General features: G+C 42.8%; 2 pseudogenes; one reads left to right on the forward strand and one right to left on the reverse strand.

Moving 5' to 3' along the window:
• Positions 1–10,053, forward strand: part of LOC123731783 (E3 ubiquitin-protein ligase TRIM47-like) — a 10,134-nt pseudogene extending 81 nt beyond the window's left edge.
• Positions 10,054–38,094: 28,041 nt separating this feature from the next.
• On the reverse strand, positions 38,095–46,980 carry LOC123731778 (tripartite motif-containing protein 16-like; annotated as a pseudogene).
• Between the last annotated feature and the right edge of the window lie 5,520 nt (positions 46,981–52,500).

A 52,500-nucleotide genomic window follows, 5' to 3' on the forward strand; every position in this document is an offset into this window, starting at 1 on the left:
TTGTTCTGTCTGTCTGGATCTACTGAAGGAACCAGTCACCATCCCCTGTGGACACAGTTACTGTAGAAGCTGTATTGAGGACTGCTGGGAGCAGGATGTTCTGAAAGGGGTCTATAGCTGTCCTCAGTGCAGAGAGACCTTCACTCCAAGGCCTAATCTGAGGAAAAATAACATGTTGGCTGAGCTGGTGGAGAAACTGAGGAAGACAGGACTCCAGGCTGCTGCCTGTCCTGCTCTGTGCTATGCTGGACCTGGAGATGTGGTGTGTGATGTCTGCCCTGGGACCAGAAAGCAGAAAGCCCTCATGTCCTGTCTGGCATGTCTGGCCTCTTACTGTGAGACTCACCTCCAATCTCACTATGAATCTTCTGCTTTGAAGAAGCACAAGCTGGTCAAAGCCACCGCACAACTACAGGAGAAGATCTGCTCTCATCATGACAAACTGCTGGAGGTTTACTGTCGTACCGATCAGCAGTGTATCTGTTATCTGTGTACAATGGATGAACATAAAGGCCATGATACAGTGTCAGCTGCAGCAGAGAGGACTGAGAAACAGGTAAGACCAGAACAACTTGTTGGTGACTGTCTGATAAACAAAGAATTAAAGATACAGTAGGAACTAAGCCTGTATGAATATGAGATCATTCAAATGAAATTGATCCACAACAGAACAAATATGAACACAAACCTTGAGTATATAGAGATGTTAACCCAGATTCTCCAAATGTATCACCATTTTCTAAAGTCAAACACCATTATCATTCAATATCAATCACCGTTATCGTTTGTTATCAAACACCGTGATCATTTGTTATCGAACACCCAATAAGCTCCCTGATTTGTGTTCTGTTAAAACTATAATCATTCACACAACAATAATAATATATTTTCACACAGACACTTTCACAATATTTTAATTCCTATTTTTAGCAACTGAGGTTATTCTTCAACAACACAGACCCCAAAGCAAGTCAAGAAGAGGAAATAGATTTATTTGAGCAGGACAAATCCTAGCTGCTATGCTGAAAATTAGACTTTCAGTCTTCCCTGTCCTACAGATTTTCACAACAGAACAAAGGACAGGATGCCACTTATAACCCCCCACCCTAGCCTGGGGTTGGCCAATCAGAAGTCCTTGCTGCAGGACAAGTATCCCACTCCAGACTCAATGTACAGACCAATGAAAACGTGACACACGTAGCTCTGAGTTCATGGCTGACATTCCACAGATCCTAACAGATGTTGAACTGAAACCCAACTCCTATTTACAATTCCCTATTGACTATTAGTACTCTAGTTTTTAGTCCTCTCATCCTCTGCGTTGTGTATTTATCTTCAAAATATTCTTATACTATCTTCTATGGGCCCTATGTCACATTACTATACTATTGATCTACTGGACTAATAAAGTTTGATAGCTCATTGAAGAGTGATTCTCCACAGAGGCAGCTGGGGATGAATCAGCAGAAGGTCCAGCAGAGATTCCAGGAGAGAGAGAAGGAGCTGAAGGAACTCCAATAGGCTGTGGAGTCTTTCAAGGTGAGTATTGTTGACCAGAGGAGACACACCATTTCACTTCTCTCCTCCAGTCAGAGAGAGGGAGAGGGGCCCCTATCCAATCCCACTGACCCCACTGTTGGGAACAGGCTGTCTGGACCCCTTTCAGAGAATTGACTGCTTAATGTTACTGACGGGATATGAACCCAGGTCTACCGCGGGATAAACCAACATCTTGACCATTCCACCAAGAGAACATTCCCTATTGGGCCGACACTGATTTTGAAGTCACAGGCAGGGGTACCTCATCACATAACCATGACCGACTCATGTCCCCTATACATCTAGACGTTCCGCTAGCGGAACACCTGCTCCAATATCCAATGATAGGCGTGGCGCGAATTACAAATTCCTCAAAAATACAAAAACTTCAATTTTTCAAACATATGACTATTTCACAGCATTTTAAAGACAAGACTCTCCTTTATCTAACCACACTGTCCGATTTCAAAAAGGCTTTACAGCGAAAGCAAGACATTAGATTATGTCAGCAGAGTACCAAGCCAGAAATAATCAGACACCCATTTTTCAAGCTAGCATATAATGTCACAAAAACCCAGAAGACAGCTAAATGCAGCACTAACCTTTGATGATCTTCATCAGATGACACACCTAGGACATTATGTTATACAATACATGCATGTTTTGTTCAATCAAGTTCATATTTATATCAAAAAACAGCTTTTTACATTAGCATGTGACGTTCAGAACTAGCATACCCCCCGCAAACTTCCGGGGAATTTGCTAACAATTTACTAAATTACTCACGATAAACGTTCACAAAAAGAATAACAATTATTTTAAGAATTATAGATACAGACCTCCTCTATGCACTCGATATGTCCGATTTTAAAATAGCTTTTTGGTGAAAGCACATTTTGCAATATTCTAAGTACATAGCCCAGGCATCACGGGCTAGCTATTTAGACACCCGGCAAGTTTAGCACTCACCAATATCAGATTTACTATTATAAAAGTTTGATTACCTTTTGTTGTCTTCGTCAGAATGCACTCCCAGGACTGCTACTTCAATAACAAATGTTGGTTTGGTCCAAAATAATCCATCGTTATATCCGAATAGCGCCGTTTTGTTCGTGCGTCCCAGACACTATCCGAATGGTAAAGAAGGGTCGTGCGCATGGCGCCATTCGTGACAAAAAAAATCTAAATATTCCATTACCGTACTTCGAAGCATGTCAACCGCTGTTTAAAATAAATTTTTATGCCATTTTTCTCGTAAAAAAGCGATAATATTCTGACCGGGAATGTCCATTTAGCTAAACAGAGGAAAGAAACAAAGCTTTCGGTCGACGCGGGCACGAGCCTGAGTCTCACAGTACTGTAACCAGCCACTACCCAAACGCGCTACTTTTTTTCAGCCAGAGCCTGCAAAGCCACGATTCAGCTTTTTGCCGCCTTCTGAGAACCTATGGCAGCCGTAGGAAGTGTCACGGGACAGCTAAGATCCTCACTCTTCAATAAACAGAGACAAGAAGAACGACACCTTGTCAGACAGGCCACTTCCTGCATGAAATCTTTTCAGGTTTTTGCCTGCCATATGAGTTCTGTTATACTCACAGACACCATTCAAACAGTTTTAGAAACTTTAGGGTGTTTTCTATCCAAAGCCAATAATTAAATGCATATTCTAGTTACTGGGCAGGAGTAGTAACCAGATTAAATCGGTTACGTTTTTTATCCAGCCGTGAAAATACTGCCCCTAGCCATAACAGGTTAACATGGAGCTCTCTCTCTCTCAATTCAATTCAAAGATCTTTATTGGCGTGGGAAACATATGTTTACAATGCCAAAGCAGGTGGAATAAATACTAAACAAAAGTGAAATAAAGTCTCAGAAATTAACAGTAAACTTTTTACTCACAAAATGTTCAAAGGAATAGACATTTCAAATGTTATAATTCAAGTGCATACAGAGAGAGCCGTGCGCCAGACTGAGTTCTGGAGGTGAAATGGAAATGAATGAGGGAGAGTTAAGTGAGGTAGAAGGTGCGGAGAAGAGCTCAGAACCGGAGCCTGGCATCAATGGACATGATCAAGAAGAACCTGGTGCAGTAGGAGTTACATGTTAGTAGAAATTGGATCCATACCTTTTGGCAGATCCATTTGTGGTTTCAGGGTGGGAGGGAAAGGAGTTGGGTGCAGTTGAATCAGTGAGTCACTGTCTGTCCTTTTGAGTCTTTACCCAACAAAGTCATGTTAGGATATATCAGTTATCCTGTTAGTCTTTGTGCTGAATCCACTGAGCTGTTTCAGGTGCAATGTTTATGGTCACGTTGCAGCTGTTTGCAGGAGGGTGATTCCAAGATGTGGGAAGTGTGCAGGAGGTCATGGGATAGAGGACTGTGTAGTTTCAGTGGATAAGGTTGTGTGTGTCAACTGTAGGGGTGGCCATGTTGCTGGGGATCAGAAGTGTCCTGTGAGAGAGAGGCAGGTTGAGGTGGCTAGAGTCAGAGTAGTGCAGAAGGTGGCGTATGCTGAGGCATTGTAGAAAGTAGAGGAGGATGGGTCAAGGGTGAGGAATCCTGAGAGGATCCCTGTGAGTAGTAGATCTGTGCCAGCACAGAGGGATATGCCAACGAGGGATGTTCAGTTGAATTCAGAAGTGTACATACACTTAGGTTGGAGTCATTAAAGTCATTAAAACTCATTTTCAACCACTTCTCAAATTTCTTGTTAACAAACTATAGTTTTGGCAAGTCGGTTAGGGCATCTACTTCGTGCATGACACAAGTAATTTTTCCAACAATTGTTTACAGACAGATTATTTCACTTATAATTCCAGTGGATCAAAAGTTTGGGTCTTCCAAATGGACAATGACCCCAAGCATACTTCCAAAGTTGTGGCAAAATGGCTTAAGGAAAACAAAGTCAAGGTATTGGATTGGCCATCACAAAGCCCTGACCTCCATCCTATAGAAATGTGTGGGCAGAACTGAAAAAGCATATTTTCTAACAGGTCTACTTTCTTCACTGCCTCAGCATACGCCACCTTCTGCACTACTCTGACTCTAGCCACCTCAACCTGCCTCTCTCTCACCGGACACTTCTGATCCCCAGCAACATGGCCACCCCTACAGTTGGCACACACAACCTTATCCACTGAAACTACACAGTCCTCTATCCCATGACCTCCTGCACACTTCCCACATCTTGGAATCACCCTCCTGCAACTATTGGAGGTATTCATGTTATTCTGGAGAAATGAGAGAATGGGTGTAGTAGTGAGATTCTGCTGGGTCCCAGCACATTCAGGTGTGGAAGGGAATGAAATTGTAGACCAGTTAGCTAAAAGAGCTTTGAAACAAGATATAATATATATTAATGTTCCACTGGGTAGAGGTGAGGACAAATGTAAAATCCGAGACATTTTGATAGATGTGTTGCAGAAGAGATGGGACTGTGAGCACAAGGGACGGCATTTATATGTCCTCTAAAGGTCGGTGGTCCAAGGTTCAAAGGTCAGATTAGGAAGGAAGAGGTGGTGTTTACTCGATTGTGCTTAGGACATTGTACATTAACTGGTCCTTACATCTGGTTGGCAGCATGTGAATGGTTTGTGTCTGGAGGGTATTGTCAATGAAACGGTGGAGCATGTGTTGTTATATTGTTGTAAGGATGTTGAAGAGAGGGAAAGATTGAAGTGTAGGGTCATTGAGGTTGGATGGGGTTGGGGGGTTTGGAAGGGATTTGGGGGATGGGGGAGGGTCTATTAGAAGTTAGTAGGACTCTTTTTTATTTTCTCAGAAGTACTGAGTTAGGTAGGAGGATTTAGAAATGGTGTAAACCGTGATTGAACACACTCCAGCACAGTAGGTGGCGCCGTGCACCTTTAACGTTGGTTTGCGGACCACCATTATATCATAGAAGAAGAAGGTGTTGTGTGAGGGTGTTGTGGTTCCTGAGGAGGGCTACTATTCTTTTTGCGTATTTTCCAAATGTATTTTGTAGTTGTTAACCTGTTAGGGCTAGGGGGCAGTATTGACACGGCTGGATAAAAAACATACCCGATTTAATCTGGTTACCACTCCTACCCAGTAACTAGAATATGCATATACTTATTACATATGGATAGAAAACACCCTACATTTTCTAAAACTGTTTGAATGGTGTCTGTGAGTATAACAGAACTCAAATGGCAGGTCAAAACCTGAGAGATTCCTTTACAGGAAGTGGCCTGTCTGACCATTTCTTGAACTTCTTTTCCATCTCTATCATTTACTAAGGATCTCTGCTCTAACGTGACACTTCCCACGTCGTCCATAGGCGCTCAGAGCCCGGGAAAAAACAGAATGTCGTCATTCCAGCCCCAAGCTGAAACACATTATCGCCTTTCTCAAGTGGCCGATCAAGGGACACTGGGCTTATGCGCGTGACCCGACCGCCCCCGCCTTTGGGATTTTTTCCTCTGTTTGCCGAAAAGGAGATTCCCTGTCGAAATATTATCGCTTTTCTACGAGAAAAATGTCGTAAAAATTGATTTTAAACAGCGGTTGACATGCTTCGAAGTACGGTAATGGAATATTTAGAATTTTATTGTCACGAATTGCGCCATGCGCGACACTTCTTTACTATTTCGGATAGTGTCTGGAACGCATACGAACAAAACGCCGCTATTCGGATATAACGATGGATTATTTTGGACCAAACCAACATTTGTTATTGAAGTAGCAGTCCTGGGTGTGCATTCTGACGAAGACAACAAAAGGTAATCAAACTTTTATAATAGTAAATATGATTATGATGAGTGCTAAACCTGATGGGTGTCTAAATAGCTAGCCCTGTGATGCCGGGCTATCTACTGAGAATATTGCAAAATGTGCTTTAACCGAAAAGCTATTTTAAAATCGGACACATCGAGTGCATAGAGGAGTTCTGTATCTATAATTCTTAAAATAATTGTTATGCTTTTTGTGAACGTTTATCGTGAGTAATTTAGTAAATTCACCGGCAGTGTTCGGTGGGAATGCTAGTCACATGCTAGTCATATGCTAATGTGAAAAGCTGTTTTTTTTATATAAATATGAACTTGATTGAACAAAACATGCATGTATTGTATAACATAATGTCCTAGGGTTGTCATCTGATGAAGATCATCAAAGGTTAGTGCTAAATTTAGCTGTGGTTTGGGTTTATGTGACATTATATGCTAGCTTGAAAAATGGGTGTCTGATTATTTCTGGCTGGGTACTCTGCTGACATAATCTAATGTTTTGCTTTCGTTGTAAAGCCTTTTTGAAATCGGACAGTGTGGTTAGATAAAGGAGAGTCGTGTCTTTAAAATGCTGTGAAATAGTCATATGTTTGAAAAATTGAATTTTTTGTATTTTTGAGGAATTTGTAATTCGCGCCACGCCTATCATTGGATATTGGAGCAGGTGTTCCGCTAGCGGAACGTCTAGATGTACAGGAAGCCAGTGTAGAGGCGCTAGCACTGGAGTAAAATGATCACATTTTTTGGTTCTAGTCAAGAGTCTAGCAGCCGTGTTTAGCACTAACTGGATTTTATTTAGTGCTTTATCCAGGTAGCCGGAAAGTAGAGCATTGCAATAGTCTAACCTAGAAATGACAATAGCATGGATAATTCTTTCTGCAAACATTTTTGGACAGAAAGTTTCAGATTTTTGCAATGTTACGTAGATGCAAAAAAGCTGTCCTTGAAACAGTCTTGATATGTTCGTCAACAGAGATCAAGTCCAGAGTAACGCCGAGTAACGCCGAGGTCCTTCACAGTTTTTTATTTGAGACGACTGTACAACCATCAAGAATAATTGTCAGATTCAACAGAAGATATCTTTGTTTCTTGGGACCTAGAACAAGCATCTGTTTGTCCAAGTTTAAAAGTAGAACATTTGCCGCCATCCACTTCCTTATGTCGGAAACACAGGCTTCGAGGGAGGGCAATTTTGGGGCTTCACCATGTTTCATCGAAATGTTCAGCTGAGTGCCTCCCGGGTAGTGCAGTGGTCTAAGGCGCTAGCTGTGCCACCAGAGACTCTGGGTTCGAGCTGGCTGTGACCGGGATGCCCATGTAGCGGCTCACAATTGGCCCAGCGTTGTCCGGGTTAGGGAGGGTTTGGCCGGCAGGGATATCCTTGTCTCATCGCGCACTAGCGACTCCTGTGGCGGGCTGGGCGCAGTGCACGCTGAGCAGGTCGCTTGGTGTACGGTGTTTCCTCTGACACATTGGTGTGGCTGGCTTCTGAGTTGGATGTGCGTTGTGTCAAGAAGCAGTGCGGCTTGTTTGGGTTGTGTTTCGGAGGACGCATGGCTCTTGACCTTCGCCTCTCCCGAGTCCGTACGGGAGTTGCAGCGATGAGACAAGACAGTAACTACTAACAATTGTATACCAAGAAAAAGGGGGTAAAATTATTATTATTTTTGAAATAAAGAAATGTACAGATGGGTGTCATCGCATAGCAGTGAAAGTTAACATTATGTTTCTGAATGACATCACCAAGAGGTAAAATATATAGTGCAAACAATAGTGGTCCTAAAACGGAGCCTTGAGGAACACCGAAATTTACAGTTGATTTGTCAGAGAACAAAACATCCACAGAGACAAACTGATATCTTTCGGACAGATAAGATCGAATCCAGGCCAGAACTTGTCCGTGTAGACCAACTTGGGTTTCCAATCTCTCCAAAAGAATGTGGTGATTGATGGTGTCAAAAGCAGCACTAAGGTCTCGGCGCACGAGGACAGATGCAGAGCCTCGGTCTGACGCCATTAAAAGGTAATTTACCACCTTCACAGGTGCAGTCTCAGTGCTATGATGGGGTCTAAACCAGACTGAAGCGTTTCGTATACATTTCTTGTCTTCAGTACATCTAGTCTATGAGACCAGGCTGTCTATACACAAGGACACAGTGCAGAAGAGATACATATTTTTTGGCGCCAACCTGTCACTCAAACATTGAAACTTTTGGCAGCACTAAAGGCAGCACTAACCTTTGATGATCTTCATCAGATGAAACTCCTAAGACATTATGTTATACATTACATGCATGTTTTGATCAATCAAGTTCATATTTACATTATCTTGTGATGTTCAGAACTAGCATACCCACCGAAAAGTTCCGGTGAATTTACTAAATTATTCATGATAAACGTTGACAAAATACATAACAATTATTTTAAGAATTATAGATTCAGAACTCCTTTATGCAATCACTATGTCCGATTTTAAAAAAGCTTTTCGGCGAAAGCACATTTTGCAATATTCTGAGTATATAGCTCGGCCATCACGGCTAGCTATTTTGACATATGCCAACTTCGGGGTCACCTAAACTCATAATTACTATTAGAAAAATTGGATTACCTTTGCTGTTCTTCGTCAGAATGCACTCCCAGGACGTCTACTTCAACTACAAATGTTGTTTTGGTTCCAAATAATCCATAGTTATATCCAAATACCTCCGTTTTGTTCATGCGTTCAGGTCACTATCCGAAGGGTAACGCGCGAGCGCATTTCGTGACAAAAAATTAGTAAATATTCCATTACCGTACTTAGAAGCATGTCAAACGCTGTTTAAAATACATTTTTATGCGATTTTTCTCTTAAAAAAAGCGATAATATTCCGGCCGGGAGTCGTTGTTTTCGTTCAAAGACTGAAAATGTAAACATGGAGTCGTCTCGTGCACGCGTGCCCCAGTCTCATTGTGCTCAGATAGACCACTTACAAAATGCGCTACTGTTTTTCAGCCATGTCATCATTCCACGTTCTGGCGCCTTCTGAGAGCCTATGGGAGCCTGAGAAAATGTCACGTTACCGCAGAGATCCCCTGTTTTGGATAGAGATGATCAAGAAGGCCAAGAAATGGTCAGAGAGGGCGCTTCCTGTTTGGAATCTTCACAGGTTTTGGCCTGCCAAATGAGTTCTGTTATACTCACAGACACCATTCAAACAGTTTTAGAAACTTTAGGGTGTTTTCTATCCAAATCAAACAATTGTATGCATATTCTAGTTTCTGGGCAGGAGTAATAAACAGATTAAATCGGGTACGTTTTTTATCCAGCCGTGAATATACTGCCCCCTATCCATAAAAGGTTCAAATGGGCACGTATTTTTTTCAAAAATCGCTGTAGCGCCCCCTATCCTAGGCGACCGTCAAGAGGTCAAGAGGTCCTCTACTCATAACTCTGTCTGAAAACACCCTAAGAGATCCAGATCAGTGATTCTGCACCTTGCATTGCTCAATCTGACCCCTTAAACAAACTGATGTCTGTTTCTCACTATAGAGCAGAGTCAAGCCAAGCAGGGCCAAACTGGCCTGGTTACACATCCACCAGAGTTGCTGGAACTGAAATATAAAATATCAGAGCCAGTACAGTTGAGGCCCTATTGTGTGAATCAGGCTTGATTGTTGTTGTCCCCTGCAGGTGATGAGAACAGCAGTACCCTGAGGTCTCTGTATTACCCCCCGGTGAGGAGTGACAGGGTGAAGGAGGGCCAGCTGTGCTGTGGAGAACACTGACTACGGCAGCATCACCCTGGTCTTCTAGAACCAAGAGGGTGGCCTGCAGGTTAACAAGACACCACTGAATCCTCTGGTCTTCTAGAACCAAGAGGGTGGCCTGCAGGTAAACAAGACACCACTGAATCCTCTGGTCTTCTAGAACCAAGAGGGTGTCCTGCAGGTAAACAAGACACCACTGAATCCTCTGGTCTTCTAGAACCAAGAGGGTGACCTGCAGGAAAACAAGACACCACTGAATCCTCTGGTCTTCTAGAACCAAGAGGGTGACCTGCAGGTAAACAAGACACCACTGAATCCTCTGGTCTTCTAGAACCAAGAGGGTGGACTGCAGGTAAACAAGACACCACTGGATCCTCTGGTCTTCTAGAACCAAGAGGGTGTCCTGCAGGTAATCAAGACACCACTGAATCCTCTGCAGCTTCTATTAGGGGACAGGAGTTTTCCTGGCTACGTCTCCTGGCAGGAAAAACTTTGTCTCTAGTTATATTATTATTATAATTGAATTTACCAAAGGTGGACTCGATTCAAGTTGTAGAAACATCTCAAGGATGATCAATGGAAACAGGATGCATCTAAGCTATATTTTGAGTCTCATAGCAAAGGGTCTGAAAAAATATATATATATTATTTTTTCTTTCATACATTTGCAAAATTTTCTATAAATCTGTTTTCGCTTTGTCATTATGGGGTAGTGTGATATCATTATGGGGTAGTGTGATGTATTTTTGGGGTAGTGTGACATCAATATGAGGTAGTGTGATGTCATTATGGGGTAATGTGGTGTCATTATGGGGTATTGTGTGTAGATTGATGAGGAAAATGATTTATTTAATCCATTTTAGAATAAGGCTGTAACGTAACAAAATGTGGAAAAAGGGAAGGGGTCTGAATACTTTCTGAATGCACTGCATGTATGTTAATATAATTTGTTCACCCCAATAGTAAAGTTTGTCCAACTAGTTTTTCTCCATACCTCTAAATACCATTTTATTAGATGGAGCCATTTCCCCCCATTAGTTTGGGATTGAGACCTGCAGTCATCTTGATTTCAGACCACTTTGGAGATATTAACAAACTTACCAAGTGACCTGTGATGAAATCTATTGTAGAATAAATGGAACCTGGATCCATTTCATTCTATTAACATGGTTGATGTGTGTTATAGCAGTAATGGGGTTAAACTGATATTAAAATGACAACTCCATAGGTGGTACAAGGTCAGGGGAGTTAATCTCTGCCCCCAGCATCCCTGGGACAGTACTGATCAACATAGCTGACCTGATGCAGAGGTGGACCAGTGATGTTTTCTTCTTAGCGGTGAGACTTGCCCTTCCATTTGAAACACCTTTACCTGAGATCGTACAAGACGTTACAGGCTTATTGCATGTGGAAACAGACCTGCGTTCAGTTACTATTTAAAATATTTTGTATTTATTTTAATAATTTCTATTTCTATTTGTAATAATTTATAAGTATAAGCAGTGGTTGATTGAGATTGTTGAAATGGAATCAATGGAAATGTACTAAAAGTACAAACATCGAAAACATTTCTTGCTCAGTTAGACCCTCCCTGTTTCAGTTGATTTTCTTCAGTTTGGTGCCTGGTGAATATGACTCAGGTCTCCGTGGAAACAACAATGTAAATTCACATTTGATTTTTACTCCTCACTTTCCCTTTCAGGTCCATAGGGTTTTACTGCCCCCTGTTGGAGACTGGAGCACACTGCAGTCCCTGGCTTTCTTTGTGCAGCTGAAGGATGAGGTCCTCATCACCTGTTGTGATGGGTCCAACAAATATCCCCAGGTGAAGGCAGGGTCCTATCTCATCCAACACGCCAATGACTTTTGTAGAGAGGGAGCATTTCCAATGTTAAGCTATGGAATGAACTGTGCATTTTATGGTGAATTTCAATACAGATGTACTTTAATACAATAATTCCTTGAATGTAATTAGTTTGTATATTGTAATTATGTTATTTAAACAGGATAAGTCAGTAATGAGAGAATAAATAAGTCCAGTCCAACCATTACCTCTCTCCTCTTTCACATCCCTCTATCATCTCTCCATGGGGGAGTACAACCATTACCTCTCTCCTCTTTCACATCCCTCTATCATCACTCCATGGGGGAGTACAACCATTACCTCTCTCCTCTTTCACATCCCTCTATCATCTCTCCATGGGGGCGTCCCAATAATCTCTCCTTCCTCCTGAAGTGTAGCTTTCCTTCTCTACTCCTCACAAATGTAAAAGCATTGGATTGGTGTTGACATGGGGTAGAGGGAGTTTACATATACCAGTCATTTCCTTTTAAATCCATGAAGGGAAGTGGGAGAGAGAGAGAATCAGATAAAGTTGTTGGAGATAAAGGAATATGTGAGCAGAAACCCTCCAGGTACAGATACTGTATGTAGAACCATAGTAAAGCCCAGTATGGACTATCAATACAGATACTGTATGTAGAACCATAGTAAAGACCAGTATGGACTATCAATACAGATACTGTATGTAGAACCATAGTAAAGCCCAGTATGGACTATCAATACAGATACTGTATGTAGAACCATAGTAAAGTCCAGTATGGACTATCAATACAGATACTGTATGTAGAACCATAGTAAAGCCCAGTATGGACTATCAATACAGGTACTGTATGTAGAACCATAGTAAAGCCCAGTATGGACTATCAATACAGATACTGTATGTAGAACCATAGTAAAGCCCAGTATGGACTATCAATACAGATACTGTATGTAGAACCATAGTAAAGCCCAGTATGGACTATCAATACAGGTACTGTATGTAGAACCATAGTAAAGCCCAGTATGGACTATCAATACAAAGTGACCATTTAGAACGAGGCCCAGTTCAATGAGAGGAAGTCTTAACAGAACTGGGGGATGACAGACATGAAGTGTGAGGGTGGAGATCTAATATTTTTTTTGTGCCAAACACTAAAGCATGATATTGTAATAAATCTACACCCTATTCCCTATGTAGAACACTACTTTAGACCTGGTCGGAAGCACCGTAGTGCACTGTGTAGGGAATAGGGAACCATTTGGAACAGACAGTAATTCCCCTGAACATCTTTCTCTTCCTCATCTGGTTTTTTGAACAGCCCTTCACTCCTCCCCTCTTCCTCCCCTCCTCCCTTTTCATTCTATTCTATCAGCCACACCACTAGCTCACCTCCACACAATCCATTTACAAGTTAAAGACACACCTTGGAATAAATAACAAAGGAAAACTATTACTAGAAGAAGTTTAGTGTTGTATTTTTTTATTTCCCATCACCATAAATCATATTTAATCACTGAACAGTAGCAGACCTAACTTCATCTGTTCCTGACTCTGGATAGTGGATTAAAAAGACCATCAATCTCCAATGATATTAAAGTACTATTCTGACAATTACAGATATACTGAGTGGCAAGTCAAGATATCTGCTGGTTTTATTGTTTGGTCAATAGCACCACCTGCTGGACAGGTTTAATGTTGCTGGACTGAGCAGTATGGGAGGATGAAAGATGACACATTTAGGGCCGGTTTCCTGGACATCTACATTGAACATGCTTTTTAGTCCAGGACTAGGATTAATCTGTGTCTGGGAAACCAGACCATATACTTTAGTAGAAAGTAAGAGATTCCAGCTTGTAATGGGCTGACTAGTCCTGAATTCTCAATTGAGAAAACATATCAATGGTTCTGAATGACAACCAATATACATCAACACCATACATCATGATTCATGGAAATGTACAATATTAAAACATTGCACTTAAATACATATGAATACATTGAATGTTTATTTTAATTCAGAACATCTGAAGATGAAATCAGTTAAATCATTGTAGATAAAACAGAGTAGAATGAATCATCACATCTGGGGACCATCACCACCAGCATGACTAGTATCTATGTGGACCCTACTACAGTTTAACCAGCTCAGCTATAGACTACACCAGCATGACTAGTATCTATGTGGACCCTACTACAGTTTAACCAGCTCAGCTATAGACTACACCAGCATGACTAGTATCTATGTGGACCCTACTACAGTTTAACCAGCTCAGCTATAGACTACACCAGCATGACTAGTATCTATGTGGACCCTACTACAGTTTAACCAGCTCAGCTATAGACTACACCAGCATGACTAGTATCTATGTGGACCCTACTACAGTTTAACCAGCTCAGCTATAGACTACACCAGCATGACTAGTATCTATGTGGACCCTACTACAGTTTAACCAGCTCAGCTATAGACTACACCAGCATGACTAGTATCTATGTGGACCCTACTACAGTTTAACCAGCTCAGCTATAGACTACACCAGCATGACTAGTATCTATGTGGACCCTACTACAGTTTAACCAGCTCAGCTATAGACTACACCAGCATGACTAGTATCTATGTGGACCCTACTACAGTTTAACCAGCTCAGCTATAGACTACACCAGCATGACTAGTATCTATGTGGACCCTACTACAGTTTAACCAGCTCAGCTATAGACTACACCAGCATGACTAGTATCTATGTGGACCCTACTAGAGTTTAACCAGCTCAGCTATAGACTACACCAGCATGACTAGTATCTATGTGGACCCTACTACAGTTAAACCAGCTCAGCTATAGACTACACCAGTATGACTAGTATCTATGTGGACCCTACTACAGTTTAACCAGCTCAGCTATAGACTACACCAGCATGACTAGTATCTATGTGGACCCTACTACAGTTAAACCAGCTCAGCTATAGACTACACCAGCATGACTAGTATCTATGTGGACCCAACTACAGTTTAACCAGCTTAGCAGTACTATAAAAGAGACTAAACCCAGGATAGAGGGGCTGAGTGAATGTGGTCTGGACTCTGTGGAGGAGGGTCATTGTGTCAGAGACACTGTAGAAGGACAGAGTACCTGCCTTGTGATCCAGGTACACTCCTACTCTGGAGGACTGAGGGCCTGATACTTTAGTCACAACATTATTGTGTATGAAACAATAACCATCACTACAGCACTGTAAACTCCAAGACTTGTTATTGTGTCCAAATATATTACCTCTCTCTGTTCTGCTGATGTCTTTATATGAGACTGCTGTATAAACATCACCACTCCACTCCACCTCCCAGTAACAGCGTCCAGACAGACCCTTTCTACACAGAACCTGGTACCAGTTGGTGAACCTGTCTGGATGGTCAGGATATGGTTGGACTTGGTCTGTATAGGTCACCTTTCTGTTCCCTTTAGACAGAGAGAGGTGTGTGCGTGCTGTGTTTGGGTCCAGTGTGAGCTGACAGGAATCTGGGAGAAGAGCAGAGCAGAGACCAATGAGGGGAGTCAGAACAATAAGTTAAGTCAGATACTGTATCTACCCTGTCTTTGATTAGAGCACAGCAGAGATCAAATCAGAGAAATATGAGGAGTCAGATAGATACCCAGTCTTTGATTAGATCTACTATTGCTATATATTTCTAGAGGGATTGTTAGGAGTGTCAGTAAAAAGAGACTGTTAGTTACTTCATAATAAAGAGACTCACATTGTAACAACTGTTCTCTGGTCTTGGGCTCTGGAGGCAGTACAACATCCACTATATTCACTACAGACACACAAACACATTGACAGAGAGAGGGAATGTTATCATCATACCATATTTCACATGTATATGACTAGTAGGGAACTTTCAATGGTCTAAAGTTGATGTTCTTATTGTTTTCAACACACCTGTAGTGGAGATCTTGGTCCATTCTCCTTTAAGGAAGTCTTCTAGTTTCACTCTCAGTTCAGACACAGTCTTACTCACATCTCCAAAGTACTGAAGAGGACGGACAACAATTCTGGGTAAGTCTGAAGGTACACTGATACTGGAGAGAGACTGATAACTCTGGAGAGAGACAGAGAGAGAGAGAAAGAGAGAGAGAGAGACAGGGGGAAAGAGAGAGCGAGAGGGGCAGAGAGAGAGAGAGAGAGGGACAGAGAGAGAAACAGAGAGGGAGAGGGACAGAGAGAGAGCGAGAGAGAGAGAGGGACAGAGAGAGAGAGGGGCAGAGAGAGAGAAACAGAGAGGGAGAGTGATAGAGAGAGAGAGACACAGAGAGAGAGAAAGGGGCAGAGAGAGAGAGAGGGACAGAGAGAGAGAGAGAGAGAGAGAGAGAGAGAGGGAGGGAGAAGGACAGAGAGAGATTAAGAGGGAGAGAGGAGAGAGAGACAGAGAGAGAGGGACAGAGCGAGAGAGAGGGACAGAGAGAGATAGAGAGAGAGAGGGACAGAGAGAGAGAGAGAGAGGGACAGAGAGAGAGGGAGAGAGAGAGAGACAGAGAGAGAGAGGGACAGAGAGAGAGAGAGATAGAGGGACAGAGAGAGAGAGAGACACAGAGAGCGAGAGACAGAGAGGGACAAAGAGAGAGAGAGACAGAGAGAGAGAGACAGAGAGAGAGAGATACAGAGAGAGAGAGACAGAGAGAGAGAGACACAGAGAGAGAGAGTCAGATAGAGAGACAGAGAGAGAGACAGAGAGAGAGGGACGGACAGAGAGAGAGAGGGACAGACAGGGAGAGAGAGAGAGAGAGAGAGAGAGGACAACATAATGATTGAGATGAATAGTTTCACGTTAAGTTAATTTCATATCACATGTAACAAGGCAGTTTAGTTACCTGGAGGAAATGGATGTGATCCTCTGTGTGTGAGAGCTGCTCCAGCTCAGTGCTTTTCTTCCTCAGCTCAGCTATCTCCTGCTTCAGTTGCTTCAGGAGTCCTTTAGCTTGACTCACTTGAGCCTTCTCTTGGGCTCTGATCAGCTCCTTCACCTCAGAGCTCCTTCTCTCAATGGAGCAGATCAGCTCAGTAAATATCTGATCACTGTCCTCCACTGCTGCCTGTGCAGAGCGCTGTTAAGAGAGAGAGAGAGACAGAGAGACAGAGAGAGAGACAGAGAGAGAGAGAGAGCGAGAGAGAGACAGAGAGAGAGACAGTAGGTACAGTAGCCTCTGCACCTCATTGAGTCAGAATGCTGCCACCCTGCTCTCCATGTCCACCAGGCCTTGTCCCCCCTCCTGGACAGGCAGGTACAGAACACCGCTTGGCCCTGCTCTACTCTCCTCCCTCCTGGTACCCCCTCCAGTAGCCTGCCCCGTAGCAGAGCTAGACCCAGCCTCTGCCCCCTGAGTCCTAGTAGGCTGGACAATAGAACGAGTCAAAACGGCCAAAGAACGTTGTCTGAGCTGGAACACTAGCGAGGCCATAGCAAATGAATTGAAACGAACCTTCACAGAGCCTCTTCTGACTGGAATGATCCTTAGAATTCCATTTCCCCTAAATGGCACCAAAAAATGTCTACCTTCTTATTTGACCACTAAAACCTGTTCTTAGGACCAAACTGAAAAATAACAACTGGTGTAGAAAGTAAACATCCGCACCTCGATGGTGCCAAGTGTGTTTATGTCTGCATTACCAGGAAGTAGGAAAAAACGGGCGACTTCTGACTATTTCTGGTCTAGTGATCGATGACAGCAGAGGACGCTGCCCAACCTTATGTCATTAGAAAGAGGAGATTCTCCTGATTAAAATGGTGTCCGACATGAAAACATCTAAATTTACACATTGTGAGATATTTAGTGAAATAAACAGACATACCATAACTAAGCTGCTCAAACTTACATCATTAGAAATAATAGGTTATCCTGATTAAAATGGTGTAGAACTTCAAACCTTTAAAATAAATACATCTATTACAGATAATTGGAGAAATAGACATGTCCCTATTTCCCCAAAACAATGGCAGTCTGAAAGTTATAACAGCAGTCTTTTAATTAACCAGCTTACCATTTATCTACGACCATTTGACTTTGTGTTTAACATTTAGTGGTTTGTAATCTAGTGGTTAAGAACGTTGGGCAGTAACTGAAAGGTGGCTGGTTCCAATCCCCGAGCAGACTAGGTGAAAAATCTGTAAATTGCTTTTTTTTAGGCAGATTTGGGCTCTTAACCCTAGTGGCTCTGGATAAGAGTGTCTGCTAAATGACTCACATGTAAACGTGAACTAGACCTCTGTGAAAGGGCAACAGGTAGCCTAGTGGTTAGAGTGTTTGGCCAGGCAGCAGGAAGCCTAGTGGTTAGAGCATTGGGCCGGGCAGCAGGTAGTCTAGTGGTTAGAGTGTTTGGCCAGTTACCGAAAGGTTGCTGGATTGAATCCCCGAGCTGACAAGGTAAAAATATGTCGTTCTGCCCCTGAACAAGGCAGTTAACCTACTGTTCCCTGGTAGGCCATCATTGTAAATAAGAATTTGTTCTTAACTGACTTGCCTAGTTAAATAAAGGTTACATTTAAAATATAAAAAGCGTGGCATTAACTTTTCATTATTCACAGACAGACTCTCCTGAAAACTGCTCAGCAAAGCAAAGGCTCTTTTGAGATCTACCAGATTTATATTAAAAAAGCTCATTTTCAGTGTCTGTGTCCAGTGTCTGTGTTTATATGTTAAGGGGTTTTTTCTTTGGCAGATAATGTCACCCATTTAAATATATATATATATATATATATAATTAACTAAATGTATGATGTTTTTGGTTTATGTCAGTTTTATTATGCTATAGATGGATATTTTATGGTTGTTAGTGATAAAATGAACTATAACACTTTATATTTTGCAATTCTGAGTAATTACTACTTTAGTAAGAATATCCACTGTATTCAGTACTGCTGATAATGCTAAATAATTCCAATAGATGGCAGCATAAGACAGTACAGATTAGTTCAGGTCAAGTACAAGTATCCAACTCAACAAGCCCCTCCAAAAGCTTGTTCCGTCTGCGAGCAGCGAGCACTCTGCCTTCTCCCACAAGAGAGGGGCATGTTGAGGTACATTTACTAACCGTGAGGGCTGCATGATGTAATTTATTGTCGGGCTGGAAGATGCATCGTCTTTTCTATTCCGAGGCTGTTTACTCCCAACATGACATATTAACATGATGTTATAATGCATGTTTACTAGGGTTGAGGTCAGCACATCTGACTAGTGGTTATTTGACCAGGGTTCAATACCTGCTATAGTTAATATTGTTTTGATCTCCCAAAAGCAACACAGGACTAACAAGAGATACTGTATATAGCTAACTAAAGTAATGATTGACCATTTTAGAAAATCATGGGACATATACAGTGAGGGAAAAAAGTATTTGATCGCCTGCTGATTTTGTACGTTTGCCCACTGACAAAGAAATGATCAGTCTATAATTGTAATGGTAGGTTTATTTGAACAGTGAGAGACAGAATAACAACAAAAAAATCCAGAAAAACACATGTCAAAAATGTTATAAAATGATTTGCATTTTAATGAGGGAAATAAGTATTTGACCCCTCTGCAAAACATGACTTAGTACTTGTTGGCAAAACCCTTGTTGGCAATCACAGAGGTCAGATGTTTCTTGTAGTTGGCCACCAGGTTTGCACACATCTCAGGAGGGATTTTGTCCCACTCCTCTTTGCAGATCTTCTCCAAGTCATTAAGGTTTCGAGGCTGACGTTTGGCAACTCGAACCTTCAGCTCCCTCCATTGATTTTCTATGGGATTAAGGTCTGGAGACTGGCTAGGTCACTCCAGGACCTTAATGTGCTTCTTCTTGAGCCACTCCTTTGTTGCCTTGGCCATATGTTTTTGGTCATTGTCATGCAGGAATACCCATCCACGACCCATTTTCATTGCCCTGGCTGAGGGAAGGAGGTTCTCACCCAAGATTTGACGGTACATGGCACCGTCCATCGTCCCTTTGATGCAGTGAAGTTGTCCTGTCCCCTTAGCAGAAAAACACCCCCAAAGCATAATGTTTCCACCTCCATGTTTGATGGTGGGGATGGTGTTCTTGGGGTCATAGGCAGCATTCCTCCTCCTCCAAACACGGCGAGTTGAGTTGATGCCAAAGAGCTCAATTTTGGTCTCATCTGACCACAACACTTTCACCCAGTTGTCCTCTGAATCATTCAGATGTTCATTGGCAAACTTCAGACCGGCATGTATATGTGCTAAATTGAGCAGGGGGACCTTGCGGGCGCTGCAGGATTTCAGTCCTTCACGGCGTAGTGTGTTACCAATTGTTTTCTTGGTGACTATGGTCCCAGCTGCCTTGAGATCATTGACAAGATCCTCCCGTGTAGTTCTGGGCTGATTCCTCACCATTCTCATGATCATTGCAACTCCACGAGGTGTGATCTTGCATGGAGCCCCAGGCCGAGGGAGATTGACAGTTCTTTTGTGTTTCTTCCATTTGCGAATAATCGCACCAACTGTTGTCACCTTCTCAGCAAGCTGCTTGGCGATGGTCTTGTAGCCCATTCCAGCCTTGTGTAGGTCTACAATCTTGTCCCTGACATCCTTGGAGAGCTCTTTGGTCTTGGCCATGGTGGAGAGTTTGGAATGTGATTGATTGATTGCTTCTGTGGACAGGTGTCATTTTTACAGGTAACAAGCTGCGGTTAGGAGCACTCCCTTTAAGAGTGTGCTCCTAATCTCAGCTCTTTACCTGTATAAAAGACACCTGGGAGCCAGAAATCTTTCTGATTGAGAGGGGGTCAAATACTTATTCACTCATTAAAATTCTAATTAATTTATAACATTTTTGACATGAGTTTTTCTGGATTGTTTTGTTGTTATTCTGTCTCTCACTATTCAAATAAACCTACCATTAAAATTATAGATGGATCATTTCTTTGTCAGTGGGCAAACGTACAAAATCAGCAGGGGATCAAATTCTTTTTCCCTCACTGTAGTCTTTGGTTGCATGCTATTTTATGTCAATCTTATTGCTGCTTGTAGCCTATAGCTGATGCTTCGTGGTCTTATGCTGCCATCTATTGGAAATATTTACCAATTAAAAGTTATTAATTCACGTAAAGACATTGGTGAGGCAGCTGAGAAATAAAGTGTATTTAATTCGAGAGATCAGTCTCAAACCTGCCCCACCTGTCCCACGCCAATTGCTGGACTTTCACATAGAGGTTACTATGTCACCCAGTTCAAACCACATTTAACATATAAAACAAATGAGTCTTGTTTATCAAGTGTTCTGCCTTGCAATAATAAATATAATAAAATAACTAATAAAAGGCAAATGCTTACATAGGTTTTATTTAAAAAATAATAAATGCTATTTAGTACTAAAATGGTATTTACTAAAATAATATTATTACTAAAATAGTTGTAGGCCACCCTACCCTAGAATTAGGGTTCAGGCTAAAATAGGTTATACGTACAGTTAGAGTTTCTGTACAGTACTTGTGACAGTGTTCAATACAACTAATAGGAACTGGAAGGGTGAAACATGACCTATAATAAGACCTGTTTTTTCAATACAACTAATAGGAGCTGGAGGGTGAAACATGAACTAAAATACGCCCCGCTTTTTCGCGTTTACTTCAAAACTACGCCAAACAGCTGGGACATATGGTAATATTATATAACTGGGCTCCTTGGCGGATGCAATGAACGAGTTTTATCAGTAAATGTGGTTAAAAATGTAGTGTCCAGCCTAGTCCTAGCCCCCGCTGCTGGCTGGTCACGCTTGTCTGCCTTAAACAAACCCTGTGTACCACCCCTCCCCTGTTTAACCTTGAATTTAGTTGAGAAACAAACACTCGTCTACGAAAAGAGACACCCAGCCGAGAGCCACGAAACGAAAACAACTTGTACATTGACCAAAACGAACCAACTCTTTACGGATCTGTTCGGTCGTAATAAATGGAGGCAGATTAGACACCACTAATATTATCGAAATCAGCACCAACACCCCTCACATAAATCATACTGGTAACTAGCCGGGTAACAAGACTCACCTTTTACATTACCACAACCACCGCCTTGTTCATTCTGGATACAGAGTGTATATGTTCCTCTCCCACCTGTTCACCGACCATGATCAATAATTCCTCCACACCATTCTCCAGAATGCACCTGAAGAGACAGTGTTTCTTCTCCACTCGGTTGAGGACATCACACCTCCCAAACAAACTACCCTACTCCCCCTCAACTCTAACCGATAAACAGTGGAAACTAATATATAAACCCTTAACAACTACAAAATACATTTGGAAAATACGCAAAAAGAATAGTAGCCCTCCTCAGGAACCACAAAACCCTCACACAACACCTTCTTCTTCTATGATATAATGGCGGTCCTCAAACCAACGTTAAGGTGCATGGCACCACCTACTGTGCTGGAGTGTGTTCAATCACGGTTTAAACCATTTCTAAATCCTCCTATCTAAACAGAGGATATTTGAACATAACTATGGATTATTTTGAACCAAAACAACATTTGTGGTTGAAATAGAAGTCCTGGGAGTGCATTCTGACAAAGCACAGCAAAGGTAATCCAATTTTTCTTATAGTAATTCTAAGTTTAGTGAACGCCAAACTTGGTGGGTGTCAAATTAGCTAGCCCGTGATAGCGAGCTATCTACTCAGAATATTGCAAAATGTGCTTTTGCCGAAAAGCTATTTTAAAATCTGACACCGCGATTGCATAAAGGAGTTCTGTATCTATAATTCTTAAAATAATTGTTATATTTTTTTGTGAACGTTTATCGTGAGTAATTTAGTAAATTCACCGGAAGCCTTGGATAAACCCAACCCCGGGTGTTTACCCAACCAACTATCACAGGAAAGCAGTTAAATAGCAAGGTCTGTTCCTAGGATATGAACACACTTAGCCTGTCTCAGCACGGGGAAGAACAGCAAATGTCTATTGGAAATGGCTGGAATGGAAGTGACATATGGAAACTGGCCTCTATTGGATAGATCATGGCTTTCATTTGTAGAGTCACTGGGTGACAACTGGTGGGGTTCTGTGTCTGAGCAACAAATGACATCTTTCCTGAATAGACCCGATGTGAATGCTGGAGCTTTTGCCATATCGGAAAACTGTGGAGCGGTGCCCGGAGGAGTGTGTTCATGTATGATGTATCATGTATGATGAAGACAGATGATTATGTTATTATCTCATTCGCCATATATGTCATAGGAGGTCGTTACAAATGTACCGACTTCCTAAAATGGGAATACAGTCAACCTGCAAACATTATAGAGGACATGATTGCAAAATACCCAGGAGGGTACCTGATGGCTAGACCGAGATCCATACCTGGTGGTAAAAGTGAGTTCCCTTGCATACGTGTAGTGGAAGAGATGCATACCATGATACAGTCACTAAGGAGTGCATGGTGGGGACTGTCTTTTGGGCAGTCACCAAATGGAATGTCCTCAGGGTCATGTGAGCACACTGCCTTGTTAAACAACCTAAAAAGTATGCAAATGGGAAAAAGCAATCCTGCTGCAGCAATATGTTACATGGATGAACACTGCTCTGGATACCTCTTTGACATTGGGAAAGGAAAGGGATACAAAGTGATGTTCGACAGGTCTGGGTTTCGATGTGGGGCCAATCTACACTTCTCAAATATACGAGAGTTGATGGACCACATGACAAGTGCTAAGAATGTACTTTTTGTGCCACGACCTTCCCCTTAAAGTGAGTGGAGACAATGACAAGGATAGACTATGATCGAAGGACACAAGAGGGTCCGATGTGCTCAGCACAAGGCTATAGATATGAATAGTGAACTCTTTTCATAACATACTCTGTGTAAGCTATTGTATAATTATTGTATAATGCCATTCCAGCTAGCATTGAGTTTGTCTTCACATGAATAAACCAAATGAATGATCAGTCAGGGAGATGTGTCTTGTGCCTTTATTCAATATATTTGTGAAACATTACTGTATAACATAGTCCACCTGTACATATCACAAAATTGCTGTTAACCTATACACATGTCGAACCATAGTAAACGTTATACCAATCCTTTAAAGACATATGGTTAATCAACATAAACTTCAACTGGGTTCTCCTGATCAACACCTCGGTGCTTAACTGTGTGACAGTAGCAATACTGTCAATGTCTTCTTCCTCACACCCCTCCGAAAGCCTCAGCCCATGGATGAGTTTTGTGTATATGTCCCAGAGTGTTGTTCCATAGAGTATGGTGATTGAGAGATGTCCAGTGATTTCACCTATGTTATCAGAGGGGCTCTGGATCAAGACTTTGACGTGAGGCCTATTTTCGTCTATAATGGCAATGTTGTCGGCGTACTCACTCATGGTCTGGTACAGTGCAGTGACGTATTTCACCACCATACATGTGTCTAGGAGGGAAAGATGTACAGTCGAGGTCTTGGAAGGCTCGCGGGCTTGCCATTGCCATCTCCTGAGTGACTCTGTGGAGAATCCCAAGGTCGTCAAGGCAGGCAGATCACAAAAGAGCTAGGACATTTCTGAGAGCATCATAGTCCTTGTCAGTGCTGAGGTGATGAGAAGGTATGCAGACGTAACTGTCTGCACACTGGGGAAAAGAAAAGGATGATATTCCACTGGGTCCCATGATAACCCTGGCAAGACCTATTGTTGAACACAGGCCGCATGTGAATTGAAACTCCCCTCGGGCAGAAGCAACTAGAATGTCTAAAGCTCCTTTTGCGCTGTCCGATGCCCAGAGACTGTTTGACATCATGAAGGCTAAGACATTTATGAGAGCCTGCCTGTTGTCGTCATCATACACAGATAGGGTTCGATTGAAAGGAACTGTGTCTGTGCCAGCTATCTTGATACAGGAGCCACCGTTAATGTCAACGTTCCACTGGGATGAAAGTTTAGATGGATCGTTAGTCAGGACCCTTGTCTTGTTGTCATTGAGGACAGTGAACTTGGCTGGTATTTTGTCGAAGGTGCCTTGCTTGTATGCGGTAACTGTCATGTTGTCAATGATGAACAGAGTGCTGCAGTCTCCAAAGGGTATGAGCCCTTGCAAGTCAATCTTGAACATTTTAGGCTGATGTGCTTCACTGACCTTGTTCATTGTGTGGGTGAACACATACTCCTTCTGACTGAAAGACATCTTTATCCGTGCTTGGGATGCTAAAGGTAAACTATCACCAGTCTGTACTCGATGCATGTATACGAAATGGTATATACGGTAATTTTTGTCTCAGTCTACGTTCAGGCAAATGTTGAATAGTGTCACCGTTGAGGAGAGCGATGAGCAATGCCAGGCCGGGTAAGGATCACGAGAGCCACCGTCTTTCATTGACAAACCGTCTTATCCGTCTCTTCTTGTCTTCACGTAGACACGCTGGATAAGCCTGTGAACGGGGATATTGTTGGTGAACAGGTCCTTGTAGAAGTTTTTACAACCCGTGCAATGATATGTAACCACCCTGCTGCAGTCAGAGAGAGGACGGCTCCTCTTTCCGAGCTTAGCCCGGACAGGGGCGATCCACTTTTTCTCCCTAAATGTCTCTATCCAGGTTCTCATGACTTTTGTGTAGGCGCAACAGTACGGCATGATGCAACATGAGTACAGTCTGATACAGAAGGCCTGCCAGGTCAACTAGAGTCCTCTCGCACAGCTCGCTTCTCACTATGGAAATCCTACCGGTAGTAGAGTATGTGATCCCAGCGTCTCGCAACATGACAATCGGCAATGAAAGCAAGATGGAGGCGGCAGAGCAAGAGTCGTTGTCGACAAGGGACAGTATGCCTTCCGGTATGGCTTCCGTGAGCCTTTTCCCAAGTGAGGCACTTAGGTTCCTGTAGACATCGCTGGGCTGTAGGGATATGACCTTGGTGATTAAATTGCTGCATACCTCGAGTTTCTCACCGGGCAGATGCGCCACCGTTTCCCTGTTTATCCTTAGGTGCTCCAACTCACTAGTACCGCAGACGGGTATCATGTGTTCGGGACAGTTGTTCATTACCGAGTTGAAAGCCATGGTTGCCCTCTTCAACCTCTGTCTGACTGAGGTGATTGAGGTGAGCAAGTGCTCTTTGCAATCACCCAGGCTGTGGGAGCCAAGGGCAGAACTGTACATGTAGCGGGGTAAGCAGTAGTCTATAATGCAGTGAGCTAAAAGCTTTCCAGATCGGTTCACCAAGGTACAGTCTGCATAGTGAGCTATCAGCACCCTGGAGTTGGCCAAACATTTGTTGAAAGGCTGGTAGGGGTGTGAAATGATCTCTGTGTAAGACGAGGAATCGATTTGGGTTAGGGGGACCTGGTTGTGATGATCCTCCATGTTGCCATCTCTAACGTGAGTGGACCCATGTTCATTATCACCATCAGACACCTTGCTTGTGTCAGAACGCTTGGCCTCGCATATGAGCGATCCACCGAGCATGGCCGTGATACACCCTGTGTTAGCCTGGAGGTTCAAGGGGTATCTGTAGAAGGCTGCTTCGCAAGGGTTACACTTGTGATACTCGGGGCATTCGACTGGCTTGACAGAGAGTCCTGTAATGTGCTGTAGCCACGTCTTCACCGTTTCTAGGTAGGTCGTTTTAACACTGCAGTTGGCTACCTTCAAGCGATCCAGTGTTTGTTGACTAAAGTGCTTGTTCTCGGTTCCACAAACGAGAGCTGATTGGCTAGGACTTCATGGGTACGCTTGGTTAAGGTTATCATTACAGCCTTCATGTCTGCACCTGAGCCAAGGTCCATTTTATGATCATGCCCTAAAGGTTTGAAGCGAACATCGGCATCGTGATAGACCAAGTGTTCAGCCTGATCGGGCGTATGCAGTGAAAGCAACAAAACGCAGGACATCGGAAGCAGAGGCGTAGAACTTGTTACCTCTCAACTCTTGGTAAGCTTCATGTAGATTGTCGGATATCTCTACAATTGAATTGGTCTTGTCAGGCTCACTAATCATTGTCATCAGTTCTTTTGCTTTAGTGAACACATCCTTATCCAGTTCCATGACAACTCTACTCTCTTCCATAACACCGGCCTTTTTCAGGTGATCCATTGTCCCAGCGTCCAAAACCAGTCTGTTCTTATGGAAGAAGTTTGCCTGTTCCGTGATAGCAGTCACGTGGGGCAGATCGGAAAGTCCTTACAGTAAATCCGACGAGGAACGCTGTATCCAGTCTAAGGAAAGCCATAGGACTGGGGATGGGACGTCCAAACTAGGACTGGGATCGGAAAGTCCCCAATTTCAGTAAATCCGACGAGGAGCGCCGTATCCAGTCTAAGGAAAGCCATAGGACTGGGGATGGGACGTCCAAACTGGGAGTCAATATCACATTCAGGGTGGGAATCTCAATGAGCTATTTTATTCGAGCACACATAGGCAATGTATAAGTTGACAATGGTAACCCGGTCTGAGGGATGTCAGGGTGCAACATTCCTCTCTGTAGTTGTTGACACTATCTATATACATGTGATGTGACTGTATTGTACTTTGGGAATAATAAAACATTTTATTTGAAACATTGTTTAAGGATCTGTTATGACTTTATTTAATAGGCATATAGACATTGACATATATCATCATTAGATACATAGGTTACATAGCCACACTATAGACCAAGTGTTATTAAACTAAACAGAGTACCGTGCCACTTTACTATTAGATACCCCCTTTCCCTTTGTTTGCCTAGTCCAATGGTCATCATAATTTCCTCTTACGAGAGTGGTCTTCCTACACTTGGCGCAAGACGCAGATGATATCTTATGTAGAGTCTTGCACACATCAGGGTTGACAAAGGAACTGCTGCATACCACACAGCCCTGAGTCAACATCTCACTAAGGTCACACAGATCCTTTTGTGTGAACTCGCCAGGCTTAAGCTTTTCCAACAGCGACATCAAACTGCTTTCCAGCCGGAGTACCTCCTTGGGATCCATAATGCACACCGTGATCATTCCGAGCAGGCAGCATACAGCGATGCACTTCCAACTCTTGAAGCGTAACAACCTAATGTCCAATGCACATTTAGAGAACAGCTTGGCAGCTACCAGTTTGACACTTTCATTCAGCACATGGATAGGTGACAGGGTACGGGACGTGTGTTCTCGAACATGTTCCAGGATGAGATACTTGCACAGTATACTGATCATGTTTTTACTGTGTGCGGGGAAAACGGATCCTTTCAATTTGGTAATTATCCGCTTCTCGGCCTCTTCTATCCCTTGTACATCTGACAAGATGTACACGTTGAATGGGTTTCTGGAAGATACTGTAACACATGCCTTGTTTACCCAGTCCCTGTGCTTGACAATTCCCTTTAGATTACATATTGTGTTCACACTATGCATCTTAATCGAGAGCGATAGGCATGCAGCTCGGATGTTAGAGATGTTTGTCAGCAGCTGATACAGGTCCTCTCCGAGGTCTACACAGGTGGTTATGTATCGGTCCATGACATTCACAGCCGGCATAAAGACAGAGTGGTGCTTCTGGGTGTAGATCATGTCGACCGGTATCATGTTAGCAAACCAGCTAACGGCCGCTAACCGATGGTTCTGGTAGTCGGTGAAGGTATCATTGGTTAGCTCCTGTGGATTAGGGTGATCCACCCCTGTCTCGTTTGCAGTGTTTGTACTGTGCAGAGACAATTGGTCCACCAAGGCTCGCTCCAGTTCAACCTTACCCATCTCTGGCATACCAAAGTCCAATTTAGGAAATTTGAACACGTGGCGATCCAAAGGGGTGAACGGAGTGCAGTCTTGCTCGTCCCTGAACAGCATCGGACAAGGTGCTGTTTCCTCCTGGACTTGATCTGAGTAACTGTGTTGTTGTTGCAGTTACAGTACAAGACTGTGCTTGTTGACAATATCCATTAAGGGGTTCCATTTCAATATCATCAGACCAGGTGATGTTGAGTGTAAGATCTAGTTCGCATCCTTACCCTTTATAACCATTTTGGATATATTTTAATTGCAGCTAGCCCTTCCGACCTCGAGCTACACAGCCGACCAAGCCTAATGGCAATAACCTCTGGTTCAGATAGACTTGTGAATGTCTGAGGGACGTTGTGTGTTGCCTCAGGACTTGGAATTGTCCTTGTACTCTGTTAGTGTGTCAGGGGCTGTGACTAATCGGCTATTCCCCACTAGCAGTAGGAAATGATATGTACTCAATGGGACTACCAACACAGAAAGGAATAAAGACATGTCACAGGTCTACATTGAGTCGCGATTTCTTTATTCATTTTACAAAGCATTGTATAAACTAACTTAAATGCATATACATGCCACAAATAACATAGGTGAACAGCATATCTGGTTCAATAAAGATTCAAAGGTTACACAGAACAAGTAAACAAATCATCTGTGAGGTTAGTTGTTAGTTACAAAACATGGTGCAAAATCACGCCTGGTTAAAGGGTTATCGGGCTCCCTTTTGTGATTGCAGCATTCCGTCATTGTCACACGGGACCATGGGATAGATTTTCCAATGATAGAGAATATGGAGCCCCTGAAGGTCTGCAGGGTTGTATAATCTGTGGCCGTGATATACATCCCGAGAGCCTCTATGATGTTCACGGCAAGGTCCTTATTCTGACCCTTAAACCTCTCGACATTGTACATGTCCAGCCAGGTTTTCACATTTGTGTGTGCCGTGTTTCTTTCGAATATACAGGCCAAGCCATCGACGATTGCTTCCACCAGGTTCATATCGTCGATCTCATCCTGATGAAAGTGCTCAGGGTGATGGGGGTTCTTCTCATAATGGTGCTTGAATCCAATGTTTGCCATGGCTGACATGTCATCCGTGTTGTCAATATACAGCTTCTCCAGTGAGCATGCTTGCACTACTTCTTCGGTCTGGTTACCTCTGTAACGTTTGTTGAGCAGGATCCGTTTCTTCTTGTTTACAGCCGCGGCTTTCTTGTCCATGTGTACGGCCATGATACCAGAATACGCAGCTGCTTCAATTGCACTTGTCTTGCTAGAGTCGTGACACGCAATGCTTCTCACATAGTAGCGATCGGCAAGCAGGTCCAGAGTGTCTTCACAAGTCCTGGTTGCTTGTTCTAGAGCTCTGGCAACCACAGCGCCGATCATGGTCACAAACATGTTGTGTGAGAGGAAGGCTTTGTGGTGTTCTCTCAAGGGGAGACTATTCACCAAGGCTTTCTCACATTCGGGCTCCAGACGTTGGCATCTGAAGCGGCGCACAGGACATGCACCAGTTTGACAGTGCCGTACTTGGTCGTAGGGATCTCAATCTTCACCTTCTTGGCACGTGCTCTCGTTACGATGTCATGTACGAAGGAATTCATCGGGGCTGGCTTGTAGACATATTTGTTATGCTCGGGGATCAAGGGTAGCGGGTTCGGTGGTACACCAGTAACCTTAGCAGGGGCTCTGGTTCTGGCATTAGGAGGTTTAGCAGAAGCCATTCTATGTCTCCCGAGTGGAGTCCTTACACGATGTAAATGTACAAGTCAGGGACGCAGGAGGTATCTTATGCAGGATACGGGAGTTGAAGCTAGCAAGGTTAATAAATAGAGATGAACCACACTATAGGTCCTATAGCCAGTGGGAAACTGGCTGCTGTCAGACATGGTGATGTGTTTACAGGGGCAAACACATTAACATGGGCAAAAACATTAACATGGGATCCAATGTGTACTTTCCTCGCAACGGTGCAATTTGAAACAGAGAAACTGTGCACTTCATTTGTGTAGCCCACTCTAGCCGACCTCTTACACTGGTAGGTTGCAGTGTGGTTGCACGTGTCACCATATATCATTAAGGTGTCTTTACTTGTTACGTTATGGGTAACCTTCATCCCTGACTGTATATTGAACCAGTCCTTCTATTTGGAGACATGGCCCCGTTGCTCGATGCGATATAACCTGTACATTATGTCCTCCTCTGTCAAGATAAGCCAGCTAGTGGTCATAAAGTGGTGAGGATTCGAGTTTGGACATACAAGTTGCAGAGGTGTAGCAGTGCGGTTGGGAAGAGCCTTAATCCTTGGGACTGAAGTGAAAGTAGTAGAAAGAGGCTCGGTGGTAACATCCTTGATCTTGGCCTCTGTGTGAGGTGTAAGGAAATTAAGGGCCGTGGCCATATCACCACTGGCATCCACAGTCTCAGTTGTAGTGCCAACATTCCAAGGTCAGGTTGTAAAGGCTGCATGTTTGGTTACTGCCATACTAGGCCTAATTGCTAGATACCCATATGTGTTGGGTAATGAAGTAGCAGAGACTGGTAGCTGATCCTCTGCAGACAGGATCGTGGCAGTTGATAGGGTAACAAGTAGATAGCTCAAGGGTATAGCTGACAATGCCATGGTTGTAACAACCAACACTGGAGATGATGTGGATACCTCAGACCCGTAATAGGCTAAATATGAATATACCCAATACCCCTCTAACTACTACTTTAGATATACAACCTAGTTTCTCTGACATATCAGTCTTTGGATGGAGCAATAACAAGATGGTCCGTTAATCCAACTGAGCTTAATGATGAATCACTTAACCGTTTGGTAAAACTATAGATGTTAAACTGGTCTGTCTGCTATATAAGGATGTAGAGACCCTACATAAATAAAATGTGTTTAAAGTAGAAACATGTAGATGACATGTATGATACATGGTAACATACATAATGAATACTGGTTATTGATCATTGATCCACATAGTGGAACCACAACAGGTCAGTGTTGTAGAACACGCTGTATTACTTCTACAACTAATAGAAGGACAGTAACTAAGGAGACGGGAGTAGAAACTAACGTGGCCATTGTTTCATCACAGGACAAAACATTCCAAGGATTCCAATGTACATAAGCAGGGGGGGCGTTACAGGTGCCCTAAAGGGACAAACTACAATATCAATATACAGTCACCATATATAAGGGTTGTGCTCTTATTGTCTCTGTTGAGCAGTATCTGAGTATTCAATATATATGTTGTGTATATGATGTCAAAACCATTACATGTGACCATGTTGTCTGGACTGTCACGCCCTGACCAGGTGAACTCGGGTATTTTGGGTCAGGGTGTGTCATGTTGGGTATTTTTCCTTGGTTTGTTTTCTATGTTTGCGTTATAGCCTGGTGTTAGCTCTATGTGGTTTATTTCTATGTTGGGTTCTGTCGATTCCCAATCAGAGACAGCTGTCGCTAGTTGTCTCTGATTGGGATCACATTTAAGTTCCTTTTTCCCCCACGCTGTTTGTGGGGTGTTGCCTCTTTGTGTTTTGAGCAGTTAACGTATCGGCATTTTCTTGGTTTTGTGTACGTGTTTATTTCAGTGTGAAGAATAAACATGTGTTCGCTCCCAGCTGCGCTTTGGTCCGCTTCCTCATCACCCGACGACGATCGTTACATGGACCCAAACCAAGGGCTGGATTCAATCCATATCGCAGAAGTATCATGGAAGATCCACATTAAAATGTAAAGGTAATATTCGACATATGCAACATTTACCGTGAACGCAGTCTCCAAGAACTCTGGAACATTGCCTTTAGTTAAATCGAGCTATAATGTGGATCTTCCACAATACTTCTGCTGTACAGATTAAATCCATATTTGAATTAGTGAGTCCTGATAAGAACATCAGCTAATTAACCAAACGGACGGACAGACAGACACACTGACAGACAGAATCAAATGTTATTGGTCACATACACATATTTAGCAGATGTTATTGTGGGTGTAGTGAAATGCTTGTGTTCCTGGGTCCAACAGTTAGGACACAGACGGACGGACAGACAGACACACACCACAGTAATCAGATCATGGTGACCCCACAGTAATCAGATCATGGTGACCCCACAGTAATCAGATCATGGTGACCCCACAGTAATCAGATCATGGTGACCCCACAGTAATCAGATCATGGTGACCCCACAGTAATCAGATCATGGTGACCCCACAGTAATCAGATCACGGTGACCCCACAGTAATCAGATCATGGTGACCCCACAGTAATCAGATCACGGTGACCCCACAGTAATCAGATCATGGTGACCCCACAGTAATCAGATCATGGTGACCCCACAGTAATCAGATCATGGTGACCACACAGTAATCAGATCATGGTGACCCCACAGTAATCAGATCATGGTGACCCCACAGTAATCAGATCATGGTGACCCCACAGTAATCAGATCATGGTGACCCCACAGTAATCAGATCACGGTAACCCCACAGTAATCAGATCACGGTGACCCCACAGTAATCAGATCATGGTGACCCCACAGTAATCAGATCATGGTGACCCCACAGTAATCAGATCATGGTGACCCCACAGTAATCAGATCATGGTGACCCCACAGTAATCAGATCCCGTTAACCCCACAGTAATCAGATCCAGGTGACACAGTAACATGTTAGAACAAACCAAGACCCATCCTAAATCACCAGGTGACAAAATGTTTTGACAAATAATTTGACAAATATTCCCCCCAAAAAAGACACTAAGGTAATCAGAATGGAGAGAAGCCTTACTCCTGCTCTGATTGTGTAAAATGCTTCACAACATCAACTGACCTAAAAGTTCATCAGAGGACACACACGGGAGAGAAGCCTTACTCCTGCTCTGACTGTGGAAAGAGTTTCTCTCGACTGGCCCAGTTCAAGAGACACCAAGGGCCGGACTGGGGACACGCCTTATCACTGATCTGACTGTAGATTTTGTTTTTTATCAACAGCTGAGCTAAAAGGGTCATCAGAGAACACACAGAGGAGAGAAGCCTTACTTCTTCTCTTAATCTTCCCACAGGGGGCCTGCAAAAAAATGTATGAAATTGTATGAAATGTATGCATTCACTACTGTAAGTCGCTCTGGATAAGAGCGTCTGCTAAATGACTAAAATGTAAAATGTAAATGTTAATGTGGCAAGAGTTTCTCTCGATTGGGCAATGTAAAAACACACCAACGGATACACACTTGAGAGAAGCCTCATCACTGCACTGACTGTGAGAAGAGATTCTACAGATTGGTGTCTTTTTAAATGGCCCAATGTATACATAAAGCAGAGAAGTCTCATCAGTTTTCTCAGACCAGCTAAGATTAGTCACTCCACTTAATTCTCATCCCATAAAATAATTGGCAACTTTGAAATGGATCAGATGAAGAAAGCGTAGAACACTCTTGTAATCCTGTTGTTTTCACTGTGAGAACCGTGCAGAAAAAAGGGATCATTCTAGAATGTTAGTCTCTCTTCTCTTTACTGATCAGCACCTTGTTGATATTGACATCTTGGATTTGCAATGATGGTTGAATATCCTCTGTGAGGCGTCTCACAATGGAGTCTGATGGTTGACTGGGTGGTACTGCTTCCCTCTGCAGTTTTCTGTGGGAATGAGCTTGTAGACACAACATATACTGAGTGTACAAACCATTAAGGATACCTGCTCTTTCCATAACATAGACTGTTTCTGTACAGCACTTTGTGACATCGGCTGATGTAAAACGGGCTTTAGAAATACATTTGATGATGATGATGATGATATTAACAAACTTACCAAGTGACCTGTGATTAAATCTATTGTAGAATAAATGGAACCTGGATCCATTTCATTCTATTAACATGGTTGATGTGTGTTATAGCAGTAATGGGGTTAAACTGATATTAAAATTACAACTCCATAGGTGGTACCAGGTCAGGGGAGTTCATCTCTGCTCCCAGCATCCCTGGGACAGTACTGATCAACATAGCTGACCTGATGCAGAGGTGGACCAGTGATGTTTTCCTCTCAGTGGTGAGACTTGCCCTTCCATTTGAAACACCTTTACCTGAGATCGTACAAGACGTTACAGGCTTATTGCATGTGGAAACATACCTGCGTTCAAATACTATTTAAAATAATGTTGAATACTTAATGAGCAGTGGTTGATTGAGTTTGTTGTAATGGAACCAATAGAAAAGTCCTAAAAGTACAAACAAACCCCACCCACCTGGAAGACTAAAGGAAATGCTCAAAGTATTCAAGTCCAACCCTAATGAGAGAATAAATAAGTCCAGTCCAACCATTACCTCTCTCCTCTTTCACATCCCTCTATCATCTCTCCATGGGGACGTCCCAATAATCTCTCCTATCTCCTGAAGTGTAGCTTTCCTTCTCTACTCCTCACAAATGTAAAAGCATTGGATTGGTGTTGACATGGAGTAGAGGGAGTTTACATATACCAGTCATTTCCTTTAAATCCATGAAGGGAAGTGGACAAGTTCACACTTAGAAAGGAGATAATTGGGGCACACCCCATGTGTTCTGATTACTACAGGAATGAAACCATATTGAGGTTGTCTGCTATATATGTATATATATGAATATGAGAGAGAGAGAGAGAGAGAGAGAGAGAGAGAGAGAGAGAGAGAGAGAGAGAGAGAGAGAGAGAGAGAGAGAGAGAGAGAGAGAGAGAGAGAGAGAGAGAGAGAGAGAGAGAGAGAGAGAGAGAGAGAGAGAGAGAGAGAGAGAGAGAGAGAGAGAGAGAGAGAGAGAGAGAGAGAGAGAGAGAGAGAGAGAGAGAGAGAGAGAGAGAGAGAGAGAGAGAGAGAGAGAGAGAGAGAGAGAGAGAGAGAGAGAGAGAGAGAGAGAGAGAGAGAGAGAGAGAGAGAAAGTAAGTTGTGGAGATGAGGGAATATGTGATCAGAACCCCTCCAGTCTGGTTAACCACAGTTAGGTCCAGTATGGACTATCAATACAAGTCACCATTTAGAATGTGACCCAGTTCAATGGGTCTGAACAGAACTGGGGGATGTCAGACATGAAGATGCCTAAACACAACTGGAATATTCACCCACACCACTAGCTCACCTCCACACAATCCATTTACAAGTTAAAGACACACCTTGGAATAAATAACAAAGGAAAACTATTACTAGATGAAGTTTAGTGTTGTATTTTTTATTTCCCATCACCATAAATCATATTTAATCACTGAACAGTAGCAGACCTAACTTCATCTGTTCCTGACTCTGGATAGTGGATTAAAAAGACCATCAATCTCCAATGATATTAAAGTACTATTCTGAACATTACTGATATACTGAGTGGCAAGTCAAGATATCTGCTGGTTTTATTGTTTGGTCAATAGCACCACCTGCTGGACAGGTTTAATGTTGCTGGACTGAGCAGTATGGGAGGATGAAAGATGACACATTTAGGGCTGGTTTCCTGGACATCTACATTGAACATACTTTTTTCACACTTAATCTGTTCCATGTCCAGGAAACCAGTCCATATAGTTTAGTTACTATCTGTTCCATGTCCAGGAAACCAGTCCATATAGTTTAGTTACTATCTGTTCCATGTCCAGGAAACCAGTCCATATAGTTTAGTTACTATCTGTTCCATGTCCAGGAAACCAGTCCATATAGTTTAGTTACTATCTGTTCCATGTCCAGGAAACCAGTCCATATAGTTTAGTTACTATCTGTTCAACGCCACTACGGAAAACTTGACCAATTGAGAAAACATATCAATGGTTCTGAATGACAACCAATATACATCAACACCATACATCATGATTCATGGAAATGTACAAGATTAAAACATTACAATGACAAAAATATGAATACATTGAATGTTTATTCATAACATCTGAAGATCAAATCAGTTAAATCATTGTAGATAAAACAGAGTAGAATGAATCATCACATCTGGGGACCATCACCACCAGCATGACTAGTATCTATGTGGACCCTACTACAGTTTAACCAGCTCAGCTATAGACTACACCAGCATGACTAGTATCTATGTGGACCCTACTACAGTTTAACCAGCTCAGCTATAGACTACACCAGCATGACTAGTATCTATGTGGACCCTACTACAGTTTAACCAGCTCAGCTATAGACTACACCAGCATGACTAGTATCTATGTGGACCCTACTACAGTTTAACCAGCTCAGCTATAGACTACACCAGCATGACTAGTATCTATGTGGACCCTACTACAGTTTAACCAGCTCAGCTATAGACTACACCAGCATGACTAGTATCTATGTGGACCCTACTACAGTTTAACCAGCTCAGCTATAGACTACACCAGCATGACTAGTATCTATGTGGAGCCTACTACAGTTTAACCAGCTCAGCTATAGACTACACCAGCATGACTAGTATCTATGTGGAGCCTACTACAGTTTAACCAGCTCAGCTATAGACTACACCAGCATGACTAGTATCTATGTGGACCCTACTACAGTTTAACCAGCTCAGCTATAGACTACACCAGCATGACTAGTATCTATGTGGACCCTACTACAGTTTAACCAGCTCAGCTATAGACTACACCAGCATGACTAGTATCTATGTGGACCCTACTACAGTTTAACCAGCTCAGCTATAGACTACACCAGCATGACTAGTATCTATGTGGACCCTACTACAGTTTAACCAGCTCAGCTATAGACTACACCAGCATGACTAGTATCTATGTGGACCCTACTACAGTTTAACCAGCTCAGCTATAGACTACACCAGCATGACTAGTATCTATGTGGACCCTACTACAGTTTAACCAGCTCAGCTATAGACTACACCAGCATGACTAGTATCTATGTGGACCCTACTACAGTTTAACCAGCTCAGCTATAGACTACACCAGCATGACTAGTATCTATGTGGACCCTACTACAGTTTAACCAGCTCAGCTATAGACTACACCAGCATGACTAGTATCTATGTGGACCCTACTACAGTATAACCAGCTCAGCTATAGACTACACCAGCATGACTAGTATCTATGTGGACCCTACTACAGTATAACCAGCTCAGCTATAGACTACACCAGCATGACTAGTATCTATGTGGACCCTACTACAGTTTAACCAGCTCAGCTATAGACTACACCAGCATGACTAGTATCTATGTGGACCCTACTACAGTTTAACCAGCTCAGCTATAGACTACACCAGCATGACTAGTATCTATGTGGACCCTACTACAGTTTAACCAGCTCAGCTATAGACTACACCAGCATGACTAGTATCTATGTGGACCCTACTACAGTTTAACCAGCTCAGCTATAGACTACACCAGCATGACTAGTATCTATGTGGACCCTACTACAGTTTAACCAGCTCAGCTATAGACTACACCAGCATGACTAGTATCTATGTGGACCCTACTACAGTTTAACCAGCTCAGCTATAGACTACACCAGCATGACTAGTAACTATGTGGACCCTACTACAGTTTAACCAGCTCAGCTATAGAATACACCAGCATGACTAGTATCTATGTGGACCCATTACAGTTTAACCAGCTCAGCAGTACCAGAGAGCATAAACCCAGGATAGAGGGGCTGAGTGAATGTGGTCTGGACTCTGTGGAGGAGGGTCATTGTGTCAGAGACACTGTAGAAGGACAGAGTACCTGCCTTGTGATCCAGGTACACTCCTACTCTGGAGGACTGAGGGCCTGATACTTTAGTCACAACATTATTGTGTATGAAACAATAACCATCACTATAGCAATGTAAACTCCAGGACTTGTTATTGTGTCCAAATCCACCATCTGACCCTGTTCTGCTGATGTCTTTATATGAGACTGCTGTATAAACATCACCTCTCAACTCCACCTCCCAGTAACAGCGTCCAGACAGACCCTCTCTACACAGAACCTGACAGTAGTTGGTGAATCTGTCTGGATGGTAAGGATATGGTTGGACTTGGCATTTATTGGTCACCTTTCTGTTCCCTTTAGACAGAGAGAGGCGTGTGTGTGCTGTGTTTGGGTCCAGTGTGAGCTGACAGGAATCTGGGAGAAGAGCAGAGCAGAGACCAATGAGGGGAGTCAGAACAATAAGTTAAGTCAGATACTGTATCTACCCTGTCTTTGATTAGAGCACAGCAGAGATCAAATCAGAGAAATATGAGGAGTCAGATAGATACCCAGTCTTTGATTAGATATACTATTGCTATATATTTCTAGAGGGATTGTTAGGAGTGTCAGTAAAAAGAGACTGTTAGTTACTTCACAATAAAGAGACTCACATTGTAACAACTGTTCTCTGGTCTTGGGCTCTGGAGGCAGTACAACATCCACTATATTCACTACAGACACACAAACACATTGACAGAGAGAGGGAATGTTATCATCATACCATATTCCACATGTATATGACTAGTAGGGAACTTTCAATGGTCTAAACTTGATGTTCTTATTGTTTTCAACACACCTGTAGTGGAGATCTTGGTCCATTCTCCTTTAAGGAAGTCTTCTAGTTTCTCTCTCAGTTCAGACACAGTCTTACTCACATCTCCAAAGTACTGAAGAGGACGGACAACGATGCTGGGTAAGTCTGAAGATACACTGATACTGGAGAGAGACTGATAACTCTGGAGAGAGAGAGACAGAGAGAGAGAGAGAGAGAGAGAGAGGGACGGACAGAGAGAGAGAGAGGGGGACCGAGAGAGAGACAGAGAGGGACACAGAGGGACAAAGAGAGAGAGATGGGGACAGAGAGAGGGAAACAGAGAGAGGGGGGACACAGAGAGAGAGGGGGACACAGAGAGAGAGGGGGACACGGAGACAGAGGGACACAGAGGGACACACAGAGACAGAGGGACACAGAGAGAGAGAGGGACACAGAGAGAGAGAGGGACACAGAGAGAGAGAGGGACACAGAGAGAGAGGGGGACACAGAGACAGAGGGGGACACAGAGACAGAGGGGGACACAGAGAGAGAGGGGGACACAGAGAGAGAGGGGGACACAGAGAGAGAGGGGGACACGGAGAGAGAGAGGGGGACACGGAGAGAGAGGGGGACACGGAGAGAGAGGGGGACACGGAGAGAGAGGGGGACACGGAGAGAGAGGGGGACACAGAGACAGAGGGGGACACAGAGACAGAGGGGGACACAGAGACAGAGGGGGACACAGAGACAGAGGGGGACACAGAGAGAGAGAGGGACACAGAAAGAGAGGGACACAAAGAGACGTGACAGAGAGAGAGGGACACAGACGGACACAGAGAGAGAGGGACACAGACGGACAAAGAGAGAGAGGGACACAGACGGACAAAGAGAGAGAGGGACAAAGAGGGACAAAGAGAGAGAGGGACAAAGAGAGAGAGGGACAGCGAGAGGGACAGCGAGAGAGAGGGGGACACAGAGAGAGAGAGAGGGGGACAGAGAGGGACACAGAGAGAGAGGGGGACAGAGAGGGACACAGAGAGAGAGAGGGGGACACAGAGAGAGAGAGGGGGACACAGAGAGAGAGAAAGGGACAGAGAGAGAGACAGAGAGGGACACAGAGAGAAAGGGACACAGAGGGGGACAGAGAGAGAGGGACAAAGAGGGACAAAGAGAGAGAGGGACAAAGAGAGAGGGACAAAGAGAGAGAGGGACAAAGAGAGACAATGAGAGAGGGACAAAGAGAGAGGGACAGAGAGGGAGAGGGACAGAGAGGGACAAAGAGGGAGGGACAAAGAGGGACAAAGAGGGAGAGGGACAGAGAGGGAGAGATGGGGACAGAGAGAGGGAGAGAGATGGGGACAGAGAGAGGGAGAGAGATGGGGACAGAGAGAGGGAGAGAGATGGGGACAGAGAGAGGGAGAGAGATGGGGACAGAGAGAGGGAGAGAGATGGGGACAGAGAGAGGGAGAGAGATGGGGACAGAGAGAGGGAGAGAGATGGGGACAGAGAGAGGGACAGAGAGAGAGGGGGGCACAGAGAGAGAGGGGGACACAGAGAGACAGGGGGACACAGAGACAAGGACACAAAGAGAGGTGACAGAGACAGGTACACAGAGAGAGAGGGACAGAGACGGACAAACAAAGAGAGGGACAAAGATGGACAAAGAGAGAGAGGGACAAAGAGGGACAAAGAGAGACAAAGAATGAGAGGGACAAAGAGGGACAAAGAGAGAGAGGGACAAAGAGAGAGAGAGGGACAGACAGAGAGGGACAGAGATATAGAGGGACAGAGACAGAGCGGGACAAAGAGAGAGGGACAGAGAGAGAGAGAGAGACACACAGAGAGAGGGACACAGAGAGAGGGACACAGAGAGAGGGACAAAGAGAGACACAGAGAGAGGGACAAATAGGGACAAAGAGAGAGAGGGACAGAGAGGGAGAGGGGGACAGAGAGAGAGAGGGGGACAGAGAGAGGGGGGGACACAGAGAGAGGGGGGGACACAGAGAGAGGGGGGGACACAGAGAGAGGGGGGGACACAGAGAGAGGGGGGACACAGAGAGAGGGGGGACACAGAGAGAGGGGGGACACAGAGAGAGGGGGGACACAGAGAGAGGGGGGGACACAGAGAGAGGGACACAGAGAGAGGGACACAGAGAGAGGGACAAAGAGGGACAGAGAGAGAGCGAGGGGGACACAGAGAGAGAGAGAGGGGGACACAGAGAGAGAGAGGGGGACACAGAGAGAGAGAGGGGGACAGAGAGAGAGGGGGACAGAGAGAGAGGGACAGAGAGAGAGACGGACAAAGAGGGACAAAGAGGGACAGAGGGACAGAGACAGAGCGAGGGACACAGACAGAGCGAGGGACACAGACAGAGAGAGGGACACAGACAGAGAGAGGGACACAGACAGAGAGAGGGACACAGACAGAGAGAGGGACACAGACAGAGAGAGGGACACAGACAGAGAGAGGGACACAGACAGAGAGAGAGAGGGACAGAGAGAGAGAGGGACAGAGAGAGAGAGGGACAGAGAGAGAGAGGGACAGAGAGAGAGAGGGACAGAGAGAGAGAGGGACAGAGGGACAAAGAGGAACAGAGAGAGAGAGGGACAGGGAGAGGGACAGGGACAGAGAGACAGACAGGACAACATAATGATTGAGATGAATAGTTTCACATTAAGTTAATTTCATATCACATGTAACAAGACAGTTTAGTTACCTGGAGGAAATGGATGTGATCCTCTGTGTGTGAGAGCTGCTCCAGCTCAGTGCTTCTCTTCCTCAGCTCAGCTATCTCCTGCTTCAGTTGCTCCAGGAGTCCTTCAGCTTGACTCACTTGAGCCTTCTCTTGGGCTCTGATCAGCTGCTTCACCTCAGAGCTCCTTCTCTCAATAGAGCGGATCAGCTCAGTAAAGATCTGATCACTGTCCTCCACTGCTGCCTGTGCAGAGCGCTGTTAAGAGAGGGAGACAGAGAGAGAGAGACAGAGAGAGAGAAACAGAGAGACAGAGACAGTAGGTAGTTACCATTTTAGAAAATCATGGGACATTGTCTTTGGTTGCATGCTATTTTATGTCAATCATATTGCTCCTTGTAGCCTATTACTGATGCTACGTGGTCTTATGCTGCCATCTATTGGAAATATTTACCAATTAAAAGTTATTAATTCACGTAAAGACATTGGTGAGGCAGCTGAGAAATAAAGTGTATTTAATTCGAGAGATCAGTCTCAAACCTGCCCCACCTATCCCACGCCAATTGTTGGACTTTCACATAGAGGTTACTATGTCACCCAGTTCAAACCACATTTAACATATAAAACAAATGAGTCTTGTTTATCAAGTGTTCTGCCTTGCAATAATAAATATAATAAAATAACTAATAAAAAGCAAATGCTTACATAGGTTTTATTTAAAAAAATAACAAATGTTATTTAGTACTAAAACGGTATTTACTAACATAATATTATTACTAAAATAGTTGTAGGCTACCCTACCCTAGAATTAGGGTTCAGGCTAAAATAGGTTATACGTAGGGTTAGAGTTTCTGTACAGCACTTTGTGACATCTGCTGATGTAAAAAGGGCTTCATAAATACATTTGATTGATTGTTAGGTTCAGGGTATTTAAAGAGAAAAACTGTATGGGTTTATATCTCTTGCTCCTCCCTGTGGTCTTCTGTGGGTACTACATACCTCATTCACCACACTTGATAGGCTCATAATCTGAGGTAGCAACTGAGTCAGAGCTACAAATCAATGAGCTCCACCTATCCATTTGGTTTACAACTCAGTGAACCTGCGCAGCAATCTCTCTATTTGATGTCTACGAACCAACAGATTTCAACGATTATCATATTACCCAGCAGCCATTTAGAAACAACAAATCTGTTTAAATCGGACACATCTTGAAAAAGAGGACAGGGACATACGTTTTGTTTAGGTTTTAAACCTTTTTCTGAAATACAATATGTTTAAACATGTTTAACGTTTGATGTCTTTGCACCAACCATCTGTTCTACTCACTAACACTGTAGGTCACTACAACGTGTAACCAGGTGAACAGTGAGCTTCCTCACCAAGTAGCTGTAACCTAGTTAACAATAAGTTACCTGAGGTAAACCTACAAGGTTAACGTGGGCTGGAAGAGAATTACTTCAAAACCACAGCAAACAGCTGGGACATATGCTAATATTATATCACTGGGCTCCTTGGCGGATAGTTTCATCAGAAAATATTTGTAAAAAATGTCCACACTATCTGTGCTAACAAACCCTGTGTACCACCCCTCCCCTGTTTAACCTTGAATTTAGTTCAGAAAACCACTTGGAAATGGACCAAAACGAACCAACTCTTTACGGATCTGTTCGTCCGTAATAAACGGAGGCAGATTAGACACCACTACTCTTGTCGAAATCAGCACCAACACACCCCTCACATAAATCATACTGGTAACTAGCCTGGCAACAAGACTCACCTTTTACATTACCACAACCACCGCCTTGTTCATTCTGGATACAGAGTGTATATGTTCCTCTCCCACCTGTTCACCGACCATGATCAATAATTCCTCCACACCATTCTCCAGAACGCACCTGAAGAGACAGCGTTTCTTCTCCACTCGGTTGAGGACATCACACCTCCCAAACAAACTACCCTACTCCCCCCTCAACTCTAACCGATAAACAGTGGAAACTAACAAATAAACCCTTAACAACTACAAAATACATTTGGAAAATACGCAAAAAGAATAGTAGCCCTCCTCAGGAACCACAACACCTTCTTCTTCTATGATATAATGGCGGTCCGCAAATCAACGTTAAAGGTGCATGGCGCCACCTACTGTGCTGGAGTGTGTTCAATCACGGTTTACACCATTTCTAAATCCTCCTACCTAACCCAGTACTTCTGAGAAAATAAAAAAGAGCCCTACTAACTTCTAATAGACCCTCCACCATCCCCCACATCCCTTCCAACCCCCCCCAACCCCATCCAACCTCAATGACCCTACACTTCAATCTTTCCCTCTCTTCAACATCCTTACAACAATATAACAACACATGTTCCACCGTTTCATTGACAATACCCTCCAGACACAAACCATTCACATGCTGCCAACCAGATGTAAGGACCAGGTCAATGTACAATGTCCTAAACACAATCGAGTAAACACCACTTCTTCCTTCCTAATCTGACCTTTGAACCTTGGTCCACCGACCTTTAGAGGACATATAAATGCCGTCCCTTGTGCTCAGAGTCCCATCTCTTCTGCCACACATCTATCAAAATGTCTCTGATCTTACATTTGTCCTGACCTCTACCCAGTGGAACATTAATATATATTATATCTTGTTTTAAAGCTCTTTTAGCTAACTGGTCTACAATTTCATTCCCTTCCACACCTGAATGTGTTTGGACCCAGCAGAATCTCACTACTACACCCATTCTCTCATTTCTCCATAATAACATTGATACCTACAACTGTTTAACCAAAACCACTGCCTTGTCTACTAATCTAGAACAGTAGCAGTGGGATGCTCAACCTCACAGCCTTGCAACCCAATAAGATAATGACAATTTATTATGCCGTATACCCAAAGGCATCTCACCTGCCTCCACTAGTAAGACACATACAGATGTTGATTTAAATGCACCAATACATATCCTTAAAGCTATATACTGGATTCTGTCCAGCTTAAGTCTTTGCCGCCGTCCCATAAACTATACACCTGTAATCAATTGTCGTCCTGATCAGAGCTCTATAAATATCCATCAATGATTGTCTGTCAGCATCCCATTCATAACCAGAGACCCACACAACCAACTACCACGAAAGTGATGGAATGAGAGAGAGAGAGAGAGACATCGTTACAACACTGTACATAGACGTAATATAACGTTTCTTCTTCTTTGGAGTTTAACGGCGGTTGGCATCCAATATGTTGTATTACTGCCCCCAACTGGACAATAATATACATCTATTTTAGATTGTAATACAAAATGGGAAAAGGGGAAATTATGATAATACTAAATAACACCATGCCAACTAACCCTACACTCATTAAAAACCCACTACCCCATTCCACTACTTTGACCCTATCTGCTCCTGCACCATGCCAACTAACCCTACACTCATTAAAAACCCACTACCCCATTCCACTACTTTGACCCTATCTGCTCCTGCACCATGCCAATGACCTGGGATGACGGGACACCACCACTCAACACACCCTGGAACTCTTCTGAAGTCAAATCTCATATGACCAAATACTTCTCTGGTTCTGAGCTCTTCTCCACACCTTCTACCTCACTTAACTCTCCCTCATTCATTTCCATTTCACCTCCAGAACTCAGTCAGGCGCACGGCTCTCTCTGTTTGCTCTTGAATTATAACATTTGAAATGTCTCTATTCTTTTGAAAATAAATGTTGTGTAATGTTTACTGTTCATTCATGCCTGTTTATTATCTACTTCACTTGCTTTGGCATAGTAAAGATATGTTTCCCATGCCAATAAAGATCTTTGAATTGAATTGAGAGAGAGAGAGAGAGCTCCATGTTAATGTATTGGGGACATGAGTCAGCCATGGTTACTCATGGTTATGTGATGAGGTAGCCCCGCCTGCGACTTCTAAATCAGCGTCGGCCCAATAGGGAATGTTCTCTTGGTGTAATGGTCAAGATGTTGGTTTCTCCTGCAGTAGACCTGGGTTCATATCCTGTCAGTTACATTAAGCAGTCTATTCTCTTAAAGGGGTCCAGACAGCCTGTTCCCAACAGTGGGGTCAGTTGGATTGGATAGGGGCCCCTCTCTCTCTCTCTGACTAGAGGAGAGAAGTGAAATGGTGTGTCTCCTCTGGTCAACAATACTCACCTTGAAAGACTCCACAGCCTGTTGGAGCTCCTTCAGCTCCTTCTTTCTCTCCTGGAATCTCTGCTGGACCTTCTGCTGACTCATCCCCAGCTGCCTCTGTGGAGAATCACTCTTCAATGAGATATCAAGCTTTAATTGTCCAGTAGATCAATAGTATAGTAATGTGACATAGGGCCCAAAGAGAGTAAGGATTCAAATGTATCTGTGTGAAATGATATTATTATGTTGCTATGTGAATGATTAAAGTTTTACAGTCGGCCTTCATGTATCAATGAGTTGAGACTGAACGTTGGACTCATTAAAGAGCATTCAGAATGATAATGTTGTTTGACTTTAGAAAATGGAGATACATTTGGGTTAACATATCAATATAATCAAGGTTTGTGTTCATATTTGTTCTGCTGAGGATCCATTTCATTTGAATGATCTCATATTCAAACAGCCTTAGTTCCTACTGTATATTTAGTTATTTGTTTATCAGACAGTCACCAACAAGTTGTTCTGGTCTTACCTGTTTCTCAGTCCTCTCTGCTGCAGCTGACACTGTATCATGGCCTTTATGTTCATCCATTGTACACAGATAACAGATACACTGCTGATCGGTACGACAGTAAACCTCCAGCAGTTTGTCATGATGAGAGCAGATCTTCTCCTGTAGTTGTGCGGTGGCTTTGACCAGCTTGTGCTTCTTCAAAGCAAGAGATTCATAGTGAGATTGGAGGTGAGTCTCACAGTAAGAGGCCAGACATGCCAGACAGGACATGAGGGCTTTCTGCTTTCTGGTCCCAGTGCAGACATCACACGCCACATCTCCAGGTCCAGCACAGCACAGAGCAGGAGGGGGAGCAGCCTGGAGTCCTGTCTTCTTCAGTTTCTCCACCAGCTCAGCCAACATGTTATTTTTCCTCAGATTAGGCCTTGGAGTGAAGGTCTCTCTGCACTGAGGACAGCTATAGACCGCTTTCAGAACATCCTGATCCCAGCAGTCCTTAATACAGATTCTACAGTAATTGTGTCCACAGGGGATGGTGACCGGCTCTTTCAGTAGATCCAGACAGAACAACAGAACAACAGAACTGGTCCTGGTCCAGTAGAACTCCCTGCTGAGCCATTTGGACGGTTGTTCACTCTCACACAGACAGACGAGACAGAGACTCAGATCAGTTTCGTTTCCACAGAAGAGAGTTTGTGAAGGGGAGGGACTTCCTGGTTCTGCCAGAGGGCTGGGGTTAGAGGGAGGGAAGGAGGGAGTGAGAGAGGGAGGGGTTAGAGGAAGGGAAGGAGAGAGAGAAAACTGCAGACAAAGTTGAGAAGGAGAGAAATATTTTAGTTCCTAGGTTAGGACCCTTAATATGGAATACATTAAATAGAGTGGTTAGAATATATAAAGGGTAACAGTTTCTATGAAGTACATATCTATAATGCTTTTAGTGAATGTTGTAATGTCTTAAAGTGATATGCTGTGATACTAACTATAAGCCTCCATAATAACTCAGGCGTGGTTGTAAAACTGTACAATGTGTTATAGATAATTAGCTACAATGGGGGGAGGGGGGACTTGAAATGGATACAATGTACTGGAGGTGAAATGAATACTGGATGTATTGACTGATCATTGAGAATGATGGAACACTTTACATTACAGTGTGTTTATTGGTGTGTAATTGTTCCTGTTAGTACAGTGGTGTAACAAGTACTGTGATGCCTCATTCTTCCACTGTACTAGCAGCAGTAACCCTAACCAGTAATAAGGCTACTGGAATGGAAAGTGGTACAGGAAATATAAAGTAAGGATTTATACATGTCATCTATGATATACTGTATGTAATGATATGTCTTCTAGATGGTGTTCTATACTGTATGTAATGATATGTCTCTGTCTTCTAGATGGTGTTCTATACTGTATGTAATGATATGTCTCTGTCTTCTAGATGGTGTTCTATACTGTATGTAATGATATGTCTTCTAGATGGTGTTCTATACTGTATGTAATGATATGTCTCTGTCTTCTAGATGGTGTTCTATACTGAATGTAATGATATGTCTCTGTCTTCTAGATGGTGTTCTATACTGTATGTAATGATATGTCTTCTAGATGGTGTTCTATACTGTATGTAATGATATGTCTCTGTCTTCTAGATGGTGTTCTATACTGTATGTAATGATATGTCTCTGTCTTCTAGATGGTGTTCTATACTGTATGTAATGATATGTCTTCTAGATGGTGTTCTATACTGTATGTAATGATATGTCTTCTAGATGGTGTTCTGTACTGTATGTAATGATATGTCTCTGTCTTCTAGATGGTGTTCTATACTGTATGTAATGATATGTCTCTGTCTTCTAGATGGTGTTCTATACTGTATGTAATGATATGTCTTCTAGATGGTGTTCTATACTGTATGTAATGATATGTCTTCTAGATGGTGTTCTATACTGTATGTAATGATATGTCTCTGTCTTCTAGATGGTGTTCTATACTGTATGTAATGATATGTCTTCTAGATGGTGTCTATACTGTATGTAATGATATGTCTCTGTCTTCTAGATGGTGTTCTATACTGTATGTAATGATATGTCTTCTAGATCGTGTTCTATACTGTATGTAATGATATGTCTCTGTCTTCTAGATGGTGTTCTATACTGTATTTAATAATGATATGTCTCTGTCTTCTAGATGGTGTTCTATACTGTATGTAATGATATGTCTCTGTCTTCTAGATGGTGTTCTATACTGTATGTAATGATATGTCTCTGTCTTCTAGATGGTGTTCTATACTGTATGTAATGATATGTCTTTGTCTTCTAGATGGTGTTCTATACTGTATGTAATGATATGTCTTCTAGATGGTGTTCTATACTGTATGTAATGATATGTCTCTGTCTTCTAGATGGTGTCTATACTGTACGTAATGATATGTCTCTGTCTTCTAGATGGTGTTCTATACTGTATGTAATGATATGTCTTCTAGATGGTGTTCTATACTGTATGTAATGATATGTCTCTGTCTTCTAGATGGTGTTCTATACTGTATGTAATGATATGTCGCTGTCTTCTAGATGGTGTTCTATACTGTATGTAATGATATGTCTTCTAGATGGTGTTCTATACTGTATGTAATGATATGTCTCTGTCTTCTAGATGGTGTTCTATACTGTATGTAATGATATGTCTCTGTCTTCTAGATGGTGTTCTATACTGTATGTAATGATATGTCTCTGTCTTCTAGATGGTGTTCTATACTGTATGTAATGATATGTCTTCTAGATGGTGTTCTATACTGTATGTAATGATATGTCTTCTAGATGGTGTTCTATACTGTATGTAATGATATGTCGCTGTCTTCTAGATGGTGTTCTATACTGTATGTAATGATATGTCTCTGTCTTCTAGATGGTGTCTATACTGTATGTAATGATATGTCTTCTAGATGGTGTTCTATACTGTATGTAATGATATGTCTTCTAGATGGTGTTCTATACTGTATGTAATGATATGTCTCTGTCTTCTAGATGGTGTTCTATACTGTATGTAATGATATGTCTTCTAGATGGTGTTCTATACTGTATGTAATGATATGTCTTCTAGATGGTGTTCTATACTGTATGTAATGATATGTCTTCTAGATGGTGTTCTATACTGTATGTAATGATATGTCTCTGTCTTCTAGATGGTGTTCTATACTGTATGTAATGATATGTCTCTGTCTTCTAGATGGTGTTCTATACTGTATGTAATGATATGTCTCTGTCTTCTAGATGGTGTTCTATACTGTATGTAATGATATGTCTCTGTCTTCTAGATGGTGTTCTATACTGTATGTAATGATATGTCTTCTAGATGGTGTTCTATACTGTATGTAATGATATGTCTCTGTCTTCTAGATGGTGTTCTATACTGTATGTAATGATATGTCTCTGTCTTCTAGATGGTGTTCTATACTGTATGTAATGATATGTCTTCTAGATGGTGTTCTATACTGTATGTAATGATATGTCTTCTAGATGGTGTTCTATACTGTATGTAATGATATGTCTTCTAGATGGTGTTCTATACTGTATGTAATGATATGTCTTCTAGATGGTGTTCTATACTGTATGTAATGATATGTCTCTGTCTTCTAGATGGTGTTCTATACTGTATGTAATGATATGTCTCTGTCTTCTAGATGGTGTTCTATACTGTATGTAATGATATGTCTTCTAGATGGTGTTCTATACTGTATGTAATGATATGTCTTCTAGATGGTGTTCTATACTGTATGTAATGATATGTCTCTGTCTTCTAGATGGTGTTCTATACTGTATGTAATGATATGTCTCTGTCTTCTAGATGGTGTTCTATACTGTATGTAATGATATGTCTCTGTCTTCTAGATGGTGTTCTATACTGTATGTAATGATATGTCTTCTAGATGGTGTTCTATACTGTATGTAATGATATGTCTCTGTCTTCTAGATGGTGTTCTATACTGTATGTAATGATATGTCTCTGTCTTCTAGATGGTGTTCTATACTGTATGAATTCTGAGGATTTAAAATATGAATATATTAGAATCTATGTTGTTAATAAAGTTGTTAAAGTTGTTATTGTTTCACTAAAAACGTTTCATTTTGGGACCAAAAGGTGATCAAACATATTCTTTCTGTCTAGAAAACAAACAACAAATGTTGTCAATGTTTCTGTCTTATTTCAGCTGTTATTCTACACTTCAACGTGCTCCACTTTTCTGTTGATCGTTGAAGAAACAATGTTATTCAATGTAACAGAGTGATCTATCACAGTGTCAGACTGTTACATAGACATTAATCATGGTTCCTTTCCATGTCAATGTAACAGAGTGATCTATCACAGTGTCAGACTGTTACATAGACATTAATCATGGTTCCTTTCCATGTCAATGTAACAGAGTGATCTATCACAGTGACAGACTGTTACATAGACATTAATCATGGTTCCTTTCCATGTCAATGTAACAGAGTGATCTATCACAGTGTCAGACTGTTACATAGACATTAATCATGGTTCCTTTCCATGTCAATATGGATTTGTAATAACACTGTGTTATAATAGTGCTTTGACCAAGAAGCTGCTGGGAAACACGTCAGCAATTCATATCATTGAAGGGAATTAATCTGCTGGGAAATATGTCAACAATTCATATCATTGAATGGAATTAATCTGCTGGGAAATATGTCAGCAATTCATATCATTGAATGGAATTAATCTGCTGGGAAATATGTCAACAATTCATATCATTGAATGGAATTAATCTGCTGGGAAACACGTCAACAATTCATATCATTGAAGGGAATGAATCTGGCCCTTGGTTCTCTATGGTGTTGTAGGTCAGGCCCTGACCATAGAGAGCCCTTGGTTCTCTATGGTGTTGTAGGTCAGGCCCTGAACATAGAGAGCCCTTGGTTCTCTATGGTGTTGTAGGTCAGGGCCCTGACCATAGAGAGCCCTTGGTTCTCTATGGTGTTGTAGGTCAGGGCCCTGACCATAGAGAGCCCTTGGTTCTCTATGGTGTTGTAGGTCAGGGCCCTGACCATAGAGAGTCCTTGGTTCTCTATGGTGTTGTAGGTCAGGGCCCTGACCATAGAGAGCCCTTGGTTCTCTATGGTGTTGTAGGTCAGGGCCCTGACCATAGAGAGTCCTTGGTTCTCTATGGTGTTGTAGGTCAGGGCCCTGACCATAGAGAGCCCTTGGTTCTCTATGGTGTTGTAGGTCAGGGCCCTGACCATAGAGAGCCCTTGGTTCTCTATGGTGTTGTAGGTCAGGGCGTGACTAGGGGGTGTTCTAGTCTATTATAATTCTATGTTTGGGTTTGAGTATGGTTCCTAATTAGAGGCAGCTGATTATCGTTGTCTCTAATTGGGGATCATACTTAAGGAGTCCCTGTTCCCACCTGCATTGTGGGATATTGATTTGGTTAGTGCTTTGTGCGCTCCGTGACTGCACGTTTGTTATATTCTTTGTTGTTTTGTTGTAAGTTTCACTATTAAATATAATGTGGAACTCTACGCACGCTGCGCCTTGGTCCACTCATTTCAACAATCGTGACAAATAGTATTTGAACCCAGGTCAGTAGTGGATGATGTTGGTGTATTGGTACTGAATATACCAGAGATGGAGACAGGACAGACTGGAACAGAACCAGTGAGACCCAGACCAAGACTCAAACACTAGAGACCTCTAGACCCATGTGGCTCACCTGTAATGAGACCAAGACCAGTTTAAATGTGTCTCACCCTTAATGTGTCTAACCTGTAAGGAGACCAAGACCAGTTTAAATGTGTCTCACCTGTAATGAGACCAAGACCAGTTTAAATGTGTCTAACCTGTAATGAGACCAAGACCAGTTTAAATGTGTCTCACCTGTAATGAGACCGAGACCAGTTTAAATGTGGACCAATGAGACCCAGAGTGTGAACATTAATACTAGTGTGATGATGATGCTGTCAGTTCAGCATATAGTGGTGAGGTTCAGAGTTGGTCATTAGTCCTCATAGGGGATGGTTTCATTCTATGGAGCAGCAGTGGTCTCCATGACATTGTGCATGTTAGAGATCAACTCCATTACAATCAACTGAGAAGAATAACTCATCAACAAGTCACCTTTCATCTC

Source organism: Salmo salar, unplaced genomic scaffold (genome assembly GCF_905237065.1).
Source record: "Salmo salar unplaced genomic scaffold, Ssal_v3.1, whole genome shotgun sequence".
NCBI classification, from domain to species: Eukaryota; Metazoa; Chordata; class Actinopteri; order Salmoniformes; family Salmonidae; genus Salmo; species Salmo salar.